The following is a 72,089-nucleotide window of genomic DNA, read 5'->3' as shown; positions in this document are numbered from 1 at the left end:
GCGTCTCAAATTGAAGACCATTGTCAAAAACCATATACATGGGCACCTCGAAACGAGTGATTATGTTCCTCCAAATGAAGAAAATGACGTCTTTAGTCTTGATGTTTTTAACTACCTCCGCCTCTACCTACTTGGTAAAGTAATCCACAGCTACCAGTATATAGCGCTTGCCGCCTGGTATTGGGCTGTGGATGGCCGTCAGGTCTGTAGCCGGACGATAGATGAGCTTGCCAAATTTTTGGCACTTGTCACATTTTTTTTACCATTTCCATTGCATCCGACTCCAGAGTTGGCCAGAAGTAAAGCCGTCTGGCCTTGGCAGCGAGGGATCTGCCGCCTATATGGGAGGCGCAGAATCCCGAATGCAACTCTTTGAGGACTTCCTTACCCTTCTCAAAGGTAACACACTTCAACAGGGGTTTCCAAAAACCAGCCCTGAAGAGTTCTCCTTGTCGCAACTCGAAGTTAGTCGCTCGTTTTTTCAGAACAGTCGCCTCCTGTGGTGAGTCAGGGAGCGTGCCGTCTGCAAGATAGGCCCGGATGCTGTCCATCCAAGTTGAGCTTCGGTCAAGAATTCTAATGGGGTCTTCCTCAGATATACTTCTTCTTTCCATTACCTCCCAGAAAACTGACCGAGGCACTTCACAGGAGGCGGATGATGCCAGCTTGGACAAAGCATCCGCCTGGTTGTTTGAAGACCTGGGCACTTGACTTAGATTGAATTCTTCAAGTGTCCCAACTTCATCCTTGCCCGCTTGCAAGTATTTAATCATGGCCGGATGAGTGGCCTCGCACGTCCCATTGACTTGGAGTACGACCAGTTGTGAATCCGAGCAGGCGTCAATTTTCTTTGCCCCTGCTGCCTTACAGTACCGAATGCCAACAAGCAGGGCTTCATACTCGGCCTCATTGTTAGAGACCTGGAACTTGAACCGTAGTGCATACTCGTATTTGTCTCCTTCAGGAGACTGAAAGATAATTCCTGCACCACAGCCATTCGCAGTGGAGCTCCCATCCACATACACTTTCCAAACCTGACTAGTATCATCCGGAGCAACCGACCTTGTCATTTCCACAATAAAGTCGACAAATGCTTGCCCCTTTATTACTTTCCTTGGTTCGTAAGTGATTTCCAATCCTTGCATTTCAATTGCCCATTTGAGCATTCGTCTAGAAGACTCCAAGGTTGTGAGTGGTCGTTTGATCGGTTGGTCAGTATAGACTTCTACCGCATGCGCTAAGAAGTAGGGTTTAAGCTTCTTGATGGCCATGTAAAGGGCAAGGCCGAATTTCTCAACCATGGGGTACCGAAGCTCCGCATTTCTCAGAACATGGCTAATGAAATACACCGGGAGCTAGATGTCGTCTCTTTCAGCTAAGAGAACGGCACTGAAGGCATGATCAGAGACGGCTAAGTACATGAAGAGCTTCTCTTTGGGCAAAGGGCTGACAAGCCTCGGCAAAGAGTGCAGATGAGTTTTCAGCTTTTGAAAGGCCACCTCTACATCATCCCCCCATTCAAAGTTTGTCTTCTTTTTTATTGCCTGGAAAAAGTAGAGGCACTTGTCGCCTGACCGACTGAGGAATCTCCCCAAGGCCGCCAGACAACCTGTTAGTTTTTGCACTTCCTTCACAGTACGGGGCGACTGCATGTTGATTACCGCCTGTATTTTCTCAGGGTAAGCCTCTATTCCCCTTTGGTCAATCAAAAATCCAAGAAACTTCCCAAACTCAACACCAAAGACACACTTTTTTGGGTTTAGCATGACCTTGTGCCGCCTGAGTGTGGCGAATGTTTCTCGGAGATCAGCAAGATGATCCGCCTTTTGTTTGGATTTGACTATCATGTCATCAATGTACGCCTCTACATTCCTTCCGATTTGATTAATGAAGACCGTGTTAATCATTCGTTGGAAAGTAGCAGGCGCATTCTTCAAACCAAACGGCATCACCGTATAACAGAACAACCCCTGATCAGTGACGAATGTCGTCTTTTCTTGATCTTTTTTCTACAGGGGGATCTGATGGAAACCTGAATAGGCGTCCATAAAACTCATCAAGGCATGTCCGGCTGTTGAGTCGACCAGACTGTCGATCTTAGGCAATGGATAGCTATCCTTTGGACATGCCTTGTTGAGGTCTGTGCAGTCAACACACATCCGCCAAGTTCCATTCGGTTTTTTTACTAACACAACGTTAGCTACCCACTCAGGGAAATTGCACGGCCGAATGAACTTGGCATCTAACAGCTTTTTTACTTCAGCAGCTGCCGCCTGACTTCTTTCTTCGCCGTGGTTTCTTTTCTTTTGCCGGATGGGCTTCTTTTTAGGATCCACGGCGAGTTTGTGGACAGCGAGATCCGGGCTGATGCCTGGCATCTCCTCCACTTCAAAGGCAAAGATATCTTTGAATTCTCTGAGTAGCTGGTGAAGGCTTTCACCCAGCTTTGCAAATGCAACCGTCCCCACTTTAACAGTCCGTTCTGGACGGGTGTCGTCCATAGGGATATCAATGTGTTCACCAGTAGGCTGAGGACGGAGGTCATCCGACCGTTCCCCGGTCAGTGATTGCTATTGTTTTTCTTTTTTGACCACCACCAGCTGATCAGTCTTTCTTTTCTTTCCGGCTGGTGGGGCCGACTGTTCTTCCTCGACATCGTCGAGGTCGATTGTTTGCTTGCCCCGACCGGATGCTACGGCCGCGGGCTTGACGTTCGAGAGGTAACACTCTCGAGCCGTCTTTTGGTCCCCATTAAGGGAGCCGACTGTTCCATCATCCTTCTCATACTTGAGTAGCATGAGAGCAGGGATGATGACGGCCTTACACTCATTAAGAGTGGGACGGCCAAAGATGAGGTTGTAAGTCGTGAGCTCTTCAACTACTAGGAAACGGATGGTCATGTGCCGACCGTCTCTTCTGCTTCCCAGGCGGACAGGTAGGTCAATTCGTCCGACTGGATGCAAAAGTCCTCCCCCAAACCCAACAAGGGTGTGGGTGACCTCCATCATGCTATCCGTTTTGTACTTGAGATTGGATAAGCATTTGAGGCTGATGAGGTCAGAGGAGCTTCCTGTGTCAATCAGAATTCGGCCAACTAACTGGTTGGCGACCTTGCACTCAATGACAACATGGTCATCATGCGGCCGACGGACTTTGCCTCTGTCCTGCTCGGTGATGACAACTTTAGGGAAGGTGGATGTGCCTGCCGCATCCCCTTCCTCAACAAAGTTGACCATCTTTCTCAGATGGTCCTTGGTGCCCCGAATTGTCGGGCCACCACCGGCAAATCCGCCTGCTATGGTGTATACCGGATCTTCATCAGTTTCGGCACTCACAGCAGGCTGGGGAGTCTTTTTCTTGGACTGCCCTGGATTTGCCTTTGAAGTCACTTTGGACTTCATATAGGACTTCAACTGTCCTTTGTCGGCCAGACGGTCGAGCTCCCGCTTGAGACTAAAGCAGTCGTTCGTGTCATGGCCAACATCCTCATGGAAATGGCAATGCCTGTTTTTGTTCTGATTTTCAACGGAACCATTCATAGGAGTCGGCTTTTCAAGAGTCAGCCGATCCTTAATTTCCAAGAGGATGGAGCAGCAGTCCTTGTGGAATTCGTACCTTGGGACGTACGGTTTCCACTCCTTCTTCTTCTTCTAGGTTGGTTGATCAGAGTTATCAATGGCCCAAACTTGCTTTTTCTTTTTGCTCTCTTCTGGCTTAGGAGCCGGCTGAGCAGGTCGACTCTCTTTCTGTCGGTCGGACTTCTTATGGTCCGACTGCTTATTGGAGGAGCAGAGTTCGGTCGCCTGTATATAGGCTTCCGCCTCTCGCAAGGCTCCTTGCAAAGTAAAGATTTGTTTGCGGACGAGTTCGTACTTAAAAGTAGACCCGTCCTTCAGACCATTAAAGAAGTCTGTGAAAGCGACCTCATCAGACAGTCCATGAATCTGGATTCGGACCAGATTGAACCGCCTGACGTAGGAACGCAAGCCTTCTCTATCTCCCTGATGTACATTGCCCAAGTCAAGACTTGTCTTTTTGGCAGGGATGTTCATAGAGAAGTTTGAAGCAAACAAGAACGCAAGCGTCTTGAAGCTATTTATGCAACCAGCCGGCAGATTGCCAAACCACTGCTGGGCTATGCCCTTCAGGGTGGCTGGAAAGCAACGACACCATGCGGCATCATCCAACCCCTGTAAATACATGAGGTGGGTGTATGCTAGCAGGTGGTCTTCTGGGTTAGAGGTCCCGTCATAGGCTCCAACTAGAATGTTTTTAACTTTAGCCGGCTATACGGCTTCAGTTATTTCCCTGGAGAAAGCAGAGGGTTGATCTCCAAGGTGTTGCAGCCTAAGCTGCCAGTCCATCGGCTGATAGTCGTATGCCGCCTGTCCTACAAAGAGGGCAGGTTGCATGTAAGGTAAAACTGGCGCCTAGTACAATGGTTGTGCCATGTACTGGGCCGACTGAATCATATGAGGGCCAGACTGAACCTGTTGGCTGCTTGCTGGAGTCTCATGTACAGACTGGGAACACCTCATATAGGTATTCCGAAAGCTATCATGATAAGTCGACGTTGAAGCCGACTCTGATAGCTGGGTTCTCCTCTCCTCAATGTATTGCCGAGCGTCAAAGAACGTTTTCTTGCTACCATCCGGCTGTATGTGCCGGATGGGCTTTCTTGCGCCCGTTTCTAGGAAACGGAGCCGAGTAAGGTCAAATTGGGGTCGGGCCTTCTCCTTAGGGGCAGGATGAGGAGTTGGCTGACGATCCCTGACCGACTTCTGTTTGCCAGCTTGGGCTGCCTTCTTGGCCGACTGCTCCTTTCTAGGAGCAGGCAACTTCTTTGAGGCGAGTTGTTTGATTTCACCCCTGAGGCTGCTCAGGAGTGTCATTAGTTCAACTCGAGTGACGGGAGTCAATCCTGCCGCCTGGGAAGGATCAACTGGCCGCCCCGAGGGCTTCTTTGGCTGACCAGCAGTTTTTCTTGGCCCTGCCTGGTCATGATGGCGCTCCCGCCTCTCCTTACTGCGGATGCGTTTAGAGATGAGGGATCCATTTGGATCCACATAGGTTTCGACGTCAGCGTCGTCACCTGAGTCATGATCCATTTAGACCAATACGTCTTCTGGAGGCCGATCGGCCTTTGGGTTCGATACAGGTACTTGTGAAGCCATTTCAGAGGTACTCTCCCCACAGACGGCGCTTAATGTTTCGGGGGTTTTTGTCCCTTGGGAGAGTTACAACACTGAGACTGGATTCAGCAAAGGACGCCTGTACCTGCAAAGCAAACGGACCGCCGGATGGTCGGTGGTCTGCCTCCGAAGATTAAGTTAGTAAACGTTCGGTAATAAAACGTGCGGAAGTAAAGTTTATCTGCTCGGATACCAAGCTCAGGTAAAGTGTTGTGTGTTCCTTGAAAACGACAGCTCTGTGATAAGTGACGTGTTGTCTCGTATTGCGTGTATATTCTCTGTCTTGTCATAAATGCAAGAATGTCCCTATTTATAGGGTCCTTTTGAAAAGTGTGCCCCTCCTAGGATCTGGTGACCTAGGAATTAGGTCACGACGTTTTGCGGCGCCTCAAGATTTGGGCCTTTGAAGGCCGCCGTCCCAGGGGCAATGCCTGAGTGACACGTGTCACTGAGCCCAAAAGGCCTTTGGGCATCTTTTAGGTGACACGTGTCGCCATCTAAATAGTCCATGCTGGATCATCAGTCTGCGTAGGATAGAAGAGTGTCCGCCTTCCACGTGTCATCATTCCATAGGTCCAAATGGCACCTCTTTGGAGGACACGTGGCGCTTTCTGATTAGGCCACCTGGCCGGGTATAAAATACCCAAATCACTATCGACAAAGTAAATGCGACGTCCATGGAAACACTTCTCTCAATGCCGAACAGAGGCCAAGTTTACGGTCTGACAAAAATATTGATGGTTCTTTATCATACCTAATTAATTCCCTTAATCTCTGCCACACCCACCGATAGCTTGTCGTGCACTCATTGCGCATGAACACATAAACAACGAAGAAATTCTGGTTTGTCATTGTTACACCTACTATCTCAAAGAACAACATCCCGTATGGGTTGGTCTTATAAGTTGAATCCGTACCAATTACATGTGGGTATGTGCGTAGTATGTTCACTGTGATTGGGTGCACCATAAATGCATGTTGTAGAACGTCGATGTCATCAGCCATGACCCAGTAAATATAATGACTCTGTCTTTCCAAATGAAGAAATTGCTAAACAACTCCTCTGCCTTCAGACATCTCCGTTCTCAAGTCATTCCGACAATTATAAATGTGTCTGATGTTTGGATGATCATAAGGAAATTGCTCTCCAATGGTCGTCATGATGTTACGCGGTGCAACCTTGGACTTTATAATGTCATGCACAACCTTTTTTGCACCCGGGCTCAAGCCACTAATTTTACGATGACCCTCCTAATACACAATCATTGGATGGTTATGGGTCCCAGTTTCATCATGTTTTGCACGGATCTTCCAGTTGTCTGTGGTGAATTCATAATATATCTTAATATGAAAAGGACAAACATTAGCTTTGGTCTTTGTGTCCTTCCGTATCGCGTTCTCCAAATCTCTCAGCTTGCTTTCCGTCTCCGATCACATTTCAAATGTCAATAGGCCGACCATCTTTGGTTTTGTTGTAAGACGCTGATTTAACCAAAATAAATCCCAGATTTATATATGGAAACAACATCCTCCCATTAAACTGTATCATCAAACGTTGAAAAAACGTGTCCGTGATAAAATTTACACTATAATTCACAACATCACCGCCGTTTTCAAATTCCAAATCCTATAAAAATAAGATACAACACCCAAAATTCTCCAATATTTTTTAAACTATACTATAAATAACAATATTATTAAAACAATAATAATACTAATAATATCACTAATCACAAGTTAAATAATAACATTGATAACAATAATATATTTAAAACACTAATTATAAGCAATTAATAAATAAAAAAAAACAATAACTAATATCAACATATAATTACAACAATAATATCACTAGTACTAATTACTCAAATTATCATAAAAATAATAATAACCACAGTAAAAATTAATAATACTAATACAAAGATTACGTTAATAAATTTGATTAGTTAATCAATACAAAAAAAAAAAAAAAAAAAAAAAAAAAGGATCCGCCCAGAAATTCTGGATCCACCTAGGTAGATCTGCCTTAAATTTCCGGATCTAAATTTAAAGCGGATCCACCTATGGGAATCCGGAATTTTTGGGCGGATCTAATTTTAAAAAAATAGAAAAAAGTATGAGGATTAAAAAATCCTCCGATGATGCCTTCGGTGTACGATCGTTGTCGTCGTCCATCAATCCAAACTCGTCGCTAATAAAGCTTAATGTAGACACCTTAAAATGTCTCCCCAAAACCAAACCTGATGATGAACAACCTTTCAACGCCATTACTGGTCGGTTGAATATTTAATCTTGGAGTGCTTAAATCCATATTCAATCCCAATGCATTTCATAAACCATCCCAATTCCTAGCCCATTTTGCTAAACCATAACGTACTTTCCACTTTTTGTGTCCACATCACAAAACCGAGAGAAAATGATTTTTTGGCACTGTAATTTTGATCCGAATATTATTTGGTTGGATAGGCCTTTCAATAAGATTTCCTACAGTATATCATAAGCCCAATTCCGATTTAAAATGAAGAAGATATGAGCAAAACACTAAACTCAGCCCAAAACCAACACCCTTTCACTAAAACAACAGTATGATAAAATATAAAAAATATTATAACCTGATTCTAATTGGGTTGAAAAGTAGACTTGATAAGCTTTCCAACGATATATTATATGCCTTATTCCGAGTTACGGATCAAAGTTATCATAGTTTTAAAAACGCGTAAAAAACTAAATTTGCTGCGCCACGGCATATGCTGATGTGTCATAGTATTTTGCACCGTGTCACGGTACACATACCGTGACACGGGTGTTTTCTTAATGAATTTGGACATTTTTTTGGCAAAGATGTTCACCGTGCCAGTGTGTTATACCGTGACATGGCGGACAGTACCATGTCACAGTGCAAACACCGTGACGCAATGCTTAAATTAGGGTTTTTCCCGTGACACTTATCACTTCTAGGGTTCCGTGCTTCACCCTATTTCTTTCCTCAATTTTGAGGCACCAAAAATCATTCTCTTTCTCCCTACACCAAAAATCATTCTCTTCCCTCTATAGCCTAAATATTAGCCTCCATATTCTTCCACGATACTTGCCCTAAGCACTCCAAGGAGTCCATACTTGACCCGAAGTTCCGTCCTTAAACCAAGGCGTGAAAGGTAGAATTAATTGAGGGTTTGGAACAAATTAACTCTCTTTTTAATTAATTTAATTGATTCAATTTGATTTATTTTTATTGAAATTACTAACAGGTTATTCATGATGTAGCAATTCAACGAAACACGAAAAGTGAGTAATTAATCACTTAATTACTCTTATTTTTTTCTTAATGCTAGTATCATGATTAGGGTTATTATTATGATTTGATTTGACTAATTATATTATTGTTAAATTGCTTCCAATGTTAATGTCGATTTTATTATATGTTATGATCATCATATTTCATGTTTGAAGAGAATAAGTAATTGAGTATAACACCTGATAAGATAATTTTGACAACCAGTTTAGGTTCCTTTTTTTTTTAGTCTTGTTGTTAATTGAAGTGATAACAATATTTTAGAATTATATATGCATTAATATTCAACCAATTTAGCATAATTATAATTTAAAGCAAATTGAATCTTTGTTTGTATGCCTTTTGAGATCACAAGAAATACTTTTCATACTATGAATCGAGTAGAGGCCAATACGAGTGAATGTGACTCCATGACTCACTTCATACCATCATCCCCGATCCTCCTTTCGTGGTTCCAAACCATATGAAGATAGTAATTTTAGACACCCAATTGTGTCTCCCCAAAACCAAACCCAGTGATGAATACCTTTCAAGTCATTGATTATCGAATAAAGCAAAAGTGTGGAAAGTCTAGTGATGAGGATGTTTTTGTTAAAATATCTCTTCTTTCTGGTTTTGAAAATATTTCTTTTCTTACCCTATTTTTCAAAAACGTGCATTCCAGTTTAGTTTGGTCCATTATATGGGTTCAATAATAGTGTAGTTGGATGGGGTTTGAAAAGACCTTTCCAACGATATATTATAAGCCTAATTCCGATGAATAATGAGGAAGTTATGACCAAAATACTAAACTGGGCCCAAACCAGATTCTACCTACAACCCAATGATCAAGTGGAGGGTCCAAAGGTCTAATCCTATTCCTAAAATAATTAGGATTAATTAGAAACTTCTATAAATTTCTAAAACATCTTAATTATCCTTTATGAAAAGATAAGATTAAAAAATTTGAGTTAAATAAAAACTTTCCTTTTTCTTAAGTCCTAATTCTATTCGAATTTAAAGATATTCAAAGACAGTCAGATATTATTTTTGTTCCTCATTATCTTTATCCAAATCTTATATGGTTGGATAGATCTTTAAATTATCTTTACAATGGTATATTGTAATATTAATTCTGAGCTATAACGAAAAAGATATGAATGGAATACAAAACTCTATCCAAAACTGACACCGTCCTACTATTTTTTTGGCCTTATCTTTTTATCTACAAAATATTTTAATCTGATTTTAATTGGGTTGGAAAGTAGACTTCAAGAGCTTTCCAAAAACATATTATATTTATTATTTGAACTTTCGGATCAAAAGATATGATAAAAACAAAATCCGTAAAAATTGTTGTTCATCGAGTTTTATTTCGATTCGAATTCGAATTCGGATTCTTTTCTTATTCTTCGACCCTCTTTTTTCCTATAAATAGAGGTCATATCTCCCTTTTTTCAATCATCAATTGTCATTAATTCTCATCACCAACTCTCATCAAGAATTTCTTGATTCTCTCCCTCTCTTTCTAAACCAACTTTTTACATACAAAATTCTGTATTCACAATATCTAGACACACCTAGCATAATTCGAAGTTGCCTTCACCCTAGACGTGAAAGGTTTGATATTTCTAAGGGTTTGTTCCCAAATATTTATTTCAATTATTTAATTTATTTCAATTATTTAATTTAATTCATTGATTTTTTATTTTCCTTGAAGTTACTAACGCATGTATTTTGTTATTAGAAAGAGATACGAGGCATCCAAGTAAGTTCTTTAATTGTTTTAATTGAAATTTTGATATAGAAATCATGCTTAGATTGTTATTTTGATTCCTAGTATCATGTTAGGATGTTTTATTGCTTCCTAGTATCATCCTAGGGTCTTGCTATTATTATGCTTTATTGCTAACATGATTATTATGATTATTGTCATGATTATTTTAATGATTATTATTGTTATTATTATCATGTTGCTTGATATTATATTATTATTGTTATTGCTTGATCACACCTTTTTATGCATGTTTAAAGAGAATTTATTCTTGTAATCAAGCTTAATAAGATAATTAATAATCTTGTTTAGGGTGAATTCGATTATAATTCAAGTGATCGCCAATAATAGTTTTTATTTGTGCATTAATATTCAACCAACATAGATTAAATAGGTTTGGGGTAAACCTATTGATTGCATGTTAGTCAGAAAGCGCACATGAATACGAGCAAAATAAAGTAGAGGCCTATTATTAGGGAAGGTTCAATCTCTTTTAGGATGGATTTCTACCTTCATCCCCAAACTTCCAGTCATGGTTCCAGACCTGTTGGAGTTGACGATCTCATGGATCGTTAAGGGGTGTAACCTTCACCCTCTGAACGGTTTACAAGTTCCTAAAACTCGTTGGCGACTCTTTTGCTCTAGCTTCCTTCCCTTTGGACGCCACCATGCTTAAGTGTATGATCACAGTGGGGTTCAAGTTTGGGGTAATGCTTGAAATATTCCCTACAGTTTTTGTCGACTCCGCTGGGGAGGATTTCTATTTTAGTTCCTGAAATTTATTTCGGCAATGATTTAGAATGAGTGGATGAGACTCAAAAAGTTCTAAGTATTTCATGTGCGTAATTTTGATTAACATTATTGTCATATGTATAAAAAAATGATCTCATTGGACATCCGTAATGAGTAAAAAACATAGGATTTTTACACGTAGGAAATTTGAGAAATATCTTTCACAACTAGAATCGAAATAATGCTGCGAAAAACTGGAAAATTTAAGAATACAGAAAGCTGCTGAGGCATGTAGGAACTGGCGTCTAGAAAACAGAGCATGTCGCCGAAGATATGGCTCTGTCGCCGATCGACAATTCTGTTGCCAGGCGACAGGGCTATATCACGACGACATTCCCTGTTGGCTGGCGATGCGTTCTTCCAATACCGAGCTAGAAATATGAGTTCTTATTTCGACCAGTTCAAGCACTATTAGCTCGATTCTACTTCCTGATTGAGTTTTTCCACTTTTCTGAAATCCATATGTGTTCTACATATGGACATAACCCTCTGGGAATTCATGCTCCATATACCTAATTGAACGCTCTGAGCAACAAAGGGTACATCCGAGAATGTTGAATTCACCAAACCATGGAAGCGAGTTTAACTCGCGGGGTCCCATTCACACGCGCCAGCCCTTACAAAGGTAAGGCTTCCGCGCGGTGCATCCGGACTCATAACCATGGACCCTCTTTGACTAACCCATATCCTTGAACTTTAGAGAACTAGAGCCATGGTTAGGTTGCAAACTCATTGCATCATGTTGTGACTACTTGACTTCTTGTGCATCTCTTAGTTGTGCATACTTATTATGTGACTAAACTAACCGTTTGGTTTGACTTGTAATTATGAATATGTTTAAATAAACTAACCAAGCACTAAAGCACTTTGCTTAATTAATTGATTAATTAATTTGAGCTAAAAAATATACCTTAAATCGAGTCATAGTTCCTTTAAGTCAAACCGGATTTTTACTCCCGTATAATGCACAAGCGTCAACTTGTTATGGTCATAGCCGGAGTTCTAGAAAGAGTTACGAATTGTACAGCCTATGGATCTGTAGCCCCGAGTTTAATCTTTAATTTGGTGTTGGTTTCATCCCAATAAGGGTCACAAATCAAACATTATGACTAAAATATCACAGCCTGTCTAGTTTAATGTATATACGTGAGGTCTTAACTTAGTCTTTGCTTGAGTCTAGCCACACAGTCTAGCCACATGGTCATGACACAAGTCTTAACATGTCACCTACACTCAGTAGTGTTAGCACACAATTTGTATATGTTACCATGATCATGTCTTAGGTTCATGCATGAGTCGGTTTTTTTCATCATTTGAGTTGGGGTACATTCTATTCCTAATTTTTTCATATCTCTCCATCTACATCATCTTTACATTCTCTACATGATTTCTCCATATCACAACCTTCATTCTTCCTACCTTATTCCATCCATGCATGTTGAATTGAGTTTGAAAAAAAAAAAAAAAAAAAGGGTAATGATGAGACAAAGCACAAGTCAAGATTCTTGCCAAGATTTCATGTTTTCTTCTTCTTTTTTCAAACTCTTTCCCCAATAAGTCTAGCATAGACACCTTTCATCCTCCTTGAATCTATTTCTTAGAGTTTTATTTTTACCTTTCACTTTTAAATACAATGAGCATTTATTTCCTTACATATGATCATTGCATTGCACAAAAAAATAAAAAAAAATAAAAAATTTCATGTCAAACTAAGCACAAGGTATACCAATGATTTGAGGCACCCCTTGTAGCCACATCATATCACCTTTCACCCTTCAAATATGCAATCCTTTTTTGATAAACCACTTTGAGCCTCGTCTAACAATAGACCTTTCATTTTTCAACCCACATCTACATAACCTTGAGATGGGATGGTGTGCAACTAATGCAATTTTCAATTTCATAAAAAGTTTGAGTGACTTCAATAGATTAAAATAGCAAAAAAAAAATAAGCAAAAAAATAAATAAAAGTGTACAAAAGGGCAAGTGTTCCAATGTCTTTGACATGAACATGTCTTTGATATGAACACGTCTCGAATTGCGTTTCTTTTCGAGTCCTCGGTACCGTGCCTGAGAAACATGAATGCCAAGTGAGTGATAGACCGCATGATCGGGATTGCCCACACTTATCAAAAAAGGTTCAAAATAAAAAAAAATGCAAAAGCAAAAAAAAAGAGAGAAAAAAGTAAAAAAAAAAGAAAGAGCTCAAAAGTGAGAAACCTCAAGCATAATAATACAAAGATTCAAAAGCAAGGTTGCACACCTTGAGGGCTTATCTCTTTCTTGAGCTTTTATCTCTTTCTTCTTTAACCTTTAGCCTAACCATGTTACAACCCTTCTGTAGGGAATAATTTCAAGCCTTTAAAATCCCACTAGCTTGAACCCCACTGTGATCATACACTAAAGTACGGTGGCGTCCAAAAGGGAAGAAGATAGAGCAAAAGAGTCGCCAACAAGTTTTTAAGGAACTTGTAAACCGTTCACGAGGTGAAGGTTACACCCCTTAACGATCCAAGAGATCGTCAACTCCATAAGGTCTAGAACCAAATAAGGGTTTGGGGATGAAGGTACAAATCCAACCTAAAAGAGATTGAACCTGCCCTAATAATAGGCCTCTACTTTATTCTGATCGTATTCATGTGCGCTTTCTAATTAACATGCAATCAATAGAATTAACCCTAAACCTGTTTATCTATGTTGGTTGAATATAATGCACACGTAAACTATTATTGGCGATCACTTGAAATTATAATCTCAATTAACCCTAACAAGATTATTAATTATCTTATTAAGCGTGATTACAAGTACAAATTCCCTTTAAACATGCAATAAAAGGCGTGACCAAGCAATAAATAATATCAAGCAACAATAATAATCATAAATAATAATCATGAACAATAATGAATATCAAATTATAATTAATAATAACCATGAACAATAACGAATATCATAATCATAGCAATCATAATTAATAATAATCATAATAATCATAACTATAATAATATTCATGTTAAAGCATAAAAGCAAGATCCTAGGCATGATACTTACAAGATTAATAACAAACCCTAGCATGTCACTAAGCAATAAAAATCAAACCTTTAGCCCTAACATGATACTAACAATTATTAGGAAGAACATAGGAAGCATCTTAGGAATCATAATAAGCATATTTAATATTAAAAATACCCTAGACATGATACTAGGAATATCATAATAACAATCTAAACATGATATCTACATCATAACATCAATTAATCAACTAAAGTACTTACTTTGATGCCTCGTACCTCTTTCTAATAACAAAATACACACGTTAGTAACTTCAAGGAAAATAATAATCAAAACAATTAAATTAAATAATTGAAAGAGAGATTTGGGACCAAACCCTCAGAAATTAAACCTTTCACGTCTAGGGCGAAGGCACTTTGAATATGGCTAGGTGTTTCTAGATCTTGTGAACACGGAATTTTGTATGAAAACAAAGTAAGAAAGAATTGAAAGAAAGAATGCTAAAGAATTAATGACTGTTGATGAAAGCTTGAGAATGGAGAGAATTGGTCCATGAAAACGGAGTTTTTGATACGATATTTATAGAGAAAATTAACCAAAAAAGATAATTTAACAAAACAGAGTCTGACGCTCAGGAAACAAGGTTGGCGCCAACCCTGGCTAGCTGGCGATAGGCTCCAGTGGCTAGCGCCTGGCGCCAATGGCTAGCGCCTGGTTCCAGGCGCCAAGGCCTGGGGTTGGACGCCAGTCTTGATTTTAACGCATTTTCGAAAATCCGATAAGTTTACCGTATTGGAGGATAAAATAATATAATTTCTTCGAAAATGCTATTTGATTTTGATTAAAACTCTAAAAAGTCAACAAAGTCAACTTATCAATGCTAATTGAATTAGGAATGAAAAGAACCTTCTAGAAGATCATATTAGGCCCTCCCCTAGATCATTGGGCCGCACATAAAGCTCAAACCGGGCCCAGTTTGGTAAATTGGCCATAACTTCCTCAATATTCATCGGAATTGGGCTTATAATATATCATTGGAAAGGTCTTTGCAAGCCCCATCCAACTACACCACTATTGGACCCATATCATGGACCAACCAAACTGGATTGGCTGTTTTCTTAAAATAAAGTTTTCAAAAACAGAGAGAAGAGAAAAGAAATAAAAAACTTTCCGCAACACTAGACCTTTCCACACTTTCGTTTCATTCGATTATGATTCGACGTGAAAGGCACTCATCACTGGGTTTGGTTTTGGGGAGACACAAATGGGTGTCTACACCTTCAAAAGACCTTTTAAGGTATACACATACTTGTGCGAGGTTCGGCTAGAGCTACGTTTGGCTTGATTCCTAACGGATACGTAGGCAACCTCACATCGAGGTACGGCTGTAATAAACATGCATTTATATTGACATTCACACACTCACACCATGATCATATCAAGGGATCCCCTATGCTCATCCCTATCTACTTAGAGCTAGACTTGGGGGGTTAATCCCTACATAATTAGCCTACCCAGCCTAAGAGTCACCACCATTTGACTCTTTTCAATATATTTTTCCACACACTTAGCCCTTGCGGCCTAACTTTAGTGTCACTTTCACACACATCACAGATACATGACCAAATAGTCCTTCCCTTAGGAACCCTTTGTCATGAAATCTTAACACAACATTGAAGCATACTTCTTCATAACAAAATCACTCATCACTCATCGTTGCACCACAAAGTACGAAGTGCTTAGCCTCCGTGCCTAAGTTACCCAAATACTTTCATCATGGAGTCAACAATTGAGATAGCCTCGGATGAATTAATTATTAGAAACATATTCCGTGAGTGTATCATTGATATTCTTAGCAATATATACAGTAAGAAGGATTAGGCTATGCCTCAAATCTAGCTATAAACAAGGAAAGGAAATAATCCTAAAGTTAAATACAAGGTAACCGAAAATATACAATAATAATTACACTTATCTTAACACACCCCCACAGTTGAAGCGAGAGGTGGACGGACACTGAGACTGTCCCTAAAATCATTAAAGAGAACTCATGGGAGACCCTTTGTAAAAATGTCCGCAATTTGATACCTAGATGGCACATGAAGAACCCGGACTTCACCACGGGCAACCTTCTCTCGAACAAAATGTATAGCCATCTCAATATGTTTTTGTTCGTTGATGCTAAATAGGATTGCTAGATAAATAAATAGCACTTACATTGTCACAGTACACTAGAGTCGCCTTTTTAATCGGACAATGTAATTCGAGAAGAAGATTTCGGAGCCAACACGACTCAGATACTACATTAGCCACGCCCCTATACTCGGCCTCTGCACTAGACTTTGACAACGTTGGTTGTGTCTTAGATGACCAGGAAACCAAGTTATCCCCCAGAAATACACAATAACTAGACGTCGAGTGCTTTGTATTGGGGCATCCACCCCAATCTGCATCAGTATACGAGACCAGAGTAGAAAAAGAAGAGGGATACAAGTGAAGACCGTAGTCTATAGTACCCTTAATACATCTGATTACCCGATTAAGAGATGTCATGTGATCAACCCGCGAATCATGCATATGAAGGCACACCTGTTGGACGGCATAATAAATATCCGGCCGTGTGAAATTAAGGTATTGTAGAGCCCCTACAAGACTCCTATACAATGTAGGATCATCAAAAGTAGTACTAGATGTAGCACTAACCTTTGAGTTGGTGTCAACCGGACTGGGAGACGGCTTACAAGAGGACATTCTGGCACGCTCAATTATTTGTTCTGCATATTTTCTCTGTGAAAGGAACATACCACCCTTATGTCTAGTTACAGCAACACCAAGAAAATAATTAAGAGGACCTAGATCCTTCATAGCAAACTCAGAGCTAAGAAGATCCATTATGGAACGCCGGAAAAGTATCTAAAGAAGCTGTGATAATTATATCATCAACATACAATAATAAGTAAGCCATGTCCGACCCTTTTTTGAAAATGAACAAAAAATTGTCCATCGTATTGTTGGTGAAACCAATAGACAAAACAAAGTCAGCAAAACGCTTATACCAAGCGCGAGGGGCATGCTTAAGTCCATATAAAGACTTATGCAAAAGGCATACATAATCAGGATGAGTCCTATCCCTGTAACCCAAAGGTTGATGCATATATAATGTTTCTAGAAGCTAACCATGCAAAAATGCATTTTGACATCTAATTGATGAATAGACCATGCCTTAGATAGAGCTATGCTGAGAACAGTACGGATGGTAGCCGGTTTCACAACTGGACTAAATGTCTCCCCACAATCAATGCCAACCTGCTGAGTTTTGCCATCACCTACAAGACAAGCTTTATGCCTCTCAAACACACCATTAGATTTGACTTTATGAGCAAAAATCCACATAGACCAAATAACATTAACATCAGGCAGACGGGGCACCAACTCCCACATCTTATTTTTAATAAGAGCATCAAATTCCTCATCCATGGCAATTTTCCAGTTAGGGTCACGAAGTGCCTTAACTGGATTACGAGGTAAAGGAGACATCGTGACCGAAGTGTGTAGTGAATGTTAAGTGTATTTAGGATTGGGCTTAACAATCCCATGTTGACTCCTAGTCACCATTCTGGGCTATTAGGGAGGAATTGGAGGTGGAGGTGGTATTGGGCATGTTTGTGTTTAGGTCTGTTGGTTAATGGGTGAGGGAGGGGAATGTGGCGGTGATGGGGAAGGAGGAGTAATGTAAGGTTGGCTGGAGGGAGGAGAAGGCCCACGGTCAGCCCCCGACTGGGCTATAGGGGACGCGAACCGAGTTGGTTGGGTCGTGGGCGTATGATGCATAACATATGGGTGGACTCCTAAATCAAGGAAATCATAGATAGTAGCATGTGGAACATAGAGTTTAGCAAATGGAAAAATTGTCTCATCAAATAAAACATGGCGACAAATGATAATTTTATTAGAGGATAGGTCAAAGCATTTGTAACCATGATGGTTCGTAGGATATCCCAAAAGCACACAAGGAGTTGATCTAGGTTGTAGCTTATTAATGGTAGTAGAGGGGATGAGAGGGTAGCATAAACAATCAAAAACCCGTAAGTGAGAGTAAGAAGGAACCCATTTATAAAGAACCTCAAGAGGGGACTTATTTCCCAAAAGTTTGCCAGGAAGAATATTAAGAAGATATGTTGCCATTTGCAATGCATGATGCCAAAAGGAAGGGGGAAGAGATGCATGAACAAGTAATGTACGAGTGACGTTATTTATGGATCGTATTTTTCTTTCGGCTTTTCCATTTTGTGAAGAGGTATGAGGGCAAGATAATCGGAAAGACATACCATGCGTCTTACAAAAATCCCAAAAAGAACTATTATCGAACTCTCTACCATTATCACATTGAACATTTTTAATGTTGCGCTCAAATTGGGTTAGAATATGTGTTTTGAAAGTCATGAAATTATCAAACACATCCGATTTTCTAGATAAAGGAAAAGTCCACAAATAATTTGAAAAATCATCCAAAATCAACATATAATATTTATGACCCAAAGAGCTCAAAATTGGAGAAGACCAAAGATCACTATGAATAATGTCAAATGGCATAGAAGCACCAGACAAAGACGAAGCAAAAGGTAGTTTAATGTGTTTTCCCAGTACACAAGAACCACAAATACTTGAATTAGAAAAACTAGTACAATTAATGCAATTATTTTTCCTAAGAGCATCTAAGATGGGTGTCCCCGAATGACCCAATCGATCATGCCAAAACTTAGGAGAGATGGCAGCAAAGGTGGATGTAGCTTGATTATTGGTAGTGGTGGTGATAGGGTAGAGATCTCCATGACTATTACACCACATTATTGGCTTCCCCGTCCAAAAATCCTTCACAGAAAACCCAAATGGATCAAATTCTACATACACATAATTATCAGTTGTAAATTTACGAACAAATATTAGGTTTTTGATTAATTTGGGTGCATGTAGGACATTGTTAAGAGATAGGGGAGGGTTAGGGGAGGGTAAAGTAGATTTTCCATAACCAATAATCGGAATAGTAGTGCCATTTCCAACAAGAATGCCATTATTAGAATGAGTGCTCAAATTAAAATAAGACGAGAGATTACCGGAAGAAGAAGTCATGTGGGAGGTAGCACCGGTGTCCATGTACCATGACGGGTCCGGGGTAGTAAGAGCCATAGTATGCATTGCTGCCTCGAGGTCCGTTGGAGTAGAAGAAGCGAATTGCCCATACATAAGCTTGAGGCTGCTGACCCATGGGTCTTGGTCCAAGAATGCCTTGAGCTGGGCCCTTTTGCTACTGTGGCCTAGCCCACCCTTGATTGGGGTATGGACAAGGAGGGATGGGCCAAGCTCCATTCATCCACCCCCAAGGTGGGAATTGGGGTTGCCAGTACAAAGAAGGAGCAGGGGTCGAATTTGAAGATGCATTAGATCCCCGGCCACCGGCTTGTGGACCGTTGCTGGACTTTCCGTCACCAGAACCGCGAGCACCACCAGAGCTGCCGCCGGAGTTATGCCTGCCACCAAAATTGCAATGGCCACCAACCGACTTTCTGCCATTCGAACCTCCATTTTGATTAGAATTTTGCGGTGATTCGGCTTCACCATGGCTGGATTTGGTTGTTGCTTCTCTAGCCATATCTGCTTCCTCCAATGTTAGCATAGAACGAGCCTTATAGAATAGAGGAAATGGGTCACTCTGACGGATCAGCGTGCCAACACCACTATAAGCCTTTGTAAGACCCCCAACTAAAAGCAAAACCAGTCTACTATCCGAGACAGGAGCACCAAGATTCTTCATTTGATCAGCCAAGGTCTTAAGGTGTTGACAATAGGAAGAGACATTGGGGAAATCCTCCATTGATGTGGTAGAGAACTCCTATTATAGAGCGATGGCGCGGGAATTTTGATTATCTTGAAATATGTCATGCAATCTATTCCAAGCTTCCATAGCCGTAGCATCGGGTTCAATGATGGTTTGCAAAAGATCATTAGAAATGGTTGAGTAAATCCACGATATAACCGTGGCGTCCAAAGTCGACCATAATTACTTCTCCTCATCAGTGGATGGAGGTGCCTTCTCCTTGCCCTTGGCCGGAGGAATAATATGATCAAGAACTTTGTGAGAACGTGCGTGAACCTTGAAGAGTTCCACCCAAGTTGAATAGAGAACATTGTTCATCTCAAGAACAATAGGGATACTGGTCTTAATGTTTCAGACCGTAAAAGCAGGATGAAAGGAGGAGGAAGATTTGTCCGACATCGTGAGGGTGCCGGATAAGATGAGAATGTGACGGAAAACAGAGAGGTTGGGCGGAAAAACAGAGATAGGGTTATGCGGAAGACGAGAGAAGAGAATCCTAGCTAACTAATACCATATTAGAAATATATTCCGTGAGTGTATCATTGATATTCTTAGCAATATATACAAAAAGAAGTATTAGGCTATGCCTCTAATCTAGCTATAAACAAGGAAAGGAAATAATCCTAAAGCTAAATACAAGGTAACCGAAAATATACAATAATATTTATACTTATCTTAACATTAATCCTTGCAACTTGAGAGATAGTATCAAACAACATTTGACTAAGCTCATTCAACCATGCGCCCTCAAACACTTTGATTCTTATTTGCATCTTTCTTTTTCGGGAGAAAGTCGGTACCATCCACAAAAATGACGGAAATTTTTGTTTTTCTGCATTTTGAGTCATATACACATTGAGTCATGTCGTGTTATCACATTGAGTCCACATTATGCACACACGAGTCATACGAAGTGAGTCATCATTAAGTCAAGTTTATACCTTGAGTCGTGTCAAATCAATGAGCCAAGCAACACTAAGTCTTAGGTCAACCCTAAAAAATAAATAAGCAAAATCCTATAGTCCAAAATATAAATGCAGGTACATTCTTGGATTTTTTCGAAAAGCCGCGAATGAAAACCTGACTCCAGCGTTAGACGACAAGGCTGTTGCCTGGCGATAAAATCTGTCGCCTGGCGACAGAGTGAGAACGCGGCGACAATATGTTCTGGCAAGTGCCGGTGCAGCGACGAGATGCGTGGTCCCATATTGGATTATGCGGACCTCTTAAAGCAATTTCGGGTTCCTTAGTACGCCAATTAGCCCCTATAAGCAAATTGACATGATTAGTAGTCGGCTCGATTACAATCGCCGTAAGTGATTGACCTGACGACGATCGTCTCACTTAGCTTAAGCGCCTAAGCATTGGCTCATTACAAGCACCAATGCATCAGTTCAAAAGCAAACACTTATACGAAATTTTTTCCAAGATTGGATGGTCATCCCCAACTGACAATATTTCCAAATATGGATTGTCGCGCATCTTCTTCAACGACAATTTTTCCAAGATTGGATTGTCATATCTGGCAAAGTTTCCAAGCATGGATTGTCGTGCTTCTTCTCTATTTGGCAATTTTTTCCAAGTTCGAATTGTCATCACTGGCAAGTTTTCCGAAATTGGATTGTCATACTGTAGACACCTAAAAATGTCTCCCCAAAACCAAACTCGATGATGAACAACCTTTCACCGCCATTATTGGTCGGGTTTAGTATTTAATCTTAGGAGTGCTTAAATCCATATTCAAATCCATATTTTCATTTCATAAATCAACCCAATTCCTAGCCCATTTCCCCAAACCATAACTTATTTTCCTCTTTTCGTCCCTTTAAACCCAAAATAATTCATTTCGTGTCCTTTAATTAAAATCATTCATTTCGTGTCCTTTTTATAAAAACGTTTATTCCAGTTTATTTTGGTCCATAATCTGGGTTCAATGATTGAATAGTTGGATGGGGATTGAAATAAGCTTTCCAACGATATATTATAAGCCCAAATCCGAGTTATAACAAATAAGTTATGGCCAAAATATTAAACTGAGCCCAAACCGAACCTAAGCCCACCTTACCTACAACCCAATGATCATGTGGAGGGTCCAAATTATTTAATCCCATTCCTAAACCAATTAGGATTAATTAGAAGCTTCTATAAGTTTCTAAAAGATCTTGATTATCCTTTTTGAAAAGATAAGATTAAATAGTTTGAAATTGAATAAAACTCCTTTTTTTTAAAGTCCTTATTTTATTCGAATCGAAAGACGTTCAAAGATAGACAGAAATATTTTTGTGCCTTATAGTTTTTATCAAAATTTTATATTTTTGGATAGCCCTTGAAATTATCTTTCCAATGATATAATTATAATATCAATTCCGAGCTATAACGGAAAAGATATGAACAAAATGTCAAACTCTATATAAAACTGACACCGTCTCACTATTTTGGATATATCTTTTATTATATAAAATATTTTAATCTGATTTTAATTGGGTTAGAAAGTAGACTTCAAGAGCTTTCCAAAAATATCTTATTCATCTTATTCCGATTTTTGGATCAAAAGATATGATAAAAACAAAAATTGCAAAAACTGTTGTCTATCGAGTTTTATTCCGATTTAATTCGGATCTTATCTTAATTCTTCGACCCTTCTTTTTTTCCCTGTAAATAGAGGTCATATCACCCCTTTTTCAATCATCAACAAGCTTGATCATCAAACAATTCTCTTCTCCCTCTTTAGCCTAAACACTAGCCTCCCCATTCTTTCATTATTTCTTCCTTTAAGCACTCCAAGGAGTCCGTACAATACCTGAAGTTCTATACTTTAACCAAGGCGTGATAGGTAGAATTAACTGAGGGTTTGGACCAAATCAACTCTACTTTTAATTGAATTTAATTTCCATTTACTTTATATTTTTATTGAAGTTACTAACATTTTATTCATGATGTAGCAATTTAAAGGAACGCGCGGAATGTGAGTAATTAATTAAGTTAATTACTCTATTGCAAGCATCATGATTAGGTTATTTTATATTTGATTTGACTAACGTTATTATTGTTGAATTGCTTCCAATATTAATGTTTATTTTATTATATTTTTTATGATCACTATATTGCATGTTTTTAAAGGGAATATGTATTTGAAAATCACGCCTAATAAGATAATTTGGACGACCGGTTTAGGTTCCTTTTAATCTTGTTATTAAATCAAGTGATCACTAAAATATTTTAGAATTATGTGTTGCATTAATATTAAACCAATTTAGCTTAATAATAGTTTGGAGCAAATTGAATCTCTGTTTGTATGCCTTTGAGATCGCAAGAATCACTTTTCACTATAATAATCGAGTAGAGGCCAATACGGGCAAATGTGACTCCATGACTCACTTCAAAAATTTTAATTCCACATATAAAAGAGTAAAGGGATAGAACGCTTATCTGACACTAGTGTATTGGTGACAAATGATTTTGGTATTTTCCTATGCTTGAAGGAATCCACCGGATGACATTTGTTGAAATGCTTTCCATGCTTGAGGAAAGCCGACAGATGATTTTGGTAGCTTTCTAAACCTGAAGAAACCTACCGGATGACACTTTCCATGCTTGAGGAAAGTCGACATATGATTTCGGCGTTTTTCTATGCTTGAAGAAATCCGCCGATAATGCTTTCCATGCTTGAGGAAAGCCGACAAAGGAATTTGGCGGTTTTCTATGCTTGAAGAAATCCACCAGATAATACTTTCCATGCTTGAGGAAAGTTGACAGATGATGAGATTGCAATTCTCTATGTATCGAGAACCTTGCGTCATGAAATGATGGTGGTTCGATTGTCCCCGAACGTGGGCTATAGATGGTCCGCTTGTCCCCGGACGTGGGTTGTAGTTGGTTCGCTTGTCCCCGAACGTGGGCTGTAAATGGTTCGCTTGTCCCCGGACGTGGGCTGTAGATGGTCCGCTTGTCCCCGGACGTGAGCTGTAGATGGTCCGCTTGTCCCCGGGCGTGGGCTGTAGATAAGACCTGCAAAATAAAATTTGCCAAGGGACTCGTATATACTGTGATTGACTTGACCAACTGACTTGAACAAGTTTGACTTGAAATGACATGGCATGTGTATGACTTGTGATTGTGTGTGTCTTGAGTGAGTGTGTGCACAGACACAAGCAATTAAAAATGCAAAAGCAAAAGACTTGACCAAGTTTGACTTGACATGACATGACATGTGTATGACTTGTGATTGTGTGTGTCTTGAGTGAGTGTGTGCACTGACACAAGCAATTAAAAATGCAAAAGCAAAAATTTTCTGTCATTTTTGTCATGAGTGGAGGGTACTGACTTTCTCCCGAGAAAGAAAGACGTGAAAAATGAAGCTTTATTTTTGAACTTCCTCAAAATAAAAGTCATGATAAGAAAAGGGAAGAAGTTTTGAACTTCCTTGTTGAGCAAGACGAAATGAATCACATGGATTTTCTTCTTGTCATATTGAACTGCCCGTCTCGAGTATAATGTATGCATGATGTATGTTCTTAAGCTAGGAGGCTAAGGATAATTACGTCATGTGACACGATAGATGAATGAACTTAGGTCATGGAGCTAAGCATCATATATGGTGTAAAGAAACGATCTTGAACGTTACTTAGGTTTGGAAGTTAAGCACGTATATAGATGAAGTGATCAATAAGTATCGCATAATGAATGTCACATAGGTCAAGGAGCTAAGCACAATATGCAATGTATGAAACATTGAACATTTCTTAGGTCTAGAAGCTAGGCAAGTATACAATGTCTCTTTTGATGTCTTGAAAGATGACGAAACATGCACAGTGTTAAAATAAGATTTCATGATAGAAGGTTCCTAGAGGGAAAGGTGATATGGATATGTATGTGTGAGTGAAGTGTGTGAATGTGATACTAAGGATGGCTGCAAGGGTTATGGTGATGGAAATAGATGTGAGAAGACTCAAAGATGATGACTCTTTAGGCTGGGTAGGCTAAATGATATGGGTTCAAGCCCCCAAGTCTAGCTCTAAATGGGTAGAGGTAAGCATTGGATATTCTTTGACTCGATCATGAATGGATATCCATATGAATGTGGATATGAATGTGAATGTGGCCGCACCTCGATGTGAGGTTGCCTACGTATCCGTTAGGAATCAGGCCAGCGTAGCTCTAACCGAACTTTGCACAAGTGTATGTACACCTCAAAGAGGTCTTTCAAGGGTTGTAATATTATTAAGCTGAAGGTTTAAGTTAGAAAGGGGTAAAAGGCTCAAGACCCGAGAGAAGCCCCCAAGATATGCAATTATGTATTAGATTTTGCAAGTTTTATTTTTCATATATTTTTTTTTGTTTTGAATTTTGCAAGTTTATTTTCATTTTTTTTCTTTTTTCCAATTCCTGTGAATCAATGTAGGCAATCTCAGATCATGCGGTCCATCACTCACTTAGCATTCATGTTTCTCAGGCACGGTAACAAGCACTCGATGAGAGACGCAATTTGAGACATGTTCATATCGGAGACATTGGAACACTTGCCTTTAGACATTTTTTTTATTTACTTATTCTTTTTTCTCTCTCTCTCTCTCTCTCTTTTTTTTTTTAATTTGAACTTGCTTTCTGACTGTTACACAAATTGCACACCTACCCATCCCAGGGTTAAGTGAATGTGGGTTGAATAAATAAGGTCACTCGTTAGACGAGGCTCAAAGTGGTTGACGAAGAAATGGATATGTGATTGAATGGTTAATAGGGAATGACAGGGTTCCAAAGGTGCCTCAAGTCATTGGTGTACCTTGTGTTTAGTTCGGCAATTTATTTTTTTTTGATAATTACGGGATCGAATGTAAGAAAGAGATTCTCATTTATGAAGAAGGTAAGAAATGTGACACATAGACACATGGATAAGGAGAACCTATGCTAGACTTTTAGGGGGAAGGGTTTGAAACAAAAGAAGAAGAAAACATGAAATCTTGGTGAGAAGGCTTGCATTGTGCTTTATCTTCATGGTTGTTTATGAGTAACTTCTTGCCGCCTGGTGAGGAAAAAAGTTTCTTGTTGTTGATGTTTTGATTGGAAGGAAAGAAGGAAGGAGTGACGTTCCCCTTATTCTTCCAACTATTGCCTAGTGATTTTAGACTCAAGTATTGTGTAAGGATGAACTCACTTAATGCATTCACTCAATACTCGAATAGGAATGGAAGAGTGTATGAAACAATTTTGAAAACTGATGGGAAATACTCCACTCATTCCTATTACGACGGAAAACGATGCATGCATGGTCCTATTATACGATCATAAATAATATAGTGCATTACTCGAAGACAAAGTGTGTGCAATGACTCAACATGTGTAATTAGGTGAGTTTATTAAGACTCATGGTATGATTGCATGACTAGACATGAGGACGTTGTGAAAAACAAATAACCCAATGACTAAATAGCACGGAAGACTAAAATACAAACTAACTTGATTAATTTTGTCCAATTTTAATGTTTATGCTATTTACTAGGTGAATATGGTCCATTGGCAATCATTAGTCATAAATGAGATCAACCACAATCAAAGACAAAGAACACATGTTAAGGTTGTTAGCACAGAAATCGATCACAAGAAACTAGGAAGAGGACTAGAATTCTAGAAGAGTTATGACTCATGGGTATAAAAATAAATAAATAAATAAAAATAAAAATCTATAATCCTATGTTATACGAGTTGACTACGGATTAAAGGACTTGGCTAAGACTAGATTGACACGATTTTTTTTAAAAAAATAAAATAAAATAAAGGTAACGTTAAAAAGACACCTAAACTGGACAGGCTGTAGTATATCGGTGATAACTTTTGATCTATGACTCTTCTTGGGACGAAATCAATTTGAAATGAAAGATAAAACTCGGGGCTACAGATCCATAGGTTTCACAACACGTAACTCTTTCTATAACTCCGGCTATGACCAAAACAAGTTGACACTTGTGCAGGATACGGGAATAAAAATCCGGGTTGACTCAAATTTTAAAAAAAATCTATGACTCGACTCTAAAAAAATAAAAAGGGGTTGATAAGAGAAAAAAAATAATTAAAAAAATGTCAATAAAAAAATGCACATATAAGCACATCGTCAAGCATGATGCAATGAAGTTCGCAACCTAAAGTCAAGATCTATGTTCCACTATGGTCAAGCTTTTGGGTGTTAAAGGGTATCATGGTTAAGAGTTTGGATGTGTTAGCAAGGCAGCCTCCCTTGAGGGTGTTTTCCAACGGGTGGCTCCGCGAGTTTGTGATGAAATTGAACTCGACTCCATGGTTTGGGTGGATTTAAAAACTCGGATGAACCCTTATTGCCATGAACGTTTTCGGGTTGATAGTGCATAAATCCCCCGAGCTAGCCACATACGTAGAACACGTACTATTGTGGCAAAATAGGTGACTTAAAATTGCATATGCATAAGTGACAATGCCAATTAAATCGCAGGAATAGAATTCAAGAATCTTTCAAGTCTCGTCCACTCATCTTAATTAAATACCGATCACTCAAATCGATAAATAACCAAGAAACCTCCCCAATGGAGTCGCCAAATTGTAGGCGTCGTTTGAAGTGCGCCTACGTTAAAAGCATGTTGTGAATATGCTTGGCACTCATAGGAAGTGAGAATTGACATATACGATTAGAGACAAGGAAAGTAGGGAGCTGTCAACAAGTTTTTAAGGAACTTGTAAACCGTTCACGGATCATAAAAGGCAACCACGATAAAGGGACAACGATAGGAAACAACGATTGACCCGTGAAGGTTACACCCCATTCATAATCCATGAGATTACTAACTCCATATGGTTCGGAACCACGATAAGAGCATCGGTGATGATGGTACGAAGTGAGTCATGGAGTCACATTCGCCCGTATTGGCCTCTACTCGATTCTTATAGTAAAAAGTGATTCATGCGATCTCAAAGACATACAAACAAAAATTCAATACGCTCCAATCTATTATTAAGCTAAATTGGTTGAATATTAATGCAACATATTATTCTAATATATTTGTGATCACTTGATTAAAAAACAAGATTAAAAGGAACCTAAACCGGTTGTCCAAATTATCTTATTAGGCGTTGTTTTGGGTGTTTTCTTGTCCCTCGGGAGAGTTACGCCAAGAAGTCTGATCCGGCTGAGCTGTACCTGCAAAATAACAGAGACTCCGGGTGGTTGGAGCTCCGCCTCCGACGGTCAAGTTAGTAACTTGAAACGGAATAAAGAGAACGGAAATTCTGGTGGGTATCTGCTCGGATTCCAAGCTCGGGTCTTTCTCTGATGTAAGAGAATACAGGTGTAATAAATGATTGAATGTGTCCCCAAAATGGGGAAATATCTCCCTATTTATAGGGTCGTTGGAGAATGTGCCCCTACCTAGGTCACTTGACCTAGATTTTAGTGGGCTGCGCCGTTTTACGGCGCTCCTAGGGATTTGGGCCCTTGAAGGCCGCCATTTCAGAGGCATATCTGGGGGCGCCAAGTGTTAAGAGGATGTTGAGCCACATGGGCCATCCTGACCTCGACACGTGGCGTCCTCTCATTGGCCCACGTGTCTAGGGTAAAAATACCCCAAACATTTGCCCCTCACAGGTCGCACGTGCATATCACGTGGGGCCTGTGACACGTGTCAACCTTTCATAGGTGAACAGTAACGGGTAAAATTTTTGAATTTCAAATCAAAAAATTTTCCCCCCACTTTCACTTTCTATAAATAGAAAGTTACCCCCCTCCTTTTCACACCTTACGTTCACATTGACTTTTTAGAGAGAGAAAAAGAGAGATTCTAGAGAGAGATTTCTCTGCTCCCGTCTGCGTCACAGTAAGTTTCAAGCTTCCGAGTGCTTAGCGGTTCATCACCCGGTTCACCGGCTGTAGCGGTTTTTAGATTTTTCCAGAGTAAAAGCGAGGTAACTGCCTTTACCATTTTAGCTTTCCTCCCTTTCAATTTATATAACATTTTTTCCGCCTGTATACCCGGCTTTTTTAAAGAATATAAATGAGTTCCCAATCCACCCACTCGGCACTGCCTAGGACACTCAGCCGATCCCCCGGAATGGCTAAGTCTAGAACAGGGGGTGCCTCTTCTGGAATGTCGGAACCAATATGCTCATCTCCGAATTCCTCCCTCTCTGTGTCTGTGCAGGACACAATGGCCAGAACGAAATAGACGGCCAGGCGGTCTAAGAGCCGGCGCACTATGAGAGTGCCAGCCGATGAGGTTTTCCCGGAAAGGGAACAGAGGGATTGGGAGGAGAGCGGATCTGACGAAGTGGCTCCCTCTACCTCCGGGAGCTCTGGGATAAGAGAGGTAGACGGCGAGGGAGCCGCCTCCTCTAATGAAGTCGGCGGTGCTGAGGCCGGCCAAGGATCAAGAGCTGAATCTTCTGGCTCCGACCAGAATGATTTTGCAACTGGCTATCAGCAGCCGCCCAAGGTTGCTGACAATCCCAACCCAAAAAAGACCCGGATGCTGCCGAGTAATATCGCCCTACTTAATAGCGGGTTCAGAGCTTTTAAAGAGAAGCACCCCTTTGGAAGGGGTTGGGAGATTATTGTCCCTCCGGCTGATGTTGTAATGGCCTGGAGTGACGACATTGATCATGCAGATGATTACTTCATCTGCTACGAGGCGGTTATCAAAGCCGGCCTCCGGTTCCCCCTCCACCCCGGGATTAGGAAAATCCTCAAGGGGTACGATCTAGGGGTTTGGCAGCTCACCCCTAACTCGTGGGTGAATATCTTAAGTTACATTGCCGCCTGCGAGTTTCAGAACTTGAACCCCAGTTTCTCTTCCTTCGCTCACATGCACTATTTGAGCAAGGCTCCAGGCGGCCATGGGGCATGGTATACTCTGACTACCTTGCCCCAATACTTAATGACTTTGGACAAAGTGTCCAAATGGTCCGGGTGGAAGGACAAGTTTTATCTGATTTCCTCCCCCACCCTAAGACACAACCGGACACTACGCCGGTATAATACTGAACCGGCTCTCCTTGGACGCAAATGCCCTCTCCCGGCACTATCTACTAAGGCCCGGGAGCAAATAATGGAGCCGGGATTCTTTGAAACAACAACTGAGCCCATGGGGGATGGGACTCATATTATTGTACCCAAAAACTGGATTCCCCATCCGGACTTCTTCAAGGACGAGTGCTTCTTGTCCGCCTGCGGGCTAAGTACCATATTTCCAAGGGGTAGAATACTTCTCATCCAGAATGATTGTTGTTTTATTTTAATTGCGAACTTGCCTTAATTTTCTCTAACTTTAAATTCTTGATCTTGCAGACGAAGCCTTGAGGATGGTAGACCAGGAAAAAACTCCGGCTAAGTCCGCGGCGCTGCTGCGCAAGGAGGCGACACTTGCCAAAAAGGCAGTCGTCGAGACTAAGGATTCGAAGAAAGGCGGGGTAAGACCGCCTGACTTTATGTGTTTGCATTTTATTTATTTATTTTTTTTAAACTGGTTGGGTATACTTACATTTTGTTTATCTCTCAGGAGTCCGTCAAGAGGATTCCACGATCATTCTCCAAGCTGCTCAAAAGGCAAGGAGATGATTTGGAGAAGGCTCCAACTGCCAAAGCCGCCAAGAAGGACCCTCCTCCACCCCAGAAGCAAACATCTGCCCAATCCGGTCGTCCAACGACTGGGGGCAAATCTCCTGATGTACTGAGAAAACTGAGCGAAAGCTCAGAACGCTCACAGCAGAAGGCGCCGGATGTCTCTACGGCATCAAAGGGTGGCGAGCCACCTGAGGTTGCAAGCGGTGCGGCAACCACTAGGGAGGAGAAGAAGCCGGAGACCCATCCGGAAGCTCAAGGTAAGGAACGAACTGAAATACCTTGGCCACTTGATTTTATGAGAGTCAAGACCAAGGTTGATCCTTCAAAAGGGTCAGTCAGCAGCCGGCAACGGATGAATGCCGACTACGATGCTTCTATCTCACAAAGCGCTACTTTTGATGTAGATCTGACTTCTAACGAGCCGGATCTTGCAAGCTTTGCAAAACGGATGGTGAGGACCCTCACCCGGTCTAAGAAGAACTTCATACCTGATCTGCAGGTCGTGGACTTCGACCGGATAATGGGTTCTCTGGCTGAGGTAAAAAAATCCCTCTACCCTGATATCTTTTATCTTTAATTTAGCTAAGTAACTCATAAACCAGTTGTTATTGTCTCAGGCTATGCTGAGAGTGGACAGTCTCTAGAGCCCCTTCAGGCGGAAGCAAGAAGAGGTAAATGACGCCAAACGAAGGGCCCTAGAAAACCTCAACTTTGCGGAACATTCTGATTATATGTGTAATTTAAAGATTAAAGTAGTAGAGTTGAAACAGGAGGAGCTGATCCGGAGTTTGACGGCTGCAAACGATGAAGCTAACAGCCAGGTTGATGACCTTGATAAGCAGCTGAAAGATGTCAAATCAGATCTCAAGGCATTGGAAGATGTTGACAAGGAGAATGCCCAACTCCGAACAGACAATAACCGCCTGAGGGTCGAGCTCATCAATCTGCGCAACAAGCAGTCGGACGAGCTGGCCCAAGAGCAGAACCGGCTGACTGAGGAAAACGAGCGGGACAACTTGGCCCGACTGAAGATCACCTGGAGCCTCCTTTACCCAGAAATAGACTTTGAGGTCTATAAGCTGAGGTATGATTACGCCACTACGGTGTATGATGCCTAGCAACTAGGTGATGCTCCACCGCCTCGCTACAAAGACTAGGCTGCTGAGGAGGGATATGAAGTCTCTGATGACGAGGAGCCGGCGGCAGATGATCATAACGAGGGCCAAGCCAGCCAGACTCAGCCGGAGCAGTATCCACCTCAGCCTTAGGCGGGCCTCCCCAACTTCTACGGCAGTATGCCAACCATTTTCTCTACCGGCTTGTATGCCGTGTAATCTTGTATCTTTACCAACCATGGGGTTGGGTCAACAATTAATTTTTGGTTTTTTCACCGGATGTGATTCCGGCTAACATTTATTCTGGCCTTTGTGCCATTTTTAATATTAATGAAGTATTCCGACTCATTCGGTGTTTATATATGTTTGTTTTTTGAGTTTTTCAATTTGAATTTTGCATCTATTTGCAATTCTTTAATATTTTGCCTAACTTAAAAAAGCATGCGGCAATTTTCAATCCGGGTGCTCTTGCCCCTGGGCGGCTGTGTGGTTGGTTTTACTCAAGCGGATTGATTGGCTTGAAAACACTTGATACTAGGAGAAGTATGGAGTGTTTTCAGGCCAATCAATCACAATGGTGATTGCCCCAAACCAAGTGCGCAGCCGGCCATAGAAGCGGGTGCTTTGAGCTTCTTACCCTGGCGGTTATATTTTGTCTGCGGTTAACGCGTAGCCATTACACAATCTTTTGCCCTAATAGGGAAAGTTAGTGCAACTTTGGAATAAATAACCCAAGTAAGAATTTCAACCGATGACCGACTGATGCCTTAGGGCATCCGGTACTTGGTTACTTAATCGTTCTTCATAGATTATTCTCATCAGATAACTATGAGTTGACCAATTTGGTCGTTCAATTTTCGCCATCTGCATTTGTACATAGAACAGACGAATGGTCTGTTCTCTGCGACGATTGCACCCGGAGGGGTGTCGCCGGACGCCTTTGTCCATGTTGGGACAGGTGGTTTTATAAAACAAGCAACCATCCGGCCGTATTTGCCTTTGGTCTTGTTTGAGATCGGTTGTATAGCCACTAAGCGTTTTTGTGCTTAGTTTTTAATCGGATCATTGGCCGAGCGTTATTACAACATTGGATTTACACTAAATATCGAACTTAGTTGGTTGAACGAATAGTCCGTCTGAGTATTACCCAGGCGGTCAAGCAATTTATTAAATTACACTATCAAACGTAATTAATTAAATAAAGAAACCGTCTTATTTACCCAGGCGGATCAACAATTATTAGATTGCGCTAAGTATCAAACTTAGTTATTCAAACAAAGAGTCCGTCTGAGTTTTACCCAGGCGGACAAACGGTTATAATATTCAACCAAACCAAGTATCAAACTTAGTAAGTTAAACACAGGGTCCGTCTGAGTATTGCCCAGGCGGACGAATAAAAATGGAAAAATAACTTTGCAAACAAAGCCTGAATTTTCATTAATTGACTTACTGTTTACAAAAATTATACATTCTCAGAAGTAGTACTTTTTTAGATTGTCTACATTCCAAGTCCTAGGCAGGCGGCGGCCGTCCGGGGTTTCCAGACGGTAGGTGCCGTTTCTGACCTCTTCATAAATCTGGTAGGGGCCTTCCCAGTTAGGGGTTAGCTTCCCAGCCTCATTGGCCCTACCGGTTGCCTCCATTTTTCGTAACACGAAGTCATCCACTTTCACGGGACGCTTGTGCACTTTCTTGTTATAAGCTCTAGTCATTCTCAGATGGTATATCTCATGGCGCAGGGCAGCGTTGGCCCTGCGTTCCGGGAGGGAGTCCAATGCCAGCCGCATGGCCTCCCAATTTGCCTCTTCATCATAGAGCATAACTCTGAGAGTCGGCTCATAATGCTCAATGGGCAAGACGGCTTCAGCACCGTATACCATAAGAAATGGGGTTTCTCCGGTTGCCCCTTTAGCAGTAGTCCAGATGGCCACACGACATGAATTCATTCCTCTGCCCATAAACCACCGACTCTTTCAATTTTCTTTTTTATGCTGTCAGAGATGAGTTTGTTGAAGGCTTCAACTTGGCCATTTGCTTGGTGTCGGCCGACTGATGCAAAACATTGTGAGATACCCTGATCTCTCAACCAAGTCTTGAGCTAGGGGGTCTCAAACTGAGGGCCATTATCAAACACCATAGACATAGGTACCCCAAACCGGGTGATGATGTTCTTCCAGATGAAGGAGATGACATCCTTTGTCTTGATGTTCTTAACCGGCTCAGCTTCTACCCATTTAGTGAAATAATCCACAGCCACTAAAATGTAGCGCTTTCCACCTGGAGCAGGCGTGTAAGGACCCAAGATATCCATGCCCCATTTGGCAAATGGGACTGGGCTGTGGATTACCGTCAGATCAGTAGCCGGGCGGCGAATCAGTGGGCCAAACCTTTGGCACTTGTCGCATCTTTTGACTAACTCTTTGGCGTCTGCTTCAAGAGTAGGCCAAAAGTAATGCCGCCTGGCTCTGACGGCTAAGGACCTGCCGCCTATATGAGAAGCGCAGTATCCGGCATGCAATTCTTCGAGAATCTCTTTCCCCTTTTCTGGGGTAACACACTTCAATAAAGGTTTGAGGAAACCTGCCTTGAAGAGTTCTCCATTTCTCAACTCGAAGTTTGCTGCTCCTATGGTGAATCAGGAAGCTTGCCATCTGCTAAATATGCCCGGATGTCATCCATCCAGGTAGAGCTTCGGTCTAAGGTTCCAATGGGCTCTTCATGTATGCTTCTCTTTTCAAGAACTTCCCAAAAGACCGACCAAGGAGTATCACAGCAGGCGGAAGAAGCCAATTTAGACAACGCATCCGCCTGGTTGTTATCTGACTTGGGCACTTAATTCAGGTGGAATTCCTCAAGTGTCCCAGTCTCTTCTTTGACTGCCTGAAGATATTTGATCATAGCCGGATAAGTAGCCTCATATGCTCCCTCATACTGGCTGACGACCAACTGTGAATCAGAATAGGCGGCAATCTTAGTTGCCCCTACCGCCTTACACATGCGAATTCCGGCTAGTAGGGCTTCATTTTCCGCCTCGTTATTTGAGGCTTGAAACTTAAACCGCAGTGCGTATTCAAATTTGTCCCCCTCAGGGGACTCATATATGATTCCTGCACCGCAGCCGTTCTTCATTGAGCTTCCGTCTACATACACTTTCCAAAGCTGGTCAATATTATCCGGTTGCACCGGTCGTGTCATTTCAACAATGAAGTCGGCAAATGCCTGACCTTTCACTGTCTTTCTAGGTTCAAAAGTGATTTCAAGACTTTGCATTTCAATAGCCCATTTTCAACATTCTGTCGGACGACTCCAAGGTAGACATTGGCCGCTTGAGGGGCTGGTCGGTGTAGATTACCACCGGATGAGCCAGGAAATACGGTTTCAATTTCTTGAAAGCCATATATAGGGCAAGGCCAAATTTTTCTACCATGGGGTACCGGAGCTCAGCATTTTTTAAGACATGGCTAATGAAATAGATCGGAAGCTGAACACCGTCTCTCTCACCAAGGAGAACAGCACTGAGGGCATGATATGAGACGGCTAAGTACATGTATAACACCTCCCTAGGAAGTGGACTAACAAGCCTTGGCAAAGAGTGGAGGTGTTCTTTCAACCGTTGAAAGGCCGCCTCAGCCTCATCCCCCCATTCAAATCTAGTCTTCTTCCTGATTGCTTGGAAGAAGTAAAGGCATTTGTCACCTGACCGGCTAAGGAATCTCCCCAGAGCAGCCAGGCAGCCGGTTAGTCTCTGTGCTTCCTTGACAGTGCAGGGTGACTTCATGTCAATCACCGCCTGTATGTTCTCAAGGTTAGCCTCTATCCCCCTTTGATCAATCAGGAATCCGAGAAACTTCCCAGACTCAACACCAAAGACGCATTTCTTAGGATTTACCATAACCTTATGCCGCCTGAGTGTGGTGAAGGTTTCTCGGAGATCAGCAAGGTGATCCGCCTGCTGTTTAGATTTAACTATCATGTCATCAATGTATGCCTCTACATTCCTCCCAATTTGATTAATAAAGACAGTATTAATCATCCGTTGGAACGTAGTCGGCGAATTTTTCAAGCCAAACGGCATCACCGTGTAACAGAATAGCCCCTGATCAGTGACGAAGGCCGTCTTTTCTTGATCTTTCTTCCACGGGGGTATCTAATGGAAGCCGGAGTAGGCATCCATAAAACTCATCAAGGCATGCCCGGTTGTTGAATCGACCAGACTGTCGATCTTAGGAAGCGGATAACTGTCCTTGGGACATGCCTTGTTGAGATCTGTGTAATAAACACACATCCGCCAGGTACCATTCGGCTTCTTTACAAGCACAACATTCGCCACCCAGTCAGGGAAATTACATGGCCGAATGAACCCAGCATCCAACAACTTTTTTACTTCAGCAGCTGCCGCCTGACTTTTTTCCTCGCCGTGATTTCTTTTCTTTTGCCGGATGGGCTTCTTTTTAGGATTTACGGCGAGTTTGTGGATAGCAAGATCAAGGCTGACGCCTAGCATCTCTTCCACTTCAAAAGCAAAAATGTCTTTGAATTCTTTCAGTAGAAGGTGCAAGTCTGCACCTAACTTAGCAAAGGCAACCGTCCCAACCTTCACGGTACGCTCCGGACGGCTGTTGTCCAGAGGTATGTCAATATGCTCACCAGCCGGTTGGGGACGGAGCTCATCTGACCGTTCACCGGTCAGTGATTGCTATTTCTTCTCCTTCTTCACCTCCACCATCATAGGTGCCTTTCTTTTCTTTCCGGCTGCTGGTGGGGCTGGTGCTTGATCGGCCTCCTTGACATTGTCAAGGTCTATTGGCTCCTGGCCGCCTGGGGCCACGGTATCTCTAACGGCTGAGAGATAGCACTCTCGGGCCGTCTTCTGATCCCCATTCAAGGAACCAACAGAGCCGTCATCCCTCTCATACTTGATGAGCATGAGAGAAGGGATGATTACAGCTTTAGATTCGTTGAGGGTTGGCCGGCCCAAGATAATGTTGTAGGCGGTCAGCTCCTCAACGACCAAAAACTTGACGACCAGATGTCGCCCTTTTCCTTTCTCACCCAGCCAGATGGGTAGATCGACTCTTACGACTGGGTAAACCATCCCCCCCCCCAAAGCCAACTAGGGGGTGGGTGACTGGATGCAAGCTGCTGTCATTATATTTCAGCTTCTGCAAGCACCGGAGGCTGATGATGTATGATGAGCTGCCGGTATCAATAAGGATCCGCCCGACCAGTTGGTTGGCAACCTTACATTCAATGACAACCGGGTCATCATGTAGGCGGCGAACACTGCCCCTATCCTTCTCCGTGATCAGAACATCCGGGAAGGAGGAGCTTGCAGACGCCTTATCATCATCATCTTTGTCCATCTTTCGAAGATGGCTCTTGGTGTCCCGGATGATAGGGCCACCGCATGAGAACCCGCCTGCTATTGTGTAGACCGGCTCCTTGTCGGTATCCGAGCTACTAACAGGCTAGGGGGTAGTCTTAGAGGACTGACCCTTATTCTTCTTCTTAGCCCCGGCTGGGGACTTAGAAATATAGGACTTCAGCATTCCCTTGTCAGCCAGACGGTCCAACGTCCGTTGAAGGCTGAAGCAGTCGTTGGTGTCATGTCCAACTTCCTCATGGTATTGGCAAAATTTATTTTTGTTCCTTGATTGAATGGAACTTTTCATTGGATTCGGCTTCTCTAGGGACAGCCGGTCCTTAATCTCCATGAGGATGAAGTTGCAGTCCTTGTTAAACTCGTACTTTGGGACGTACGATTTAAATTCTTTCTTCTTCTTCTGGGACGGCTGGTTAGAATCACTTACCGCCCAGATTTCTTTTCTTTTCTTGCTCTCTTCTTTCTTTTTAGCCGGCTGAGCAGGCCGGTTGTCTTTCTGCTTGTCGGACTTCTTAGAGTCCGACTGGCTACCAGGCGAGCAGAGGTCGGTAGCTTGAATGTAGCTTTCCGCCTCCCTCAGGGCCGCATGTAGGGTGAAAGCCCCTTTTCTGACTAGGTCGAACTTAAAGGTCGACCCGTCTCTCGGACCTTTGAAAAACTCTGTAAAAGCTACCTCATCAGACAGTCCCTGAATCTAAATTCTAATCAGATTGAACCGCCTGACATACGAGCGCAGCCCTTCTCTCTCTCCCTGCTTAACAGTGCTCAAATCAAGGCTTGTTTTCTTAGCAGGGATGTTCATTGAGAAGTTGGAAGCAAACAGGAAGGCAAGCTTCCTAAAACTATCGATGGACCCGGCTGGTAGATTACCAAACCATTGTTGGGCAATGCCCTTCAATGTAGCCGGGAAGCACCGACACCAAGTGGCATCATCCAACCCCTGCAGATACATGAGGTTGGTGTAAGCCATGAGGTGGTCTTCTGGATTGGTGGTACCATCATAGGTATCAACCAATACATTCTTAACCTTGGCTGGCTAGGCCGCCTCGGTTATCTCCCGGGTGAACGCAGAAGGCTGTTCACCCAGGCGCATCAGACGAAGCTGCCAGTCCAATGGCTGGACATTTGGATATGCCGCCTGACCTCCAAAGAGAGTCGGCTGCATGAAGTGAGGAGGATACTGTTCGTAAGCCTGGGTAGGCACATACGGTACAGCTCTAATCATATGAGGGCCAGAATGGACGATATTACCGCCTGTCTGACTCTCATGCAAGGAGGGCACACTCCCTGCAGAAATGTTGTTGAAACTGTCTGGAAAGTTTGACGTTGAAGCCGACTCAGACAGCGATTGGTTTCTCTTCCGATTGATGATTTCCCGGGCATCGAGAATTGATTTTTTGCTTCCCACCGGCTGCTGAGTCCGGCGGGTGTTGTTGTTGTTCCTCTTGGGAAGGAGAATTTTTTACCAATCAATAGTCCCGGCTGCCTTCTCCTTTGGATGAGGAGTGGGCTTCCTGTCTTTGACTGACTTCCCCTTCTCTGGAGGAGTCTTCTTCGCCGACTGACCTTTACTTGGGCCAGCCCGGCTTTGGGTGATCAGCTCTTTAATTTCACCCTTAAAACTTGTCATGAATCTCATGAGTTCGTCTCGGGTGACAGGTGCTGATCCAGCGGCCGTTTGGGTTTCCCCTTCCGGCTGCCCAGAGGGTCGGCTTATACCCGCCTGGAAGGCACCCCGCTCCAGAGTGTCTCTGGGCCGGATGCGCTTGGTTCTGAGAGAGCCGTCATCGGTGTAAAGGTTTCGACAAGAGGATCTTCATCCTCATGGTCTGTAAAGACTTCTGGGTCATCGCCCAAACGGTTAGGGGGTGGCACAGACTCTTGAACCATCTTCGAGGTACTCTCCCCACAGACGGCGCCAAATGTTTTGGGTGTTTTTTTGTCCCTCGGGAGAGTTACGTCACGAAGTCTGATCCGACTGAGCTGTACCTGCAAAATAACGGAGACTCCGGGTGGTTGGAGCTCCGCCTCCGACGGTCAAGTTAGTAACTTGAAACGGAATAAAGAGAACGGAAATTTAGGTGGGTATCTGCTCGGATTCCAAGCTCAAGTCTTTCTCTGATGTAAGAGAATACAGGTGTAATAAATGATTGAATGTGTCCCCAAAATGGGGAAATATCTCTCTATTTATAGGATCGTTGGAGAATGTGCCCCTACCTAGGTCACTGGACCTAGATTTTAGTGGGCTGCGCCGTTTTACGACGCTCCTAGGGATTTGGGCCCTTGAAGGCCGCCATTTCAGAGGCATATCTGGGGGCGCCAAGTGTCAAGAGGATGTTGAGCCACATGGGCCATCCTGACCTCGACACGTGGCGTCCTCTCATTGGCCCACGTGTCTAGGGTAAAAATACCCCAAACAGGCGTGATTTTCAATTACATATTCCCTTTAACATGCAATATAGTGATCATTATAACAATAGAATAAACATTAATATTGGAAGCAATTTAACAATAATAGCGCTAGTCAAATCAAATATAAAATAACCTAATCATGATACTAGCAACAAGAATAAAAATAAGAGTAATTAAGTGAATCAATTACTCACTTTCCGCGTTTCCTTGAATTGCTACATCATGTATAAACCGTTAGTAACTTCAATAAAAATATAAATCGAATTGAAACAATTAAATTAAATAAAAGTAGAGTTCATTTGGTCCAAACCCTCAGTTAATTATACCTTTCACGCCTTGGTTTAAGTGTAGAACTTCGGGTATTGTATGGACTCCTTGGAGTGCTTAAGGGAAAAATGGTGTAATTAGGAATATAAGTTTAAGGCTTAGAATATGAGAGAGTGAGAAGAAGAATGATTTTTGGTGTAAAAGAGAGGAAGAGAGAAGGATTTGATCATCAAGCTTGTTGATGATTGGAAAAGGGGTGATATGATCTCTATTTATAGAGAAAAAAAGAAGGGTCGAAAAATTAAGATAAGATCCGAATTAAATCGGAATAAAACTAGATAGACTGCATTTTTTGCGGTTTTTGTTTTTATCATATCTTTTGATCCAGAAATTGGAATAAGATAAATAAGATATTGTTGAAAAGCTCTTTAAGTCTACTTTCTAACCCAATTAGAATCAGATTAAAATATTTTGTATAACAAAAGATATAGCCGAAATAGTGAGACGGTGTCAATTTTGGATAGAGTTTGACATTTTATTCATATCTTTTCCGTTAATAGCTCGGAATTGATATTATAATATATAAATTCCAACCATATAAAATTTGGATAAAAAATATGAGGCACGAAAATAATATATGTCTATCTTTGAACGTCTTTCAATTCGAATAGAATTAGGACTTTCAAAAAAAGAAAAGTTTTATTCAATTTCAAACTCTTTAATCTTATCTTTTCAAAACGGATAATTAAGATCTTTTAGAAACTTATAGAAGCTTCCAATTAATTATAATTGGTTTATGAATGGGATTAAATAATTTGGACCCTCCACATGATCATTGGGTCGTAGGTAAGGTGGGCTTAGGTTCGGTTTGGGCTCAGTTTAATATTTTGGCCATAACTTATTCGTTATAACTCGGATTTGGGCTTATAATATATCGTTGGAAAGATCTTTTAAAGCCCCATTCAATTATTTAATCATTGGACCCATATTATGGACCAAAATAAACTGGATTAAACGTTTTTATAAAAAGGACACGAAATGAATGATTTTAAAGGACACAAAATGAATTATTTTGGGTTTAAAGGCACAAAAAGAGAAAAATAAATTATGGTTTGGGGAATTGGGATAGGAATTGGGTTGGTTTATGAAATAGAAATATGGATTCAAGCACTCCAAGATTAAATACTCTACCCGACCAATAATGACAGTGAAATGTTGTTCATTATCAGGTTTGGTTTTGGGGAGACATTTTTAGGTGTCTACACATACACATAGTTCCCTATGGAAAAATTTCCCAAAGAATTGTCGTAGGTCTCTAATCATCATAAATTTTGGCAAAGGTTCCTCAATGTGGATTGTCATTCATTTCCGTAAGTGGAAAATTTTCCCGAAGTGGATTGTCGGTCAACTCTTTTTTGCAAATGTTCTAAGACGCGGATTGTCAATAGTGGCAATATTTTCCTAAAAGGATTGTCGCATAGCGTTGGCAAAATTCCAAGGTGGATTGCTTTCAAGAGTTATATTCCAAGATGTGGATTGTCGATCGTAGCAAAGTTCTTATGACAGATTGTTACGAAGCATTGGCAACTTTTCCCAAAATTGGATTTTGGCAAATTTTCTGAGATACGGATTGTTGCTTCATCGTAGCAACATTTCCAAGGATGGATTGTTACGTGACATTGACAACTTTCCCTAAATCGGATTGTCATACATCATACAAGAATTGTGTAGGCAACTATTCCTAAAGAAAAGAGGATTGTCATCACCCAAAGCATCGACAACAAAGTTCAAGCGAGCTTTAAGGATCGGCAAGCGTTGGTCTTCGGTAATTTTGTTCGGAATATTATCGCAACAATTGAAGATCGTTTCAGGCAAAGCAATCTTTGATCGTATTCTCTGGCTTGTAGAAGACTATATATCACAGCAGAAATTGAAGGTAGTTACAGGCGTAGCAGTCTTCAGGCGGTATCCCCTAGCTTGAGGAAGATCGTCAAACAAAAATGGAAAGTTCTTTGCTTAGAGACGCGTGAGCATATCATAAAAAGCTCTTTGTTTAGAGACGCGTGGACATATCAAAAAATGCTCCATTGTTCAGAGACGAGTGAACATCAAAACAGCAAGATGACGTTTCCTAGCTTGTGGAAGGTTGTCACAACGACAAATGCAGCAACAAATCGGTTACTTCAGAGATGTGTGCTCGACGGTGCAAGATACGCGTTTCTTAACTCTCTTTATCTGTTTTAACTAACGCTAGTTTGCAGGTATTGGTGTTACAAGAATGATTTAGGATCGCAGAAAATTCTGAATCATTCTCCGTCCCAATCGTTACTTTGACTTTTGTTTTCAAACATAAGTTTCTCCAAACTCAGTCAAAGTGGGGGCTTCTGTAGACACCCAATTGTGTCTCCCCAAAACCAAACCCAGTGATGAATATCTTTCATGTCATTGATTAGCGAACAAAGCAAAAGAGTGGAAAGTCTAGTGATGAGGATGTTTTTGTTAAAATATCTCTTCTTTCTGGTTTTGAAAATATTTCTTTTCTTACCCTATTTTTAAAAAAACGTGAATTCTAGTCTAGTTTGGTCCATTATATGAGTCCAATAATAGTGTAGTTAGATGAGGCTTGAAAAGACCTTTCCAACGATATATTATAAGCCCAATTCCGATGAATAATGAGGAAGTTATGACTAAAATACTAAACTGGGCCTAAACCGGATTTTACCTACGACCCAATGATCATGTGGAGGGTCCAAAGGTCTAATCCTATTCCTAAACTAATTAGGATTAATTAAAAGCTTCTATTAGTTTCTAAAAGATCTTAATTATCCTTTTTGAAAAGATAAGATTAAAGAATTTGAGTTAAATAAAAACTTTTCTTTTTCTTAAATCCTAATTTTATTCGAATTTAAAGATATTCAAAGACAGTCAGATATTATTTTTGTTCCTCGTAATCTTTATCCAAATCTTATATGGTTTGATAGATCTTGAAATTATCTTTCCAATGATATATTATAATATTAATTCTGAGCTATAACGAAAAAGATATGAATGGAATACATAACTATATCCAAAACTGACGTCGTCCTACTATTTTGGCCATATCTTTTTATCTACAAAATGTTTTAATCTTATTCTAATTGGGTTGGAAAGTAGACTTCAAGATCTTTCCAACGACACATTATATGCCTTATTTGAACTTCTGGATCAAAAGATATGATAAAAACAAAATCCGCAAAAACTGCTGTCCATCGAGTTTTATTTCGATTCGAATTCGAATTCGGATTCTTTTCTTATTCTTCGACCCTATTTTTTCCTATAAATAGAGGTCATATCTCCCCTTTTTCAATCATCAATTCTCATCACCAACTGTCATCAAGAATTTCTTGATTCTCTCTTTCTCTTTCTAAACCAACTTTTTACAAATAAAATTCCGCTTTCTCAATATCTAGACACACCTAGCATAATTCGAAGTTGCCTTCGCCCTAGACGTGAAAGGTTTGATATTTAGGGTTTGGTCCCAAATCTCTATTTCAATTTTTTAATTTAATTCTTTGATTTTTTTATTTTCCTTGAAGTTACTAACGCGTGTATTTTGTTATTAGAAAGAGATACGAGGCATCCAAGTAAGAGCTTTAATTGTTTTAAATTGATATTTTGATGTAGAAATCATGCTTAGATTGTTAGTTTGATTCCTAGTATCATGTTAGGATGTTTTATTGCTTCCTAGTATCATGTTTAGGGTAATAACTAAAAATTCCTAATATCAAGTATGATTGTTGTGATGCTTCCTATTTTCTTTCCTAATATTCATGTTAGTATCATGTTAAGGCTAAAGCTTTGATCTTTGATGTTTAGTGACATGCTAGGGTTTGTTATTAATCTTGTTAGTATCATGCCTAGGGTCTTGCCATTATTATGCTTTATTGTTAACATGATTATTATGATTATTGTCATGATTATTTTAATGATTATTATTGTTATTATTATCATGTTGCTTGATATTATATTATTATTGTTATTGCTTGATCACACCTTTTTATGCATGTTTAAAGAGAATTTGTACTTGTAATCACGCTTAATAAGATAATTAATAATCTTGTTTAGGGTGAATTCGATTATAATTCAAGTGATCGCCAATAATAGTTTATTTGTGCATTAATATTCAACCAACATAGATTAAACTGGTTTAAGGTAAACCTATTAATTGCATGTTAGTAAGAAAGCGCACATGAATACAAGCAGAATTAAGTAGATGCTTATTATTAGGGCAGGTTCAATCTCTTTTAGGATGGATTTGTACCTTTATCCTCGAACTTCCAGTCATGGTTCTAGACCTAATGGAGTTGATGATCTCATGGATCGTTAAGGGGTGTAATCTTCACCCTGTGAACGGTTTACAAGTTCCTAAAACTTGTTGGCAACTCTTTTGCTCTAGCTTCCTTCCCTTTGGACGCCACCATGCTTAAGTGTATGATCACATTGGGGTTCAAGTTTGGGGTAATGCTTGAAATATTCCCTATAGTAATCTCATGGATTATGAATGGGGTGTAACCTTCACGGGTCGATCGTTGTTGCTATCGTTGTCCCTTTATTCATGGTTGCCTTATTATGATCTGTGAACGGTTTACAAGTTTCTTAAAAACTTGTTGGCTAATCCCTACTTTATTTGTTCCTAATCGTATATGTTAATTCCCACTCCCAATGAATGTTAAGTATATTCACACAATAGGCGCACTTCGAATAACGCCTATACATAATAATTTTTTTTAAAAACTGTTTTTTGGTGGTGGATCGAAGGTGGTGGGGTTGGATGACGTGGATTCCGATGTGGTGGGCTCAGGAAATTTTTTAACCACGTGGTAGTAAGTGGAGGGGTCGGAATGATATAATAATGCCCATATGACTCATAAAGAACCATTATATAGTCCAAGTTACTCAAAGGGCAAGATCGTCATTTCATGTCAAAAAGGGAGCATTGTCTTGTAAAATAAGAGCTTTGTTTAGCAATTCACTTGAAAAAAAAAGGAGGAAATATAATAAAGATTTAATCAATTAAATTGCTAAAAATATATGCGACAAACTGTAACATTTATTTGAAAAAAACGAAGGGAGTACAGGACTAGAGAAACGAAGGGAGGATCTTTGGAAAACTTCGTTTAACAAACAACCCCCTACGTTGTATTTCAAATAATTTGTCGTTCCTCCCCTGAGCTACAATCACATAGCAGTCGAGAAAGCAACTATATTCCCATCATCGTGCTCGCGCTTTCTCTTTCTCTTTCTCCACCCTCTTTGCGGATCTGCCCAAATCTCCGCACCAACTTTCATCTGCCCTTCTCTCTCTCTCATTCATCACACTCTAAACCCAGAAACACAACAGCCCTATTTGATCCAATTCAAACGCCATTTTCGAGATTTAGATCTTCATTACAAATTCAAAAATGGCGACAATGGAGAGCTTGATTGGATTGGTTAACAAAATCCAACGAGCTTGTACTGTTCTCGGTGATCATGGCGGTGAAGGTCTTTCTCTTTGGGAAGCTCTTCCTTCTGTTGCTGTTGTCGGTGGTCAGGTCATTCATTCAAACCTTTTTTTGACTTTTTTGAATTTCTGATTATTTCATTTGAAATCACATTTGTGGTTGTTACATTTTTGATTCAAATTTGAAGAATGTGAATGAAATTTCAGAGTTCTGGAAAATCATCGGTGTTGGAAAGTGTTGTCGGAAGAGATTTTCTTCCTCGTGGATCTGGTATTGTTTCGATTTCATTTCGTATTGATGATGCCTAATGACTGAGATCCGATTCATTGATTTGATTGAAATATGGCTTTTGTTGATGTTGAAAGGAATTGTTACGCGGCGGCCGCTGGTGCTGCAATTGCACAAGACCGAGGGTGGATCTGATTATGCAGAATTTCTTCACGCACCGAAGAGAAAATATACCGATTTTGGTTCGTAATTTCAGCTTTCTAGTGCTGCTGCATTGACTCTCGTAGTTTATGAACTATTTTCTGGTCATTATGTGATTATTTGAGCTAATGCCAACTATATGTTGATCTTTGATTAATGATACATAAACTTTAATTAGTTGAAATTTATGTTGTATTTGATACTTAGTCTTGTTAATTCGTAAAGCTAATTGCTTTTTAACAATACATTTCTAAGGAAAATGCAAGTGTAGAATCATTTAGGTTTAAGTAAGGGTTTGAAGGTGATTTTTCTAGTGATATTAGTCATGTATAAGTAGATTACCAATTAAGCTGGTAATTGACTGACTCAATTATTATTTGGTTGAAAATGGTGAACTCTTCTGTCGGGAGCTGGTTTGAAACCGTTTAAACTCATTTCAACATGGTTAAGTATTTGTCCTTGTTTGAACTTTTAGTTCTTTAGTTGATTCCTGTACTTTTTTACATGATTCGTAGCCCTGTTGGATGTTGGTGGGTCTATGTTATTGGCCATTTCCTATTAGAGGAAGATTTCCTGTTGGTGGCTTTCTTATCGCTTTCTTTTCATGGCTATGCAATTCTTAAATGTATACATATATTATATATTTCTATTTTTCTTATGCAGCTGCTGTCCGCAAAGAAATAGCTGATGAAACTGATCGTATAACTGGAAAAACAAAAGCAATTTCTAATATCCCAATTCACCTGAGCATCTATTCACCAAATGGTATGCATCTATACTGATGTTATGCTTTATGGTTTCATTAAGACTTGTATATTTTTCGTTCCTTGCTTTGTAGTTTGGGGACAGAGGTGACCTTCATAGCTACCTCCAGAAGTAACCACCTGGGTAGCAGACTTACAGTCAATTCTGTTGTACCATATAACCTAGTCTTTTTTCGATGATGCATGTATTTTATAGCTGTCCCTTTCTTTCATTCTCCTTGGACAACCAACTTTAATATCTTTTGCTGTTTACTTTTTTTTTTTTCCATTTTTCTTCTCTTTGGTTAGATTATTTAGCACCAAAGTTGTACCTTAGTAAACCTTCATTGTGTGCAAACATCAGATTTTAGTTATATGTTGCCACTTTCATCAAATTATACAACTAATAGTTCATATTGGATATCAAACAGTTTTTCCTTAGTCGATATCATCTTGCTAGCCACAACATGTCTACCTGAAATTACATTTGGCTTATCACTTGAGCTCCAGCAGACACTATTATTGTTTGTAGACATTATTTGCGCAATGCTCTTATATTTACACATATATGGATATTGACACTTTCATTTAGAACGACAATAATTGGACAGATAACCTAGAGGAGAGATACATGTTCCTGGATAATTTTTCATATACAAATTACAAAATCGTCTGCTTGATGCTTCTTGTTTATCACAATTAATATGCTGAGATCTACTCTTAGCATGTTTTTTTATAAGCATCATTGCTTATACTTTTTCTGTTTCTTTTTACAGTTGTGAACTTGACACTTATAGATCTTCCTGGGCTGACAAAGGTTGCAGTAGGTAATTTTCTGACTATTTTTGTATAGCAATAATAAATGCAGTTACATAATGAACATTGCACAAAGCATAATCTGACACAGTGACTTAGTAACCTTTTATACTCTTGTGTCTTATTTGGCCTACTGCAGAGGGACAACAAGAAAGTATAGTCCAGGACATTGAGAACATGGTTCGCAGTTATGTCGAGAAGGTACATGAACTACTCTTTTGTTTAAGTCTATTGTAATGTAGGAGTGAGAGGCAGTGTTATGGTCAGTACTTTTTGGTTTCTTTTTAGGCTGTAGATCTCGTGTCAGTCAGGCCATGTTTGGTTGATTCTGTTGTTTCTTGAAACTTGATAGATAAATTAGGAATACATGTTGTTATTTTTGTTGGCTGTGTCAAAGAAGAGTGCCACCATGATAGTGGTTCATATCCACTTCTAAGCTAAAGCAAGTTACAAAAAGGATGTGAGAGCTCATTTCTAGTCTTTATCGGTTGGCAAACCTCTGGATGAGCTCTGTATGTACCATGATCACTGTAAACTAGGATCATCGAAGACTTTGGTCATCCTTTGGTGCTCATTTCCATGATTATGGTCTAGATATGGGTCTTCTGAGTTGCTTTTATGTTTAGGTCATTTTATTTTTGGGGAATCATGATTGTTGGTGCTAACCAATATTATATAATGAGTTGCAACATTGTCAAGTCAGTGTTTGAACCATTGTTTTTCATTTGTTGTTTGCTTGGTCTTTTCTGCCATAATTTTACAGCCAAAACTGCTCTATGTGGTTGGAAACAATGATTTTTGTTTCATTTTTTTGACTCTCTTTCAAGGGTGAGGAGGGAAGGGTAGGGTTGAAGTGCTGGCTACCAAGTTGTAGCTAAGTACCAAGTTTTAATTAAACCCCCTGTGTGTCTAGTAGTTGTTGCTGTTTACAGTTTAGGTTGCAGGGTGTAAATTTTGGTTGCATGGAAATATAAATGCAGGCTATCTCTGCAAGGATATGTTAAATGTAGTTAGTCATGTTTACAAATAGAACAATCTATAGTCATTTAACATGCCTATTTCTGATTTTCTTGTAGCCTAATTGCATTATCTTGGCTATTTCTCCTGCTAATCAAGATATAGCCACATCAGATGCTATAAAGTTGGCAAGAGAAGTTGATCCTTCAGGTAAGTTAGATGTCTTTTGTGATGCTATTAGAGGACATTATGGTAGTAACTATACTTTCCCAGAACCTTTTATTTTGCTGGCCAATGTTTTATATTAACAACTATCTTTTGCATTTGCAGGTGAAAGGACATTTGGTGTCTTAACGAAACTTGATCTGATGGACCAAGGAACAAATGCTCTTGATGTATGTATCTTTCTGTGAATGATTAGGCGGTATTTTCAATTTATCTGTAAGAAAAAAAAAACTCATGAACTCTTGCTCCATATACAAAGGTTCTTGAAGGAAGAGCATATAGGCTACAACATCCCTGGGTTGGTATAGTGAATCGTTCACAAGCTGATATCAACAAAAATGTCGACATTAATTTTGCTCGTAGGAAGGAGAGGGAGTACTTTGAACATAGCCCAGAATATTCTCACTTGGCTCATAAAATGGGTTCTGAATATTTGGCAAAACTTTTATCTCAGGTTAGAATATAAAGCTTATTTTATGCTCTGTAATGTTTTCATAATTATGTTTATAACATTCCCAAATTTTGTCAAACTCTCATGAGGCTTAAATGTTGTTCTTTTCAATCAGCATTTGGAGGTTGTAATTAGACAGAAAATACCAAGTATTATTGCCCTTATCAATAAGACAATTGATGAAATCAATGCTGAATTGGACCGTATAGGCAGACCTATTGGATCAGATGGAGGGGTAAGTATTGAGTTCCACTATAGTTTTAAGCTCTTCTTTACGGTGGCACTTTATAGAGTTAATCTTTTCACCAAAAATGTGCAGGCCCAGTTATATACAATATTGGAAATGTGCCGTGCATTTGATAAAGTGTTCAAGGAGCATCTTGAGGGCGGGTAATGTTTGTTAATTCATTTAAAGTATTGGCTCACAGTATGTTTTATCTTTTGTTTATGTATTTATTACTTTCTTTTATTCTTCCCCCCCCCCCCCCCCCCCCCTAGTTTCCTTACTACTTGTGTTTGACTTTGTATAATTTGTGCCAGAGAGTTATTCTTATTTTCAGTACAAATCTTTTAAAATTTTGTGCCCAATAGAAACTAACATATGGCAAGGCTCTTTGTAATATCCCAAATCTAGAGCTGAACCTCACCTTCCCTACAGATAAAGGTTCATCATTTGCAAAATTGAAGAATGTTAGGAGAAGAGTAGAAGACATGTGTTTAACACTTTAATCAAATGCAAAATCACACTCATTTAACGTGAATCATAGTTCAACTACATCTATTGACATAAATTGTCACTATTTAATAAATTGACACAAACTTGGTCACTAAAACAATGGCATTGCACCTACCAGAGTTGGCCCCACATGCTAGAAAAGTTAAATAACATTTTAAAATCAAATTATTATTAAATTTGCTAACTACCAACAATACATTACTTAAAAGTGTAAAGTCAAATGATTGCATTTTTAGATTTTAGTGAGCAATTTTTATTTAATTTATACTTCCTCTGTTTTTTTAGTTGACACCTTTCTATTATCATGCTTGCCAACGCATGTTTTTAACGCTTAATAATTTCAATTATCAACATTGTGAAATTATAAAAATGGGATATTAATAAAATATACATATAGATGATTCAAACAAGATCCCACATTATTATATTTTATCGTATCTATAAATCACAAAAGCGAGTCAAAGTGTAGTCTGTGAATAGTGTAAAAGTCAAATGGTGTCAACTAAAAAAAAACGGAGGAAGTAGATTATCATTATTTTAATAACTTTTTAATAAATTAAACATGCTTTCCAACATGTAAGACTGTAGGACCCATTGACTAGAGCAACCAAGTTCATACCAATTTATTATGAGTGACAAGTTCATATCAATAGTTGTTTTTAGTCTCTATTTATGGCAATGAATGTAATCTTGCCTTAAATAATCCTAGTTCCCCGTAATATGGTACAATCTTTGCCCCAATTTATTATTTACCATGAACATTGTGGCTCACTGCACACTGTTGGAGTCACATTTTTTTTTGCTAGACAAATGGATGGATGGATGGAGTAATTTCTATTGATCATTTCAGAATTAGCTCTCACTTATAAGTTGAATGGTATGGAAGTCTAAACTTCAGGACTGTAGCTGAAACGTAATTTTGGTAGGCAATTCAACAAAATCCTACGTCAGAATAAAAACTTCATTATGATCTCTTGCTCTGATAATTGAAGCTTTTCTCTCATATAATTGGCATTTAGTACTAGGAGTCTAGGACCAAGAACCCTTCTTCAGCTCTATATATCTCTAACTATGAGCAATTCCTTGAGCTGTAACTCTCCAATTTTCTTCAATTCTGATAGCAGTCATAGGCTCACAGCACATCATAATTAACAGTTAAAATCAAGACTTGGGGTGTTTTCATTGATTTGACTTTATGTTATTGTGCCTTTTGACCTCATCAGCTATGACGTTTGGCTAGTAAGACTTTAGACCAAGATTAAAGTGGGTTTATTTATGATTTAGCTCCAATTTGAAAACATGCATACTAGATATGTATAATGGAAATGATTGCATGTCATTATCCATAAAGTACAAAAATATATTGCTTGGATCAATATAAACAATAAACTGAGAAGTTGAGAATACTATCATGCGAAGTGGACCACATGTAATAGCTAAATGATACTAGGTTGCTGAATTTTGAACACAGCTATAAAGTTGGCTGATGTCGTACAATTCGTTTCATGCCATGCATGGAGGTCTGAGTTAAAAATAAATGATACCAATATAGGGTACCAAGTTGCTGGATTGTGTTATGCAAATATGATATGTTTTACATGATGTTGGTGTCAAGGACCAAAATTCAGCAATGTATTAAGGCTGTAATTAGAGAAAATTTAGGGGAAAGCTTGTTTGATTAATAATGCTTAAGGAAGATTACAAGGATAGGAATAGCTTGAGGCCATGACTCTCATGGTAACTTTAGGTTACTAATCTCACAAGTGCTTAACTCAAATAATATCTGGCTATCTTCCACATACTATCTTCTTCTACCTATAATCAGTTTCTAAGACACAAGGAGGCTTAATAGTTACATGTGACTACTAATCACTAAAATAGCAAAACCATACTTGACATAATTGAAACTAGGCTGAGTGCTTTCCCTAATTCTTCTTTAATTAGATTTGTCTCTTCTTTCTTGTTGTGTTGACTTCCCCTTGCCGTCCCTTTCAAGGACCCTTTGGTTGACCCTTGCCTTGCTGACCGTTATTCTCCTGCTGACCATGGGTTGCTTGTTTGTGTTTGGGCCTTCTAGTGTATACCTTGATGGGTTGGGCTGTGCTGTTAATTGGGTTCATGACAGTTGTGAGACTATTTATTTCTTATATTAATTGTCTTCTGACTCAATACTTTGACATTGCTTTTGGTATGTTGATGGGTTTCTTACATGACGTAATAGATAATTTGGACTATCTGTAGCTCTGGAATAAGAATAATTTGCACCTGTATATCTATCTTGGTTGCAAAATTCTGATGCACAATGTTAATTCAGGCGGCCTGGTGGTGATCGAATTTATTTGGTTTTTGACCACCAACTCCCAGCTGCTATGAAAAAACTCCCTCTTGATCGTCATCTCTCAACATCAAATGTCCGGAAAGTTGTGTCAGAAGCTGATGGGTACCAGCCCCATTTAATTGCCCCTGAGCAAGGAATCAGAAGACTCATTGATGGATCACTTGGATACTTTAAAGGCCCTGCTGAGGCAACAGTTGATGCGGTAAAGTTCATTTCTACATTTATATATTATCTTGTTTATTAAATGGCGACATTATTCTAAACTGGAAGTCAACATGTTAGAGTGAAGAGATGACTTACAAAAGCATCAATCTGCCGAAACATCCAAATTCAGAAATTCAGAGTGTCTATCTAATTGATAGTTACTTTTCAGAAGTTACTTATCTGACTCTCAGAAATCATCTTTTAAATGACAAAGGTCATAATTGTAGTTGTAGCTTATTATCTTACCATACCCAGAGTAATTGAATGAAGTGATAAATAATTGGACAATAATGCATCTTTGGATCACAATGTACTAAATCAATTTTCCTAATAATTTGTCCTTTTGAACATTTTTTTTCCCGTTGTGTTTATAAATGCAATTTTAGTTGACCAATTTAAATAGGAGGCAGTATTTTTGGTCAGAGTTATATGTTGGACCAATTTATACCATAGATGGGAGCCATTGCATTGTTTCAAATGTTCAATATTTAAGTATTGTACTTTTCGTAATTGTTAGAGATTACTAGCTAAGGGATACTTTCCTCCCTAAATCGTTTAATTCATTCTCTGTACTATATCGTTTAATTCATTGAACTTTGTTTTTTCACAGGTGCACCTGATTTTGAAAGAACTCGTCAGGAAGTCAATAGCTGCAACATTGGTGAGAAAATGAATATACACTAATACATCCACCCCTCCCCCCCCAAGTATTTATTCTTATGTACAGTCTTTTTGCACATAAGTCAAACACATATTCCATATCAGTTGTTGGTTTCTGAGTAATAACATCTCGTGATTCTTGCTTAGGACGGGCAACCTTTCTCATGAAGCTCTGACCATAGTTGCAATCCTTAGGATTGCTGAATTTAGAATATTTGTAAGCTTGAGTGTACATCTAGTCTTGCATTATTTTTATTTACTGCCTGCAAATGGCCATTTTTTTTCCCTTCTGTCGTAACATTCTCTAGAATTAGTGTCGCTTACAAGTTGCTAACTTTAGCTCAGACCATTGTTTTGGATTATATTTTGTTATTTGTTTTTATTGTTTTGGATTATAATAAACCAATGACAAGTTTTAAAGTTAACAAGAGCCACGTGCCTTATGTATTCTGTAAAAGTGGAAAGTGAGACATGTATATTATAAAAACTCAACAAGGTTAGGTCACGTCTGCACACGGTAATTTACAATAACTATTCTTAAACTAACACTCTTTATTTATAAAAAAAATTAACTTGTCTATAATACTAATTCATAAAATGGTTTTATTAAGAAAGAGTTTAATAGCCAAATAGATATTTTAAAATGCGCATATGACATTATGTATGTTTTTATATATTTCATCAACAAATTTATATTCAGTTTCTTCTTGATGTAATAAACATATGAATAATTTTTTTTTTCTACGCACTATTAATTCACTCTTTCTTATGCAAGTATTTATTTCTCAATAATCAACTTTTTTTATTCAATAAGCAACCATGTTAAAATATTATTCCATATCTTTCATGTCAACAATCCCAACATATATCTTTCATGGAAAAAAAAAAAACATAATTAAATATTAAAAAAATGTTCAAATATAAATCCTCATTGTAATAATTGTAGTACATAAAACTCCGTATGTCATAAATTATGTTAAAAATCTGTTAACTAAGCAAGATTTGAATACTCTAAGCAGTGATCAATGTATATGCACTAATATACATCATTGGTTTTTATACATTTACTGCATTTTGATGTGTAGTGTAAGGGAACAGATATAAAGCAGTCACAAATTAGAAGCTAACTACGATTATTAAGCACCAAGAAATGAAAATGAAGTGGTTGAATAGCTTAGCCTCTAAGGTTTTACCACCTTGACAAAAGCTTACAACACAGCAGAAAATGGCTCACTGATTCATCAAATAAGGGCTAGTGATAAATTAGGAAAAGAAGAATTGATTCTTATTTTGTAGGAGGGGAAAAAAAGATTATCCGTATCGAGCCACACAGCTTTAAAGAATAGTACCAAGGAGAGAAATTAGTACAATGAAGGCTCTAAGATTTTAGCTTGGTGCTGATCAACACAAAACATCACAATTAATTTGCTCAAGTAATATTGCAATTTTACCACCTATATTGCTCATGTTTTTTATAAAATTTGTCAAGTAATGTCAGAGCTTGGTGTCAAACATATATAAGTATATTAGTTTGTAAATTGTAAAATTTTCATTTTAATTAGTGAGAGAATTAGAAATTCCCCTTGCATCTCCAATCTCCATGCTTTTTAAATAATAAAGGGATAAGATTCCATGAGTTACACATATATTATACCAATACAAAAGGTTTCTCTGCTAATTTTGATGTTTTCCATCTCATAGGAGCTCAAGAGATTCCCATCACTTCAAAGTGATATAGCTGCAGCTGCTAATAACTCACTGGAAAGATTCCGAGATGAAAGTCGGAAAACTGTCGTGCGTCTGGTAGAGATGGAGTCCACGTACCTAACAGTTGAATTTTTCAGGAAGCTTCAACTCGAACCAGAGAAGAATACCGGAAACCAACCTGCTTCAAATTCTGATCGTTACACTGATAATCACCTTAGAAGAATTGGTAAGTTCATTTATGCTTCAAGTGTTGATCCCTGTATCTGGGTTTAGTTCACTGAAATTAAACTTTCTGCTCATTTCACATCATGTTGCCATATGCTTCATTTCTTATCACAATGATGCTAAAGCTGAAAATTTTTATTTGCTTTGCTTTCCAGGATCAAATGTCACAGCATATGTCGGTATGGTTTGTGACACATTGAAAAATTCTATTCCAAAGGCAGTTGTACATTGCCAAGTCCGAGAGGCAAAAAGAGCACTTCTAAACAACTTCTATGTTCAAATTGGGAAAAGAGAGGTAAATTCTGTATTAGTTTTGACATTGCCTTATCCATTTGCTCCTGTAGAGTAATCTCTATCTTCAATTAAAGCTCCTCTGCACTGTTAGTGATTTTAGTTATGAACTTGTTGTATAGTAGTTATAGTAATTTCTCATAAAGTGCTAGGATAAATTGCATCAGTTACCTAATAAACTAACCACCTCCTTTTCCCACAGTAACACTTATATCTTTTCTTTTGTCCTCTATTTTCTCAACTGTCTTAATTAATTATCCGGTAAATTACTGAATTGATTCCATAAAAACTATGCTTATTTTCTATCAAGTACCACTCTTGGAGAGGTCCAAATGTCAGCAGCCGTATCTTTAAGAGAACTTATCTCTGAGACTTCTTCAAGTTAACTGGTAGATTATTTCCTGAGGAAAGTAGCAGAAGAGAATATTACTGGAATTAAAGTAGTACCAACATCTTTACTAGCAGCATAAAAAGAAAGAAAACTTGACATTCTTAAAATCAATGAAGCAACACAAGGGCATTTTCTGGTGTACTTTGGATGAGCACTCTATGTAGTTAGCATCTTATTAGATCAGAAGACAAACTGAAATCAGCTAATAATTTAGTTGGACAATTTATGTGTTCTGTTAGCATTTTCTTACTAATTACTACGCATGGTTGTACAGAAGACGTAAATTATGATTCTTTTTTACTCTGTATATTAAATAATTTCCCAACTCTTTGTTTGCAAGAATGCATTTGTTTACTTTATCTGAATCCTCCTGTACAGATGCATGTAATGGAAGAATTGGTAATGAGATATATATTAGAAATAGGAGCTGTGTATGTTTGTGCGTGGTTTCCTTTTAGAAAGTTGTCGAATATAATATTTCTCTTGGTTAGTAATACTTGGGGTTCATCAATATGCAGAAAGATCAGCTTAGTGCCATGTTGGATGAAGATCCTGCATTAATGTCCAGAAGAGAATCACTATCAAAGAGGCTTCAACTCTACAAGTCAGCAAGGGATGATATTGATTCCGTGGCATGGAACAGATGAAGACTCACGCATGATTGAGTCTTTCAGGTTCTCACTGTCTGTTGTAAACGAACTATGCAGTAGTGAAAGGTAAAAGGCCCTCTTACAAGCTACGTATGATTGATTATTCAATTCACACCTACACATACATCCCTGACACAATTCATGAGATCTTGAGAACATTACTTCTCTTATGAGCACCAATTTTGAGATATAGGATGTAGGTGATTTAAAGTGTTCTCCGAGGAGATATCAATGTGTTTCTTACACACTACCAATATGGCTTTGGTCCTTTGTTATTGTAATTCTTTTGTGAAAAACACAATGGCTCTGTCAGATATCTGATACAAAGTATATTATCTAAAAATGAGGGAGTATACTTGTAAATTGTGTTTTGCTGCATTTTTTACACAATGAATTTGTGTGGTAATATAATTCGGCTGTGCAACATACTTTTGGTGATTGATATGCGTAGAAACTTGAGGTTCGATCCGACTCACCCAGCTCAAGACCAGTTATTTCTATTACTCGTACTACTATTTTTTGACGAGAAATCAGTCATGTTACAACAAATGCAACATTGTTAGTAAAATTACTACCTGCAACTGCAGCATTGTTAATAAAACAATAAAAGCTATCTAGCTAGATTGAGTATAAAATTTAATTACTGCATGATACTTGGAATTGATCCGATTTTATATAAAATTTGGATTCAGGAAATACATCAATAAAAGCTATCTAGCTAGATTGAGTATATTTATTTGTCATATAATTCAAATTATACTTTTAATATGACAATAAATTCCGAACAAAGAGAGCATGTGCATGTATCTCTGAAATTTTATTCTTGTAATAGCTAGATTTATTGAGTTTTACTTAAAGAGCTCGAGATCTCAAGAAGAAAAGATCAAGATGTGAATCAAATCTTGGGAAACACTAATTGAAGAATAATGAAGTTTATTCATTAGTTTTTAGTAGAAGCAAAACGACTTTTAAATGCCTCCCATGTCAAACCTTTCTCTATGTACTCAATATTGTTGGGGTTGAAAGGACCCTTAATCCTGTCTATTAACATAATTCTTGCTCTTTGTGGAAGAACACTTTTTGATGGATCTGGAGATGTCCCATAACTCAAGCATGAAGAAAATCCCTGCAATCAACAATCAAGCTCAGTTGAAACGTGCATTTTGATTAATAAACAATTCTTTCCATCTAAAATTAATAATCATGTTTTCCATATTATAATGTTTGAAATTGAAATAGCAACATTTTCTTATGAAAAAAAAATAAAAATAAACTAACTGCTTGATTTATGCGCATTTTAGGTTGTGACTTTAGTTACTTTATTTATATTACTCCCTCCGTCTCAAAATTACATTCCTCTTTCTAGCATTTATTCCTCACATAATAGAGAGAAAGAGGAATGTAATTTAGGGATAGAGGGAGTATTATACTAATATTGTTGATGTGGTGTTATTTGCCAAATCAACTTATCATCTTATTTGTTATTGAGTACTAAAGATTCCTTTTACCCTCTTTTTTATTTGAATAATGTGCGAGTTGGATAGATGATTTTGCTATGACGAAATTAACTTCCATGGGAATTTATGAAATTTGAAAAGTCTGTGACGAATTGATGGAATAATGTGACAATTAATTTTTGAGTTAGAAAATACATATGGCATACGAATTATAATGTAAAGAGAGAATATGTAAAGAAGTTGAGATGTGAGAACTATTAATAATGGTGTCACCTTAAAGATGAGAACTTCTACTTGTTGATCATCAACCATAGCTGTCACAAGCAGAGCTTCTCCTCTGGCTGACTGACTATACATTTCCAGTATAGTTATTTCTTCATTGTAACCATAACTTTCATCATCTTCTTCGTCGTATCGTACTCTTCTCCTTGCCCTGCAACATAATGTTTTACCAGTTGGGGTGCTTGTATTATCATCGGATTTGAATTTGTAGAATGATAAATTGCAGATTAAGTTTCGGTAAGAAGAATCGATGTTCTTGTACCCATGTAAATGGGTTGAATTAGATAGTGATGAATAAATTGCAGGCCTTAAATTATTAATACTATTCAGAAACATTGTACGATTTAGTTCTTGCATTAGCAAGTTATATTATGTGGCTATCAACTGATGTATATTTGTCTGAAGCTTGAAGATAAGGTTTTTATAAGATTATGTTTCGCAAATTATCTCTACTTGTCTTGTTGTCTTTGATGGAATGTCGTTGTTAAACTCAAGAATATTGTGGAGAAAACGGCTTAGCCTTTACATTAATATTAATCACATATATTTACATAATACAATAGGAAACTCAACTTGCCTAAAACTCCTAACAAGATAAACTTAACAAATATACTAACTTAATGCAAATACACCAAACCGACTCTAATAGTCATACTTCGGATATTTGTGTCTCATCATCTTTGTGTTACCACATCATCCACTTTCTAAACTCATCATGGTTTCCTTCGGTTTGACAAAAAATGTTTACAACGGGAAATGGTTTCCATATGTATATTTTTTTTAGTGGTTGAATCGCGGCAATGCGTTTAATTAGAGGCGGATCTTAGTTGGGGCGGTCAAGGCACCTAAAAGTTTTTCCGTTTGGTTATAAAATATTACAAATAAGTTTATATAGAAAGTTTTGACATAATAGTCCAGTGTTAATTTTTTTTAAAAAAGTTAAGGAAATTTCCTCCAATTATGCATAGTCCAGTGTTGTTAGAGTTTTAAATAGTAAAACCGCATTCAAGAGTAACATGAGTTGGAATTCAAAAATTAAGTCAAAGCAGTATGCGTTGGAACTTGATTCTGTTTTACTCATTCCAAATCCAAACTTCAAAAGTCATACCTAATAAATATATAAAACACCCTGTAAGTATATAAATACAAGTAATGACTAATGTAAGGGGAATGTGCAATGTGAATATGTGATTACTACTAACTAGCCTTGTGGCCCGTGCACAGGTTCATATAAAATTGTATTTAGAGATAAGTGAGGAAATATCAAAAAGTCATTATAGGGTATAATATGTAATCGGAAACATGATTAAAGAAATTAAAATTTTGGAATTTTAATCGAAAAAGAGGCTTAAATAAAAGGTGGAAGGGCTAAAATTAAAGAGAGAATAAGAAAAGTTTAATTAAAGGGGAGAGATGACGATGAAGAGATGAAGTGTGTATGAAATATGAAGTATAAGTTTAATGAAATAATTAAAAAAATGGTGTAATAAAAAATTAATAGTGTAAAATGACATGTGGCACTATGGTTAGAGAAGTGTAATAGAATAGATGAGGACATGTGTATTTCTTAGTTTCTTGGTTGTAGTTTTTAAATACTAAGTATAGATATAGATATAGATAAGTGGCTCTAGAGTCCTATACACAACCACTAATAAGCATATAAAAAGATGTGGTATAGTGATTAAATGTCGCATCGTACCGACTATTTATTTTTACAAATGACAATCATGGACGCATCCATCACATAAAACTGATTAATTTGTAAAAAAAAAAAGGATTATTACATATATAAAACGTGAAAGCACTTCAATTATTAGTGCCATCAAAGATTTTCTTGAGCTTCTTCACTTGTGCCTGATCTATCAAAGTAATCTTCTGAACCAACTCCGAGGGAAGACTACTTTGAAACAATGCACCATAAACAAATTGGACACCAGGATTTTCACTTGGGAAAGTTGCATATGCAAGCACCGGCGTTGATCCTACATTAACCGGCGTGTCTGAGCTACTCATTGTCATTAAAGGAACGATCATTGCTGGATTCATTGTTATTGCCTGCATAAGTCTGATAGGTTCAATATTTTTAGTAATGAATCTACATACATGATTAATACCTCCTCGTGAATTATTTAAGAGCAGTTATAACCGTTAATATGACACTTCATTGTAATTATTAAATACGGATCTAGGCTGCACCCATCAATTAAGAGAGAGCGTCTACTTCACAAGTTAAAAGGAGGTTTCTTCCCAAAACCCACGAGAGGAGTAGCTTCTTGGTCTTATAAAGTGATTAACTTTTTCTTCTTTAACCAATGTAGAACACTTACATGTGGTGATATTTGGGAGGTCTATTCTTCAATACTCCCCCTCACATGTAAGGTCCCTTTTTAACTTTATCTCATGTGATTTTTCGAGCTAGAATGTTTCTTCACTTTCCCTCACATGGATCTACTCTTGGCCAGTGAACTTTAGCCATTTGGGGTCTCATATCGAACCTGGCTTTAATACCTTGTTGATAGACCATTTAACCAAAACTAAGAGAGAGATTCCACTTCTCAAGTCCGAAGGAGGTTCCATCCCAAAAACTTATATGGCAATATGAGGAGTGACCCCTTAACATTATAAAGTGATTAACTTTTCTTCTTCAACCAATTTGTTACGGTATAGTTACATGTGGTACCAATTTGGTACGGTAGAGTTACATGTGGTGATACTTAAAAGGTGTATTTATCGTCAGTAATGAATCTACATGCATGATTAATCGATTTTAGGATCCCCTGATATAGTGATATTGAGAGGTAAACTCTAAACGCTTAAACTATCCCTCACTCTTGTGATATACAAATAAATAACCTTTAATATGACACTTCGAATGTTTTTCTTTTGTATTGAACAATTTTTTTATTTCATGTATAGCTTGCTAATCCAATAATCATCATATTTAAGTACGTAAAAAAAGTAATTTTCAAATCTTTTATAACATATATAATATTATTTCTTACGTATAATCTTAAAGATGATTAAATGAAAGTTTGTGAATTAAAGCACACATGGTGAATTTTTACAAAATCAGAGGAAGCATTAAAGTAGAAATGCATGATAGAATTTACGACACCCAACTCCCAGCCCCTAAAGTTCTTGATGTTCATTATTGCATCATTTATAATTCATGTTGGTAAGTTCACCCAAGCAATAACTAAGTTTCATATGCGGCTAGCCATACCGTACGGCCAACCACAATTTTTTTCTTTAAATTCTTCTTCTCTCTCTTCTCTCTCCTCTTTTCTTCTTCCATCACCATTTTCTACAGAAATACCTTGCCGACGTTCATACTTATCGACGAATCTTCAACCTCTTTTTCGCAACTCTCCGATAGCAGCATCTTGATCTACTCAAACCTTGTCGTCTTCGAAGTAGAAGTCACTTAAGTAGAAGTCACTTAAGCCATTTTTGGATGCGTTTTGATGAAATTGGTTCCTAAACTTAAGTAATTGAGATTTTTATGCGTTTTCAAGTCATAGACACCCTAAACTATTAATAACTTATATTGTTGGTAATTTTTTAAACGTTATATGTTTGTATAATGTATATCTTGCAGGAGATCTACCAGAAGAAGGTTGAAGAAGCAACCCGTCAAGGGATTCAGAAGAGTCCGAATGATTTGTACTGGGAGACTGTGGGTGGTCGCAACAAGAAGGGTCGTGTTAGGGGACTTGGCCAAAGTGCAGAGCTGTACTATGGCAACCAGATAAGTCAAGTTTCTAGGTTTTCAAAGCAGTACACAACGTCCATTGTTTCTCAGATGCAAGATCAAATGGAGCATAGGTTGCAAGCTCTTCGCAGTGAAATCTGGAGTGAAATGGAAGCTGAGATGCACACCCAAAGTCAAGCTGAAGTGGTCGAAATAGAGAGGAGAAACCAGGAGAAGTGGGATGTGTTTATGCATCAATGATTCACCACCAACGACACATGTTCCACCATTCATCCTCAGCATCGAGACCCCAGGGACGACCTAGGTAATGGAGGAGCAGGCTAGGGTACCCCGACAATTGTTTAGCCTAGATTTTGTTTCCTCCTAGCTTTTGCTTAGCCTAACTTTTGTTTATGTAGTATGGACATGTAATTAATTTGAATTATGTAGCATTTGATTATGTTAACCATAGCTTATATATATATATATAATGCAAACCAAGGCTAAAATAAGAACTAGGAACTAATCTATGCTCTTAGATCAAGTTAATCGGACTGTCAACATGCTTCATGTGTCATTAATGACATTTTCGTAATATTTCAACTTTACAAAGTGCTTTCCAGTTTCATTTCTAAAAAGTAATTGAAAAGTTAGTAAAATGAAAACCAAGGCTAAAATAAGAACTAGGAACTAATCTATGCTCTTAGATCAAGTTAATCGGACTGTCAACATGCTTCATGTGTCATTAATGACATTTTCGTAATATTTCAACTTTACAGAGTGCTTTCCAGTTTCATTTCTAAAAAGTAATTGAAAAGTTAGTAAAATTAAATGAAATCAGTCTTAAAGTAAATGAAATTGCCTTAAAAGTTAAAAAACTAGAAAAATATTTTAAAATTCGCAAAATTACAAAAATGCCATTAATGAATACGGGTGAGATGTGAGCTGGCGGATGTAGCGTGAGTATATATATATATATTTCCGTAATTGGATTATGATTTTAATTTTAACAGGAATTAGGTGTGGGAGTATAGGTTTTGATTGATGCTAATGTAAAAAAATAAATCTAAATTTGTGGCAATTACTATAAATTTCCGACGGAATTCTGAAATAATAACCCGTCGGAAATAGATTTTTGCGATGAAAATACAGTTGAGAAAATATGTTGCAACACCAGTGTAAGGAGGGTGTGCCCATCATAGGGGATCCTTCTCCTTATATGCCCATGAACATTTAAAGGCCTAGGAATTTACACTTGTTAGGGTGTATTAGGAATTGAATTCCTGACTGTTTGGGGGACCTTGAATTAGAGTTGATCCTATCATTATGCTTTTTTGTAAGAAACTAGTAAAGAGTCGCCAATGAGTTTTAGGAAAACTCATAAACTTCATTCATACTTTTCTCCCAAGTAGAGTTCAAGGAATTTTTAGCACGAATCATAAGTTTACCCATGTCCAAATTGGTCTACGTGTACCAGAAATGAGTTCGGGAGCGAGGGTACTAAAATAATGTTACCTTTAGGGTAGAATCGTTATTCTAGCCCTAGTGTGGCTCTTCATTTTAAGCTCTTCATTTTTCACAATTTCATTACTGTAGGGAATATTTCAAGCATTACCCCAAACTTGAACCCCACAGTGATCATACACTAAAGTACGGTGGCGTCCTAAGGGAAAGAAGCTAAAGCAAAAGAGTCGCCAACAAGTTTTAGGAACTTGTAAACCGGTCATAGGGTTAAGGTTACACCCCTTAACGATCCATGAGATCGTTAACTCCAATAGGTCTGGAACCATCACTGGAAGTTAGGGGATGAAGGTACCAACTTTAATCTAAAAGAGATTGAACCTGCCCTAATAATAGGCCTCTACTTTATTCTTCTCATATTCATGTGCGCTTTCTGATTAACATGCAATCAATAGGTTTACCCTAAACCTGTTTAATCTATGTTGGTTGAACATTAATGCATGCACAAATAAATCTATTATTGGCGATCACTTGAATTATAATCATATTAACCCTAAACAAGATTATTAATTATCTTATTAAGCGTGATTACAAGTACAAATTCCTTTTAAACATGCATAAAAGGTGTGATCAAGCAATAACAATAAATATCATCAAGTAACATAATAATAATCATCATAACAATAATTATTATAAAAATAACAATCATAATCATGTTAAAACATAATATTAATAGCAAGATCCTAGGCATGATACTAACAAGATTAATAACAAACCCTAACATGTCACTAAGCAATAAAAATCAAAGCTTTAACCCTAACATGATACTAACATGCTATTAGGAAAGAAAATAGGAAGCATTCTTTTAATAATACTTGATATTGGGAATTTTTAGTTGTTACCCTAACCATGATACTAGGAAGCGATAAAACATCCTAACATGATACTAGGAATTAATATAACAACCTAAACATGATTTCTATATCATAATATCAATTAAACAATTAAAGAACTTACTTGGATGCCTCGTATCTCTTTCTAATAACAAAATACACACGTTAGTAACTTCAAGGAGAATAATAAAATCAAAGAATTGAATTAAATAATTGAAATAGAGATTTGGGACCAAACCCTCAGAAATATCAAACCTTTCACGTCTAGGGCGAAGGCAACTTCAAACTTGGCTAGGTGTGTCTAGTGCTAATGAGTGGGGAATTTTGTTTGTAAAAGGCTTGGCTAGAAAGAGGGAGAGAGAATCAAGAAATTCTTGATGAGAGTTGATGATTGAAAACGGAGATTTTAGGAGGTGTAGGCGTCGCTCGAATTGCGCCTACGTTAAAGCATGTTGTGAATATGCTTGGCACTCATAGGAAGTGGGAATTGACATAATACGATTAGGGACAACGATTAGGGACAAAGCAAAGTAGGGAGCCGCCAACAAGTTTTTAAGGAACTTGTAAACCGTTCACGGATCATAAAAAGACAACCGCGAATAAGGGACAACGATAGGCAACAACGATTGACCCGTGAAGGTTACACCCCATTCATAATCCATGAGATTACTAACTCCATATGGTTCGGAATCACGAAAGGAGGATCGGGGATGATGGTACGAAGTGAGTCATGGAGTCACATTCGCCCGTATTGGCCTCTACTCGATTCTTATAGTGAAAAGTAATTCCTGCGATCTCAAAGGCATACAAAAAAAATATTCAATTTGCTCAAAACTATTATTAAGCTAAATTGACTTAATATTAATGCAACACATAATTCTAAAATATTTGTGATCACTTGATTAAACAACAAGATTAAAAAGGATCCTAAACCGGTTGTCCAAATTATCTTATTAGGCTTGATTTTCAATTACATATTTCCTTTAAACATGCAATATGGTGATCATAAAAATAATAGAATAAACATCAATATTGGAAGCAATTTAACAATAATTCTAACAATATAAAATCGTTAGAAAAATAATAGAAATAAAAGGAACATAATTCTTACTTTGATTCTGTTTGCTTGCAACTACAAAATAATAAACGAGTTAGTAACTTCAAGGAAATAATAATAGAACAATAATTAAATTAAATTAAATAGAGTAGAGTTGATTTGGGGCCAAACCCTCAAACAGTTCTACCTTTCACGCCTTGGCTTAAGGACGGAACCACGAGTAAAGTATGGACTCCTTGGAGTGCTTGAAAAAGGAATTTTGAAAGAAGAAGGATAGGTTAGTGTTTAGGCTATAGCATAGAAGAGAGAAAAAAAGAGAATTAATTGATGCACCGTACATCAGAAATGAAGGGGTATTTATAGAAAAAATGTGATGAGGGAACACACGGAACCCTAAAATGATAAAAACCCTAAAAAAGTATCCCGCGACACGGCAAAGTGTACCGTGACACGGGAAATTCCACCGTCAGACGGAATACATTCCCGTGACACGGTACACATTTTGTGTGACGCGGGAAATATTTAGTGAACGGGGGAGAAAACGCGTTAAGGGTTTACGCGAAAAGGACACGGAAATTCCCGTGTCACAGCAAGTTTCCCATGTCACGGGAAATCCCACCGTCAGACGGGAATGATTCCCGTGACACGGAAGGTTCCTGCCGTGGCGCGGGAATTTTCAGCCCGCTTTTCCGTCTAAATACATTTTTAACCCTAATTTCGTTTAGTATATTAAGTGCCAATTGATAATTTCGGGCCATTTTCTGATTTTATTATTATTTGGGATAAAATAAATAAAATAAATAAAAAGTTTGGGCCAAAATAAATAATAAAACAGTAAAATAAAAAAAAAAGGTTTGGGCTAAAATTAAATAATAAGTTTGGGTTGAAATTAAAACTATGCTTTGGCCAAACATCAAGACTAATCCATGGACTATTCAAAAATTGAATTTAATCAAATACGATTTTTTAAGCACTCTCGGGATTAAATACTGAACCCGACCAATAGTGGCGGTGAAAGCTTGTTCATCATCGGGTTTGGTTTAGGGGAGACATTTTTAGGTGTCTACAGAAGCCCCCACTTTGACTGAGTTTGTAGAAACTTCAGTTTCTAAAACGATAGTCAAAGTAATCGATAGGGACGGAGAATGATTTAAGACGTTCTGCGATCCTAAATCATTCTGTATACGCCGATACCTGCAGAAAAATGTTAATTCCACAGATAAAAGAGTAAAAAGGATAAAATACGTATCTGGCACCAGTGTATCGGTGACAAATGAGTTTGGTAGCTTCCTATGCTTGAAGGAATCCACCGGATGACGTTTGTTTAAACGCTTTCCATGCTTGAGGAAAGCCGACTGAGGAGTTTGGTAGTTTTCTAAGCCTGAAGAAACCTACCGGATGATACTTTCCATGCTTGAGGAAAGTCGACGTATGAATTTGGTGTCATTCTATGCTTGAAGAAATCCACCGATGATGCTTTCCATGCTTGAGTAAAGCCAACTGATGATGAGATTGCAAGTCTCTATGTATCGAGAACCTTGCGTCATGAAATGATGGTGGTTCGATTGTCCCCGAACGTGGGCTGTAGTTGGTTCGCTTGTCCTCGAACGTGGGTTGTATATGGTTCGCTTTCCCCCGGACGTGGGTTGTAGATGGTCCGCTTGTCCCCGGACGTGGGCTATAAATGGTTCGCTTGTCCCTGAACGTGGGCTGTAGATGGTCCGCTTGTTCCCGGACGTGGGCTGGTTGTAAATGGTCCGCTTGTCCCCGGACGTGGGGCTGTAGTTGGTTCGCTTGTCCCCGAACGTGGGCTGTAGATGAGACCTGCAAAAATAAATTTGCCAATGGAATCGTATATACTGTGGTTGACTTAACCAACTGATTTGACCAAGTTTGACTTTTTATGACATGACATGTGTATGGCTTGTGATTGTGTGTGTCTTGAGTGAGTGTGTGCACTGACACAAGCAATTAAAAATGTAAAAGCAAAAATTTTCCGTCATTTTTGTCATGAGTGGAGGGTAACGACTTGATCCCGAAAAAGAAAGACGTGAAAAATGAAGTTTTGTTTTTAAACTTCCCCAAAATAAAAGTCATGATAAAAACAGGGAAGAAGTTTTGAACTTCCTTGTTGAGCAAGACGAAATGGATCACATGGATTTTCTTCTTGTCATATTGAAATGCTCGTCTTGAGTATAATGTATGCATGATGCATGTTCTTAGGATATGGCTAAGGACAATTACATCATGTGACACGATAGATGAATGAACTTAGGTCATTGAGCTAAGCATCATATATGGTGTAAAGAAACGATCTTGAACGTCACTTAGGTCTTGAAGCTAACCACGTATATAGATGAAGTGATTATTGCATAATGAAAGTTACTTAGGTCAAGAAGCTAAGAACGATATGCTTTGTATGATTACAAATCATTGATATATAAATGTTGCTCAGCACATTATGCGATGCATGAAACAATGAACATTGCTTAGATCAGGAAGCTAAGCAGGTATACAATGTTTCTTTTACTGAATGTTGTCTTGAAAGATGATGAAGCATGCACAGTGGGGAAATAAGATTTCATGATAAAAGGTTCCTAAGGGATAGCTGATATGGCTATGTATGTGTGAAAGACGTGTGTGAAAGTGATACTAGGTGAGGCTGTAATGGCTATGGTGATGGAAATATATGTGAGAAGAGTCAAAGATGATGACTCTTTAGGCTAGGTAGGCTAAATGATGTGGGTTCAAGCACCCAAGTCTAGCTCTAGATGGATAGGGTAAGCATTGGATATTCTTTGACTCGATCATGCATGGATATGGATATGAATGTGGCCGCACCTCGATGTGAGGTTGCGTACGTATCCGTTAGGAATCAGGCCGAACGTAGCTCTAACCAAACTTTGCACAAGTGTGTGTACACCTCAAAGAGGTCTTTCAAGGGTTGTAAGGTGGTTAAGCTGAAGGTTTAAGGAAGAAAGGGGTAAAAGGCTCAAGACCCGAGAGAAGCCCCTAAGATATGCAATTGTGTATTAGACTTTGCAAGTTTTATTTTTCATATATTTTTTTGTTTTGAATTTTGCAAGTTTATTTTCATTTTTTCTTCTTTTTTTTGCTTTTTTTTTTTTTTCATTCTTTTGAATCAATGTGGGAAATCTCAGATTATGCGGCCCATCACTCACTTAGCATTCATGTTTCTCAGGCACGGTACCAAGCACTCGATGAGAGACGCAATTTGAGACGTGTTCATATCAAAGACATTGGAACACTTGCCCTTAGACATTGTTTTATTGTTGCTTTTTTTTACTTGCCTTTTGAATGTTATACAATTTCACATCTTCCAATATTAGGTTTAAGTGAATGTGGGTTGAATAAATGAGGTCAACCGTTAGACGAGGCTCAAAGTGGTTGATGAAGAAATGGATATTTGATTGAAAATGGTTTAAGGGGAATGACAGGGTTGCAAAGGTGCCTCAAGTCATCGATGTACCTTGAGTTTAGTTTGGTAATTGATTTTTTTATTTATTTTTGAGAATGAGTGAATGAAAAATGCTATGATCGATATGTAAAGGAAATTTGCTCATTTTATTAATGGAAAAGGTGAACGAAATACATGAGACATAAAAATTTGAAATGGAAAACCTATGCTAGACATCTGCTGTGCACCTTGTGTTCATTACTTCTTGCCGCCTGGAGGGACAGGAAGTTTGTTTGCTTCCACCAAGTCTTGAGTGACATCCTTCAAATTCCAACATTGCTCAGTAGTGTGGCCCCTTCCTTGATGGTACTTGCAATGGGCATTCGGATTCCATTTGGCGCTCCTTTCTTCAGGTTTTGGCTCTGGAAATGGCCCAATAGGTGTGATCAAGCCTTGACCATAAAGGCGATCAAAGGCCGCATCATAAGTCATTCCTAAAGGAGTGTAAGTTCTTTTCTTCTTGGGCAATGGAGCATCAAGAGCCAACACTTCATTGATATCAACTTGGCTTATATTGTTGGTAGTATTTTCGTGCTTAGAAGACGAAGAAGAAGGATGGTCGTTCTTCATGTTTTTCCAAGTGTTATTATTGTTACTACCAGCAGTCTTTATTAGCTCATCCTCGATATTGAGGCCGATGTCGTATATAGCTTCGAAAGTGTTCAGTGGAAGAAATTTGAGATGTTCCCTATATTTATGAGTTAGATTTTTAATAAAGAGGCAAACCATCTCTCTTTCTTTGGGAGGATCTACCAAGAGGGAAGTTGTTTCCCTCCACCTGTTCAGGTAAGTGGTGAAGCCTTCATTCTCTTTCTGTTTGAGGATGGAGAGTTCACGTTTAGAAGTTTTGGTTTGAATTTAACACTTGTAACGATTCAAGAAACTGTCGGTGACATCTTGCCAAGTCGCAGTATGCTTGGCATCTAAGGAATAAAACCATTGTTGGCAAGCATGTTCTAAGGAGAGAGGGAACACCGTAGGGAAGAGTGTTACGTCCAATCCCTTAAGAGCCATGGTTGCAGAGAACGCCTTCAAATGGAATATTGGATTGTCAGTAGGCTTGAACTTTGGAATATCAGCAGTGGAGAACTTTTCAGGGAGTCTGTCCTTCACATCCAAAGGAGTGGGAGGCCGTTCCACATAAGTGAAATCCTCAGAAATCTTACTCATTTGTTCCTTCAATTTGTCAAGGGTGGAAACAGTGACCTTGTTTTGTTCCATTGTAGTGACCCTAGTGGTAAGGGTTTGCATCATGGAAGATAGTGCCTCGATGGATTTGTTGATGTTCTCAATATCTTCTTTAGTGGCCATTGAAAGGTGATGAGTAATGGAGATGACAAAGTTCTCTTTGAACGCCTATTAGATCTGAGAGATTATTGCGGTAATGACTCGAACCGTATTAATCTATCCCTGTTCCTTGACCAAGTACTGTGAAATAAAATAATTCACTTAATTGTTTGACTCATTGTTCAAGATAGGAAAGGAAGGAAAAAATAGACATTGAAAACAGGTGAGAAAACTCCACTCATTTTTATTATGACGAAAAAAGGGTGCATGAACCTAGTATACGATCATAAACGACCTGGTGCACGACTTGAGTCGGAACATAAAGAAAGTGTGTGGACTATACTTGACTCGTGAGTGACTAAGTGATGTTATAAGACTCGTGGTATGATCATATGGCTAGACATGTGAACAATAACCAAAATGACTGACGCGAGGACCAAATTAACACGGAAGACTTGACTGGACTTATTTCAAGGGCACCATGACACGGAAAACTGTACCATGTCACGGTACAAGCTGCCGTGACGCGGTGTTTTTTTTTTTTTTTGGGAAATCCAATGTGCCACGGTGAACTTTCCCGTGCCACGGTAAACATTCTCGTGCCACGGTGGACGCTGACATGGCACAAATTTTTTTTTAGGAAATCCACTGTGCCACGATGGATGCTGACGTGGCACTGGATTTTTTTTTTTTTTTTGCTGCAGGTCCACCGCGCCATGGTGGAAATTTGCCGTGACACGGTAGAGTTTCCCGTGGCGCGACAATTTTTTTTTTTTGTTTTTTTTTTGCTGCAGGTCCACCGCGCCATGGTGGACTGTGCCGTGACACGGTGGACAGTCCCGTGTCACGGCAACCCTTCCCTTTTTTTTTTTTTTTTGCTAATTACTAAGTGAGTATGGTCCATTGGCAATCGTTTGTCATAAAATAATCCATTATAGACAAAAAAAGATCGTTAAAGTTAGGATCAGAACGACCAAATATAAAACACGTAGGCACAATGATGCACAGAATAGTTCGCAACCTATGGTCAAGTTCTATGTTCGACTATGGTCAGGTTTATTTGGTGTCAATAGAGTACCATGGTTAAGAGTTTGGACACGTTAGCAAGGCAGCCTCCCTTGAGGGTGTATGCCAACGGCCGGCTCCGTGAGTTCGTGATGAAATCGAACTCGACTCCATGGTTTGGGTGGATTTAATAACTCGGATGAACCCTTAATGCGACGTCAAAACATCTATGCATATGCAAAAATGCCAAATTAATCACAGGAATATTTTTCAAGAATCTTTCAAGTCTTATCCACTCATCTTAATTAAATACCGATCACTCAAATCGATAAATAACCAAGAATCCTCCCCAGTGGAGTCGCCAAATTGTAGGCGTCGCTCGAATTGCGCCTACGTTAAAGCATGTTGTGAATGTGCTTGGGACTCATAGTAAGTGGGAATTTACATAATGCGATTAGGGACAACGATTAGGGACAAATCAAAGTAGGGAGCCGCCAACAGGTTTTTAAGGAACTTGTAAACCGTTTACGGATCATAAAAAGGCAACCGCGAATAAGGGACAACGATAGGCAACAACGATTGACCCGTGAAGGTTACACCCCATTCATAATCCATGAGATTACTAACTCCATATGGTTTGGAACCATGAAAGGAGGATCGGGGATGATGGTACGAAGTGAGTCATGGAGTCACATTCGCCCGTATTGGCCTCTACTCGATTCTTATAGTGAAAAGTAATTCCTGCGATCTCAAAGGCATATAAACAAAATATTCAATTTGCTCCAAACTATTATTAAGCTAAATTGGCTTAATATTAATGCAACACATAATTCTAAAATATTTGTGATCACTTGATTAAACAACAAGATTAAAAAGGATCCTAAACGGTTGTCCAAATTATCTTATTAGGCGTGATTTTCAATTACATATTCCCTTTAAACATGCAATATGGTGATCATAAAAATAATAGAATAAACATCAATATTGGAAGCAATTTAACAATAATTCTAACAATATAAAATCGTTAGAAAAATAATAGAAATAAAAGGAACATAATTCTTACTTTGATTCTGTTTGCTTGCAACTACAAAATAATAAACGAGTTAGTAACTTCAAGGAAATAATAATAGAACAATAATTAAATTAAACGACTATTTCACCAAATGCCACTGAGCACTTTAAAAATTCTCCAAATGCCATCAGACTTTTCAGAATTCACCAAATGCCACTGAGTTCTTAAAAAATTCACCGAGTGCCATTAATGACTAACGGCAGTTAACTCCGTTAGTCGTTAAGGCTAATTATGCCACGTGGTGTCTTATGATTGGTTCACTTTATTATTATTATTATTTTATTTATAAACAAAAATTAAAATCAGATGTTTTAAAAAAAAATAAATAAATAAATAAATAAAATCAGAAAAAAAAAAAAAAAAAAACCTAAACCCCTGCCACTCTTCCCACCGCACCACGACACCACCGCCCCTACGCCAGCCCAACCCCTTGCCCC

General features: G+C 38.8%; 2 protein-coding genes across 2 annotated transcripts; one reads left to right on the top strand and one right to left on the bottom strand.

Annotated features, from left to right (window-relative positions):
- Positions 1-44,791: 44,791 nt before the first annotated feature.
- Positions 44,792-56,387, top strand: LOC145638991 (phragmoplastin DRP1C-like). Its single transcript, XM_081690081.1, has 16 exons — positions 44,792-45,236; positions 45,353-45,416; positions 45,512-45,616; positions 46,239-46,340; positions 47,095-47,145; positions 47,274-47,335; positions 48,211-48,301; positions 48,422-48,486; positions 48,576-48,770; positions 48,883-49,002; positions 49,087-49,157; positions 51,818-52,043; positions 52,656-52,706; positions 54,407-54,638; positions 54,793-54,932; positions 55,838-56,387. The coding sequence occupies exons 1-16, from the start codon at positions 45,105-45,107 to the stop codon at positions 55,964-55,966; spliced, it is 1,836 nt and encodes a 611-aa protein (XP_081546207.1). The 5' UTR covers positions 44,792-45,104; the 3' UTR covers positions 55,967-56,387.
- A 212-nt stretch (positions 56,388-56,599) lies between these two features.
- Positions 56,600-58,114, bottom strand: LOC145641033 (uncharacterized). The gene is made up of 2 exons (XM_081692230.1): positions 57,700-58,114; positions 56,600-57,095 (listed from the first exon to the last, which is right to left on the bottom strand). The coding sequence occupies exons 1-2, from the start codon at positions 58,063-58,065 to the stop codon at positions 56,910-56,912; spliced, it is 552 nt and encodes a 183-aa protein (XP_081548356.1). The 5' UTR covers positions 58,066-58,114; the 3' UTR covers positions 56,600-56,909.
- Positions 58,115-72,089: the final 13,975 nt, after the last annotated feature.

The sequence above is a fragment of the Chenopodium album genome, chromosome 7, assembly GCF_948465745.1.
Source record: "Chenopodium album chromosome 7, dcCheAlbu1.1, whole genome shotgun sequence".
Classification (NCBI taxonomy): domain Eukaryota; kingdom Viridiplantae; phylum Streptophyta; class Magnoliopsida; order Caryophyllales; family Amaranthaceae; genus Chenopodium; species Chenopodium album.
Note: the sequence above shows the minus strand (reverse complement) of the source record. Positions and strands in the feature narration are given on the sequence as shown.

Bases quoted from the DNA above. Each gene is read 5' to 3' on its own strand.
- LOC145638991 (XM_081690081.1), top strand. From the start codon at position 45,105: ATGGCGACAATGGAGAGCTTGATTGGATTGGTTAACAAAATCCAACGA. The intron at 45,617-46,238 runs GTTCGTAATTTC...TTTCTTATGCAG, and splicing joins GAGAAAATATACCGATTTTG to CTGCTGTCCGCAAAGAAATA. The intron at 46,341-47,094 runs GTATGCATCTAT...TTCTTTTTACAG, and splicing joins GAGCATCTATTCACCAAATG to TTGTGAACTTGACACTTATA.
- LOC145641033 (XM_081692230.1), bottom strand. From the start codon at position 58,065: ATGCAAGAACTAAATCGTACAATGTTTCTGAATAGTATTAATAATTTA. The intron at 57,096-57,699 runs GTGACACCATTA...TGTTGATTGCAG, and splicing joins TAGAAGTTCTCATCTTTAAG to GGATTTTCTTCATGCTTGAG.